At 36.0% G+C, this 72089-nt stretch overlaps 2 protein-coding genes and 1 long non-coding RNA gene across 3 annotated transcripts in view; all 3 read right to left on the bottom strand.

Moving 5' to 3' along the window:
• Positions 1-29224: 29224 nt before the first annotated feature.
• LOC136810757 (uncharacterized) lies at positions 29225-33534 on the bottom strand. The gene is made up of 12 exons (XM_067067360.1): positions 33507-33534; positions 32479-32568; positions 32158-32247; positions 31838-31927; positions 31588-31677; positions 31019-31108; positions 30698-30787; positions 30378-30467; positions 30057-30146; positions 29807-29896; positions 29486-29575; positions 29225-29325 (listed from the first exon to the last, which is right to left on the bottom strand). Exons 1-12 carry the CDS (start codon positions 33532-33534, stop codon positions 29225-29227), a joined length of 1029 nt encoding a protein of 342 aa, XP_066923461.1.
• Positions 33535-33964: 430 nt separating this feature from the next.
• LOC136810784 (uncharacterized) lies at positions 33965-35347 on the bottom strand. The gene is made up of 3 exons (XR_010847149.1): positions 35297-35347; positions 34796-34867; positions 33965-34027 (listed from the first exon to the last, which is right to left on the bottom strand). It is a non-coding gene; the product is annotated as an uncharacterized lncRNA (long non-coding RNA).
• A 29246-nt stretch (positions 35348-64593) lies between these two features.
• LOC136810756 (uncharacterized) overlaps positions 64594-72089 on the bottom strand; it is a 13483-nt gene continuing 5987 nt past the window's right edge. The window contains exons 3-9 of the mRNA XM_067067359.1: positions 70096-70260; positions 69770-69909; positions 68852-68958; positions 66942-67054; positions 66523-66635; positions 65672-65749; positions 64594-64830 (exon numbers count right to left, since the gene is read on the bottom strand). Coding sequence (XP_066923460.1) covers positions 64773-64830; positions 65672-65749; positions 66523-66635; positions 66942-67054; positions 68852-68958; positions 69770-69909; positions 70096-70260 — 774 coding nt within the window. The 3' untranslated portion in view covers positions 64594-64772. The remainder of the gene's footprint in view (positions 64831-65671; positions 65750-66522; positions 66636-66941; positions 67055-68851; positions 68959-69769; positions 69910-70095; positions 70261-72089) is intronic.

Below are 72089 nucleotides of genomic sequence, written 5' to 3'. Positions count from 1 at the left end.
CCAAAATTGGCGGTAAAGCTGCATAGAGATAAGAATGGGAATTCAAAGTGAATGGAACTGGAATAGAATCAGAGACGCTATTTTACCTAGGCTACGTCATATCTTCCTTTTTCCTTCAAGTAGCTATTCATCATCCCTGTAATACTTCGTTCACAGATCACTATACTTCTGCTGTGAAACATGGAAAAGCATGGTATTTTGTCAACTATGCAAAAGTGTCAATCGTTTCATATTGTTTATATTTCTTATTTTGAAGTTTTAATATTGCCCTTTATGAACAAACTTTTCTTGTTTTTGAGCTGTATGCAGGTGGAGATACATAAAAATGCAACAGAGCTTGTTAGATAATTTTTTGTTTCCATTTGATTTATGCTACAGATCAGCTCTGCGTTTTAACTGGACTCCTCAACCTTTATTTTATAAAGGCGCAGTATGTTGTCTATTGCATAAGATCTATGGCTAATGATTTAGAATGTCACAATAAAATGGTCCTTTTTTCAATTTAGCCTCTTCTTTTTTTACTATTTTCCTGCCTCGGTGCCTCTTTTTAAAACATTTTACCAATTGAATTTTGAAATTTTCTGAAATTCAATTTGGAGTGAGAAAGGATTGATCCATACTTTAACTGGGGATTTCTGGTCTTTTCAGTCTTCTCATTGAGTGGATGCAATACTTTTTTTCCTAATTTGTGAATTTAGTGCAAGGATCTATAAACTTTTTAGCTTGCTACTTGCGCATGGAGTTACTTGCCTGGAACGCTTTGCAATTCTTATAGGTATACATTTGTAGTAAAGTGATGACAGATGTTGCCTAAGGAAAAAATAATTAATACCACTTGCAAGTAATGTTTGCTGTAATGATTTACACATTCACCTAAAAGGTATATCCTCTATCAAAACTAATTCAAAAAAGGACAAAAAGCAGCCTTACCGTGCTTGCCAATTTGGACAGAATAGTGTTTTTAATTCTAAAAAATGAGTCTCAAATCATTGATGACACAAGAAATCAACAAAATAAAGCAATAAAAGATCAAAGAGAAAAGCTGTAAGTATGCAAAAATTATTGTTAGCTAATCTCAAGGATTTTTCAAAACTCAAAATTAAGTTGGTAGATTTCTAGGCTGCAGGCATTCATGAAACTGGAGGATTTTAAAACCCAAGATCCGGGAAATTTTCGGAAAAATCCGGAAATCCTATAATGGAAATTTTGACAGCAGATACAGGGGGGGGGTACAGCCGCAGGGTACTAACCCATAGGGTACTAACCTGATTTTTAAGAAAAAATTGTCTTAGGTACCACCACCCCCTTTTTAGTACCGGGTACTTACTTTTTCTTAAGGAAAAAGGGACCCCCACCCCCCTTTTAGTACCGAGTACTTACTTTTTTTTTAAGGAAAAGGGACCCCCACCCCCTTTTTAGTACCGAGTACCGGCTTTAAAATTACCAAGGAAAATAGGAGACACCACCCTTAAAACTTGCCAAACATGGTCCCAATCTTTCAAAAGCCAGCAAAAGCAGATCTTTGTTGTTATTATGACTTGTATATACCATGTTTTTAACTCAGATCCTCTTAAAAGTTCTTTAAATCAAACACAACTTTTAATTACAAAGGTATAACAAGGAAATTCCTTGGCAAAAGTAAAATATTATATAGCTGTAATAACGGCAATAAAAGTATATATCTATCAGAAGAAGTAAAAATCAAGTTGATAAAAAGTGAAGAATAGTATGAAAGCTTGGATTGGATGGATTTCCTTATTTTTTCAAATTATTCAAAACTGTGTCAATCTTATGAAAGAAGTTGAAATAGAAAAAAGTTACATTGTTGGCTCTGGTTGGCTTTGCTTAGTTGACCTGCCTCCGTCTTAATTGTCATAAACAGACAAACAAACAAACAAATATAAACAGAAATAAGCTATAGGGTATATAAACTGCAATAGACTAAAATAAACTAACCCCTCTAACAAAAACCAGGCTGTAAGAATCATCAGTTTGTATAAGAATTTTATTGTTTAAAAGACAGATTGTATCACTTTGGATGCAACAGCTTGTAATTCTTTTCATCAGAAGGCAATGAGAAACATATACCTCGTTCTAACTTGAGATGTCAAAGACGAACTATCCTTCTCACTAATTAAAACATTACTGATTTTGAACAATAGCTTTCTTTACATTAGCTATTTCAATATTTGTATAACTTAGTGGTCATAAAATTCTCCTCTTAGAAAGTAGGGAAAGTACCCATGAATTTGAATAAAATAATTCTTTATTAATAGAAACATATAATTTCTTTTTTCGGAAAACTATTGAAACTAACAACCTCCAAACTTCCCTACATACTTGATAAGCAGGGAAAGTACCTTCAATTGGAAGGGGGAACTTTTCAATACTGTCAGATACTGTCAGCCATAACAAGGAAATCTTTTCTCATCAAAATCCTGAAAGTTGAAGACAAAAAATTAAACAAATGTACCATATTCAGGGCCTGAGTACTTGAAGAAAAATTGAAATGATACCCACCCCACCCTAAAATTGGTACCGGGTACTAACTTAAAATTGGAGATATACCCACCCCACCCCAAAATTAGTACCGGGTACTAACTTTTTTGAATTTCCAAATTAGACACTACCACCCGGCTATGGGTTAGTACCCTGCGGCTGTACCCCCCCCCCTGGCAGATATGGATGAAAGAATTTAGGTACCCCTTTGTTTTTGAGGAGTTCCTATCCTTCACTACACTTCTTAAATATATAAAGACAGAATGATCTGAGATTAAAAGAAACCCATGTGACCTTAGTTGCAACTTGAAATATTTTCTCTCAAAATCAGACTTCTACACTTGGCAAAAAAAGCTGAAAATTCAAACAGCCCCCAAGCTGCCATTATCGATTTTTAGGACCCAAAATTTTGGGAATCTTAGTTTTTCACTTTTGTCTATCAAATATCCAAAAATGAAGGCAAATAAATTTCATACTAATACCACCTGTCTGGTTCTTCAATAATATGGCTTTTAAATTAAAATTGAAAGTTAGAAACAAAATAAAAAGGGCATCAGCCACCTAACGAACCAACCAAAATTTGTCCAAAATAGCGCTTTGATTTGTTAGACCTTGATGACATGCTAAACTAAAAACAAGCTAGATGCTGAATGGACCTACCTGATGATGAAAGTTAGATAGTAATGCGAGGATAAAAATGAAAAAAATCAGTCAGAAAATATAGCGTTTAGCAAAAATGCATAACGCAATAAATTCATCATTGATTTTTGATGGGGGGAGAGGGAAAGGTTGTAGGGAAAAAATAAATAGAAAGTTCTGGGCGCAAAAAAAATATTAAGTACAGCACGAGAAATTCAAGAAATGCTGTCTTTCTGGCGAAAAAAAGGTTGTTCCGGCGATTTTTTTAAATAGTTCCTGCTTCAAAAATCAATTCTACTGAAAATTGAAACATGCTTGATGGTGGGCATTGCTATTAATAATGTTTTTGAATGAAAAAACAACCAATTATAAGGAAAAAGTCCAATGAAAATCTAGAAAAACAGCGATTTCCAGCATGTTTTCGCCATTTTCGGCCGGAAAAAATTTTTTCTCAAAAATCGGACTCGACCATGTTTTGGGTATTGTTAATACGCATCTTTGAGCAAAAAATCAGAAAAAAAGTAATGATAAAACAGTTTTTCTGGCATTTTCGGGGGGGGAAAATTTTTTTTTTGAAAATTGGGCTCCGTCACTTTTTAGGAATCATCATTTTGCATCTTTGCGCCAAAAATCAGAAAAAACTAATGAGCCAATCTCGAGAAAAGCTGGTAACAGACGGACGAACGAACAAACGGACGAACGAACAAACGGACGGACACAGGTTAATTTATAGGACCTCCACCGGGGTACCCGGAGGTAGGTCCAATAATTTGGCTGGCAAAATGGGTCAGTGTTTGAGGTCTGGCAAAATTTCTGGGAAATAGCCTATCAGATGATGCGGGATCTAGGTGGATGTCTTCTCCTCTGTAGATCTTTTTCTTGGGAAGTTGTTCTTCAAATTAGTTTTTGAGGTTAGTTCGGGTCAAATCTTTTCAACTATGGCTCAAAACTTAGGTAATTTCTCATACTTTTTGAAAAGGTTAATTTCAGTGCCTGTTTATTTTTTCATGAATCCCTTTACACTACTGTTACAGCCAATCATTCTACATAATATACCTGCTTTAAAAAAAAAAAATATTGATACGTGGTCGAATTTACTAAACTTTGCCAAATTAAAACGCGGGAAATCATCATATGAGGTATGACCGACCACGGCTCCCGTTCAATCTAATCATGATTCTGATTCATGTGATATAGCTTGATGTTTTGACTTTTTTTAAACCAATGAAATCATTTGTTTTTTAACGCACTAAAGGCCTTTCTAGATTACCGCGCAAAAAAAACCTGGGTCAACATGAACTGCCTGCTGCAGGAAAGGGAAATGGTTTTGAGGAACCAAATATATACAAAAAGGTTTTAATATTATCCAAATATACGAAAACAAGTGACATTTACATGATTGATCTTTATAGAGTTTGATTTGACGGTTTGTTGTAAAGAAAGTTGACTCTCTTGTTGGTTTTATAATAACCTATATTTTTGGATTTGTGAGAAGACAAATGTTATTGTAAAAAAAAGTCATTTGGGAGTGTAATCATACTCTTTCCAGGGAACTGGACCCACATTTTTTTAAACCTTGCTTGTGGTGGTTGTAGAAGGTCTAGTGGAAAATCTATTTTTGAATGTAAACATTACTAAAGCTACAGTAGAATATTTTCTTTATTTTGAAAGACAAAAGGTTTAAGGTTTGTTTACTTTTTATTTTAATGCATTTCTAATAATAATAATGTCTTATTCTGCTGTAATAGGCGATTGAAAACTCCAGATTTTTTGTTTTTGTCAGTGTTCGCTCTGCAGCCATTTTGATTTTTTTTTTCGACATCTGTACTCAGAAATTTTGTGACCTCTAAAGAATCAATGATTTTGCCTGGGGGAACAGCAGTGTTTAGAAGTGTTGCAGCACATTCTTTTGCTTATAACACAACAGTGAAGTAAACAATAAGAGCTTTCGCAGCATTAATCTTCAATACGCGTTTCAGCTAGTGTGACTATAGCCTGGACATCCAGCCCGTAAACTTTTTTTTGATTTTGATATTTCTTATGTTTACGGTCTGGTTTACATAGATCGTCTGCATTCTAATCTGAGGATGATTATGCGGATATTCTGATTGGTTGGGTCCAAGCGAATCAAAGATCTGAATGGTGGCGCGCATATAAGAAATTATGCGAGCCGACCTTGAAGTGTCCGCCTAAGTATTTGGATGGATCGCGCGGGCGATCAGCAAGGCGTGTATGCTGCTTTGCAAATCTCCCTGACTTTTCTTCTTCGAAGCAAATAACAATAGAATGCCTAATTATCTCCCTTGGGTGTTTGACCACGCATCCAAACAAAAATAACAATAATGGTAGGGAAGAAGTGAGAAGATCAAAACATGGGAATTTTTAGATGTTCTGGTTGTTTTCTTTTCATACTTGCTTAGATATCTTGTTTTAATTTTCTTAATGACATGGTTGAACTGTGTAAAGAACTAAAGGTATATCTTTATTTTGCTTCAAATTCTTCTTTTATGTTTGCCAATTTTGTAGTACTGTTTTGGGTTGGAAGTTTTGTTTTGATAATTTTTTTTCTTCAAGATTCACTTTGCACTTTCTGTCTAACAGACTTTCCACCACAATGTCTATATTTTATGGTCAAGGCTGCCATTCTAAATTGATTTATCACTGCTGGGGTACCATCTTGAAATTATGCATGTCATTATGTGCATATATTTATTTGCAGCCATGGGATTCATGCAGGAAAATCTGTCAACAGGGGTTCACCTGATTTCTAGGTGAACCAAGCTCTATAATTTTAGAACTTAGTCTGGCTGAGGTAAAACTTATTTTTTCTAAAAATTTGAGCTTGGATATCCAGGCTAGTGTGACTAACATAACTGTCTTTCAAATATGGAATCCAAAACTGTAATAGAAGCACTAAAAAAAACTCTCATGCCTCTTCACTCAAAACAAAATTCTCAAACCATAATACACAACATATCTTCCTGCTTCAAAACCTAGCTCTACAACTGCTGTAACGAAAATCAAAATAATTGTTTAAAAGATGCAATAAAGATCTCCCACACTGTTGAACGTTTTGCTGTTGTGGAAGTATCAGTTGCCTCAAAATCGAAGAACGACCTAGTGCTTTAAAATCAATAGGGCTTCACTCCTCAAACTAATTTTTTTTTGACTTGAAAAAAGAACTTGCCTCACAAACAGGTACGAGAAGCACCCTTACTTTTAGAGGAATGGCTGCATCCAGCAACAAAAGTTATCACAAAACTCCCAAAGTTCTGGCAAACTGTCTAGCACACATGACTCACACATGTCTGATTTACATCAAAATGAAGAACACCAGGCGCTGTCAACCGAACCCTATCGAACCAATTTTCATTATCGAACCATCAAACTTTATCGAACAAAATCGACCGATAGCTGTTCGATTACCGAACCCGATCGAACAGCTATCGAACTTTACGAAAATTTCTTAATAAGTTCGATTTAGTTCGATGAGGGTTCTTTGTTCGATGAAGTTCGATTGATGTTCAATGAGTTCGATCTAAGTTCGATGTGGTTCGATGAAAGTTCGATGTGGTTCGATGATTGTGTCGGATTGATTCTACTTTTCTTTACCTTTCAGAAAATTACGAGGTTGTTTAATCAAAACACAGGCACCGTATGCTTCACTCATTATTGTTCATTTGAAATAATAGAGATGACACTTTCTTTAAAGAAAGTAATAAAAATTAAAATCTTTTTTCTACAAATTAACGACCAAAGAGCCTGTAAAAGCTCCAGCTTGTCCCATCCGATGGGATAAATATAGGATGGCCCGTAAGAATGGCCCGTGGACGGCCGCCAATACGCCCTCGGAATATAAATAAAAAATAGACCTTTTCGCCTTTGCGTCCGCCATATTGAATTGTATGCAAAAATTATGGTTGCCGAATTGCCGTGGTGAAATTCCCCTAGAAAGTATGCAAAACATATGCAAAAAGAAAGTATTAAATAAAAACTTACTTACATGCATAATTGGCATTATATTAAAGTGTAATCTTGTAGAAGAAAGATTAAATTTGCTTCTCTTGAAAACTAAAAACAATTATATTCACTCATCTCTTAGAACAAGCACTTCAAAAGACCATAACATTAGACAGAATCTCAAACTGAAAAATCACCCGCGAAGGTAAAAAACAATCCTTATTCGGCTGACGGCAAATTATTCTGAATTGAATTGAATTGAATATATTTTCGCTGCAACACAGCAGGATAACCCCTTACAAAAAAAAAAAATAGATTTCTCTAATACAATGGGGAACCTAGAAGAAAATGAAAAAATTATTTCAGAACTAAAGAAAAAATGAATAAACGATTATCATATCATAATATTAATAGTGACACAAAATAATGAATATAAGAAATATTTTTACTTTTATTTTATGAAATTTCTTTGAGTGTTTTATCTATAAAGTTCTTCCTGTTACACAACCCACCCCCTCCCACCCTGGGGAAACACACTAAGTTCATGCACACACAATTACGCACACACACACACACACAAAGATTATTCGTCTTCAGCTTTGTATTTGTCTAAATAGAATTTTGTAGCTAAAGATTTTAGTTCATCAGTATCAAGGTTGTGAAGATCAGTGTCAGGATGATTTATTAGTAACTCATTCCATTGTTTTGACGAAAGACGAGAGAAAGAGTTAAGTCCAAAATTTGTGGTTTTGACCGTTGAAAGTTTTAGTAGTTTAATAGCTTTGCTCCTGGTGCCAGTTTTGTGATCAATTTCATCAAAATTAAGTGTTGATAGGACATCAGATGGAAGATTACCCTGGAGATATTTTTGAATAAATAAGATATTCATTACTTTCACCTGATCAAAGATTTTGAGTAATTTAAGCTCAGCAAACAGGGGAGTGGCAGAAGTTCTTGGTTCACTAAAGGTCATGAGTCTTAGTGCAGTGTTTTGAAGAGTAAGAATTCTATGTGTGACAGTATTGTCACACAGTCCCCAGAGTTGACTAGCATAGCGAACATGAGAAGCAAAAATTGCATGATAAATGTTTAGAAGGATGTTAATTGGAACATAGTGACGAAGTTTGGATATTGCCCCATTTGCCCTTCTCAATGTAGCTGCAACGAAAGAAGTATGAACCTTCCAGTTTAGATGATTGTCAAGGTGAACACCCAAATACTTCACACTCTTACTTGGTGATAGAATTTTCCCGCAGAGCTTAATTCTTGGAATACAGTCCATCTGTCTCCAAGGGGAACGAAAAATAACAAACTCAGTTTTGCTAGCATTCAAAGAAATTTTGTTGGCATTAAGCCAGCTGACTAAAACTCTGAGATCAGCATTAACCCTCCCACAAAGACTCCATACAGTTTTTGAAAAATTTAGTAAATGAGTATCATCAGCAAAATGATATGTTTCAGAGGTTCTTATACAGCGGTGAAGATCGTTTATATACAACAAGAACAGCAGAGGACCCAAGACTGAACCCTGAGGAACTCCATGATTAATAGATTTTAAAAGGGAATTTGAGCCTGCAAGAGAAACATACTGGGAGCGGTTAGTGAGGTAAGATCGGAACCAGTCATTAACAATGCCTCTGACTCCGTAGTGATCAAGTTTTTCAAGTAAGATTTCGTGATCAACTGTGTCGAAAGCCTTTTGTAGATCGACAAATACACCACAGGCAAACCCACCATTATCAAGATAGTTTCGGATACGTTCGACAATATTAATTAGAGTATGCTCAGTAGAGTGAGCCTTACGAAAACCAAATTGTCACGAAAACCAAATTGTCGAGAGTAGATTTGATTATGGTTTTCAAGAAAATCAGAGAGACGTGAATACATCACTTTCTCAAAAATTTTTTCAATGTTAGATAAAAGTGAAATTGGCCTATAATTAGAGACTTCAAGGGGAGAACCTTTGTGTTTGAAGACAGGCACAACTTTAGATATTTTGAGAGTAGAGGGAAAAATACCACTGAGAAAGGAGTAGTTTATCAGCATCGATATTGGCACAGAAATATCAAGTCTTAAAAGTTTAAGGATTTTTATAGGAATACTATGAGGACCACTTGCTTTATTTATTGAGAAAGAGCCAATCACCTTCGCAATTTCTTGATGAGTGGTTGGTGCTAAGAGGATGGAATGCAGATTTGGATCTTTCATGAAACTGCTGAAGTGATTGTAAGAAGGCGGCATTTTTTCACGAATAGAATCAGCTATAGTAGTGAAAAAATCATTGAAGGAATTGGCTACTTTCTCAGGATCTGATGTCAAAGAGTCACCTGTGATGATTGAAATGGGTGATTCTGAGTTAGCCCTTGTTGAGATTATATCGCGAACACCAGACCAGACTTTTCTAGAGTTTTTAGAATGGAAATCAAAATATCTGATGTAGTGGTTTTTTTTACTACGCCTAGTCAAAGTGACTATCATATTTCGATATCTACGATATAATTCATAGAGTCGATCTTTGGACTCCTTAGTTTTAGCCTTAGCGTGTTTTGTTTGGTAGTGGTCACGTTTTTTGATTGACTTCAAAATTCCTGGCGTTATCCATGGTTTTGTTTTTGATCTAACTTGACATTTGGTAAGTTTGACTGTGGGTAGATGTCTCTCTACAAGTACTTTCATTTTGTCGTTAAAAATATTGAAACAGGAGTCTGGATTATGACCAAATCTCAAAAAAAGGGTGTCCCAATCAACTTCAAGAAAATCCAGAATAAATTCTTCTCGGTTGAAACGAGACCAGTCTTGCTGAAAAAAAGTATTATCTTCACCGGGAAACTTACCTTCAAATGATGGAAAGAGACAAAACTGGGGGAGATGATCTGATATGGAAAAGCATATGTTGCCAGATACAGTTCCATTATCAGATGGGCTAGAAATAATATTATCAATGAGAGTCCTTGAGTCCTCAGTTATTCTTGTTGGTAAAAGGATCTGTGGAAGTATAAGATTAGAATCGAGGATATCCATGAAGGACATTATTTCTGAATCATCCTCGCATTTTAAGAGATTAAGATTGAAGTCTCCAAGAAGGAGGAGTTGCTTTTTCTCAGAAGAAATTTTATTAAGCAGAGGTTTTAGAAAATCTTGATTGAAGCCAACCATTTTTGGATGGCGATATATAGTACCAACAATGATATTGGTACTGTTTGGTAGGATAATTTCAGCAAAGCATGATTCAAGACTACACGAAGAATAGCAAACTTGGTCTAGGTCTGTCCTAGGTTTGTAAGAGAGAGAGTGTGAAATATATAAGGCTACTCCACCTTTAGAAGATTCAGTTGGTGTAAAAAATTTTTCGTAACCTGGTATAGCAAAGTCCTCTTTTTTTTCGAGAGGACTTTCTGTTTCGGTGTCAACAAGGCTTTTGGTTTCTGAAATCCCTATGACACTAAATTTAAAATTGAGGAGGGCAAGCAAATCTTCAAGGTCGTCAAAATGTTTTGAGAGTGAGGCAATGTTCAGGTGAAAGGCAGAAAATTTAGATGGAGTGTTGGCTGCTCTCCTGGGAATAGAGCCGCCAAATGATCAAATCAAAACATTGATAAAGTGTGACGTCATAATTACTGCTTTCAGTTTGCGTGTTTTGAAAGTTTGATGTGTGTACTCCGTCTTCGTGGAATTTCTTAATGGCATGAAAACAGAATATGCAATGTCTTTAAGAACAAATTCCTAAAAGGCTTTTGTTGTTCTGTAAATATTTCCTTTTGGATTAAGAAATTCCATCTTTTATTGTTCTAATGATTATAATATTTATTTATAAGATGCTTTGTTGTCTTTTTAATCTTTGTGTAAACTTGCATATGTTTTGCATACATTCCAACTAAATCCAACCACGGCATTTTCGTTCCTGTATTTTTTGCATACAATTCAATATGGCGGACGCAAAGGCGAAAAGGTCTATTCTGCGGCAAGGTAATAAATCGATTTTAATTGAACTTCATCGATCTTAATCGAACTTCATTGATCTTAAACGAACTGATCAAACTATAATCATTATAATTGAACAGTCATCGAACGTTACGAAAGTTTTCCCGGTTCGATAGGTGTTCGATTGGGTTCGGTAATCGAACAGCTATCGTTCGATAGGGTTCGATGAAGTTCGATTAGTTCGATAATCGAACAGTTCGATTGACACCGCCTGGAAAACACACACAATTACAATTCTGTGTGTCTGCCTCTGCCCTTCTGCTGACTGGTCATGTCACTGGTGTAAAAAATCCAGAAAACATCTTAGGGCGTTCTGAAACGTATCTAAGGCTCTTAATCTCAAGTTTGATGTCTTACAAGAAATTGAATCTTACTCTTACTGGTGGTCTGCTCAATGAAATCAGAAGTGGAGGACTTGAATTGAAAAAAATATCAGCATGTAGATATGTCAGCATGTAGTCAGCCAGCCATGATGTTCCCGCCAAAATGAAAGTTCGGTTTCTATCTTGCAAAATGATGTTTTACGGGGTTAAAATAAAGACTCAAAAGCCGTAAATCGCTGATTGATAGATAGTACAAAAGTTTTAAAATTTTGTTTACGCTGCAACAAAGCCCTATCTAAATGGGCTTTTTTTCAAAGAGGCTAAGACCCTACACACTTTTCAGTATTCATTCCACCTCCAGATATCTGTAAAGCCCGAAGAGCTAGATTTTAATTAGATTAAAGTAGGCAACTTTAAGCTTTCTCCAGCAAAAAAAAGTGAAGCAAAAATTTGACTTTTTAAATTTTGTCCCGATGGATAGGATCTAGCATTTTAATTGTTTTCGGAGCGCGAGATCTAAAAAAGTGGGCGGCAAACACTATTTCACATCTCTCAAACAGGTGAAATTGCATATTTTAGTCGCGTGACTTTGGTAGGAAATCCTTCCAAACCTAGGCTTCACTTTTCGATAAAAGCCGCAAATCTAGCCCTTCGGGCTTTAGAGATCTGTGGCCCAGACGTTGGCAGTGTGCAGAGTGTGATGCGTACATTGAGTTTAAAGCCCGAAGGGCTAGAGTTCAATCTCTAACCTTTCTCAGGTAAGAAAAAGTGAAGCCTTAAAAAATGCGCCGCATTTTTGACGACAGATTTGAATCTAGCAATTCCTTTGTTTTCGATTAATATTTTTTTCGAAATTTAGCGGTAAATTTTAGTTTCAATCTGTCATTTGTGTAAAAACCAGGCGAGCCGCTCAAGGCCGCGCAACTTTGGTAGGATTTGTTGGCTTCAAATCCTACCAAGGAGATTGACTTCTACCCTTTCGGGCTTATACTTTATTGGATGCGTACGTGTGCGTACGTGCGTAGGCCCAAGCCCGGCCCAAGTAGGGTCATTATTTTATTACCAAGCCCGGCCTTATACAGTCAAGGACTATTGCAAACTAGGATAAATTATCCTAATTAGGCTTTTTATCCTAAATAGGCTAGAATATTTATCCTAGCTAGGATAATTGCCCCCGCAAGGAGCGCAGCGACTGAGGAGGCATTCATAGCTTCACGCAATATATTGGACTGGAATCTCGATTTTTTGCGAATTGTTTTTGTTTTTGTGTTTGCGTCGTAATCGGCTTTCCGGCCAATTAAGTGTTCCGCGAAAATATGGCGGTAAATTATACAGCGGTAAATGTTATATATATTTTCATGTTACGCTATATGCTATTACCATTATTGCGTATTACATTTTATTAGTTTTGATTTAGCATTGAAAAAGCTAGCCTGGATATCCAGGCTGTAAATTATTTCACAGTCTAGTTTTTGATATTTTATGTTCTGATTTACAGCCTGGTCTCCCTAGAGCGATTTGCATTCTCATATGAGAATGCAGTCCGCTTGCTTGCGCTCACTTCGCTAAAACCGTAAGGGCCAATCTACACGGCGTTGAGCAATTCTGAAGCAAAAATAGGATAGTCCTCCAGTTGCTAGTGAAGATAGGGCTTTCTGTTACATGAAAACATGAAAAAGAAGAAAACAGAGGCAAGTTCATTTTCCAAGAAAACATGGTTGGTCATGGTAATGCATGCAAACTTTTTTATGGACTTTGGTGTAATCTTTGGATGTTTTAAATAGTTTTAGATCTTGTAAGACTGCTTTTTATTAATTTCTGTTTTGCTGCCCTGGGTTGGCTAGGAAACATGGGTTTTCACTTTCATTCTCTAGGGAGACCAAGCTCTATAATTTAAGAACTTTGTATGTTGAGGTAAATTTTGTTTTTTCTTAAATTTTGAGCTTGGATATCCAGGCTATGAAAAAGCTGAAGCGAGTGTTATAAATACAAATTATAGAAAAAGTATAGTGATTACACCATAACACGAATTACAACTGATTACAATATTACTTCTGCAAATCAAAACAAACAAAATGGCAGACTGGTTATGATGATGAGCTGATTCATTTTGACTGGAAAAAAGAAAAAGTGTTTTGTATGTCAAATTTTGTTTCTTGTCTTTGAAACTGAAACTAAATACTGTAATTAAGTCAGAAGTTCATTTCAGCAATGATTTCAATTCTTTTTCTTAGAAGTTTTTCAGCTAGAGTTTGCTCAAGTTTTCAAATGTACATTTGATATTTTTGTTCAAACTGTAATTTATCTTTGTCTGTTATTATATATAAATAACTAGCTTTATTGTTTATAGCGAACTTCTCGAGCTTTAAAGACCATCATATGGTCGTAACTCGAGAAAGTCCTTCTTAACTTGGTAAAACAAGATATCGGCAAAGTACAAAAAGGTTGAATGTACACATAAGTAAAGTTGAATCCAAAAGTGGTTGAATGTGCTGAATGTCAATCAATGGTTTTTTTTGGTCTTCAAAATAGATTTACCTCACCTAGAGTGTTTTCACTGTTTGTCGGCAAAGTACAAAAAGGTTGAATGTACACATAAGTAAAGTTGAATCCAAAAGTGGTTGAATGTGCTGAATGTCAATCAATGGTTTTTTTTGGTCTTCAAAATAGATTTACCTCACCTAGAGTGTTTTCACTGTTTGTTCAGTGTGGTAAATCTATTTTAAAAACCTGAAAAAAGTTTGTTTACATTTGTTTAACTTCGCATGCGCACGTTCAACTTTTTCATGCAGTTGTGATAGCCTAAATAACTTACGCTCCAGGAGTTTGGTGAAATAGCTCCAATTTAACGGTGGTTAGACTAGGCACACAGACAGTCGTACAGGAACACCATAAAGTGAGAATATAGCTAAAAACTCAAAAGTCTAGTTTCCTGAAGGCCGTCTCTTCATTGTCTGCACTGCAATCATATCTTAATGGCTTCAATCCTTTCAGCTTGGAGAAAAGATTGCATCATGAAAAAGTACTATGCACTTGAAAAAAATAGGCACATCTCAACTTTTCGACTGTACGTCTGAATGGACCACAATGACATTCCTTAATTTTTCTTTTGACTGCAATCACAGCGTACGCAGGTGGAGCCCGGGCCTTAACTAGGATTGGTCTATTTCAGATGGCGCAGAACTTGTTGATAAATTTGAAATCTTATACGCAGTATCATCTTATCATCTTACTATTGTTTATTAGGCAAAGTAGCAATAGCGAATTGTTGAAATATATAGCAGCCAATGAAAAATAAACAAGCTATTTCTGATTGGCAGTGTAGACCTAAAGCTCTAAACCAGCATCTAATAACATGAAAACCAGAGTGGTTACATATATTAGCGTAATACGCTAACAATATCTATTTATAATATACAGACAATTACGCCAACTAATTTTATATTATATATACAGACAATTACGCCAACATGTTCGCGTAATATTGATATCTATATGATATATCTGGAAATACGCCAACTAGTTCGCGTAATTGTCCGTATATATAATATTCAAAACTGATACGCCAACTAGTTCGCGTAATTGTTCGTATATAATACATCCATAACTGATACGCCAACTAGTTCGCGTAATTGTCCATATATAATACATCCATAACTGATACGCCAACTAGTTCGCGTAATTGTCCATATATATAATATTCAAAACTGATACGCCAACTAGTTCGCGTAATTGTCCGTATATAATACATCCATAACTGATACGCCAACTAGTTCGCGTAATTGTCCATATATAATACATCAAAACTGATACGCCAACTAGTTCGCGTAATTGTCCGTATATAATACATCAAAACTGATACGCCAACTACTAACAGTTAACAGTTTTAGGAATGTTGTTAGCTTTTAGAAAAACTTGATCAAATCAGTCCAAACCATTCCATAGGTACTGCACTGCCCGCATAGAGGTGAACTCTAGAATTCAGATATTCTATTTCTATTATTTGGGCCTTGGGACGAGTTTTAGCACCAGAACGAGGCTGGCAGCCTGGATACGTCAAAAATAGTCGGATTTGGTTGAAATTTTTCACACTTGTTCCTTGGGTGAATATCTGGGGGTATTTTTATATTTTTTGAAAATTTTGATTTTTTTGGGCCTTGGGACGAGTTTTAGCGCCAAAACGAGGCTGGCAGCCTGTATACGTCAAAAATTGTCGGATTTGGCTGAAATTTTGCGTACTTTACTCCTTGGGTATCATTTAAACATATAGAATCGGGCCTTTGAGTTAGTTAGAAAAATACTGATCGTTTCCCAAGTATTTTCTAAATTCCGTACTACAAAGTGTAAAACATATGGAAACTAAAGTGACAAAAAAAGAGCGACAAAATCATATATTGACGCTGTGGTGACGAATCGAGATTCTATTCATCGCGCAATCAACGAAGACAAAAGTAACCATGACGACCATCCAAGATCTTGGATGAAGTTCAAAGTTGATATTTTTATTCCCGTCGTTGAAAACACAGCTAAAAAATATCATCAATGCTTTTTAAATAGAATCAGTGATAGAGAATCAGAACATAAAGTCTGTCTATTATTTTGATTCAATTAAAAGTGACATTTCCATAATTAATAGTTTAGTAATTACTGTTATACATTTGGGGATCATGTAAAGCATTTCTTACGAAAGAAACTCACTTCGATTACTAACACTTCTTGGAGGTTTCTAGGGAGTTCGTAAATAGTAAACTGCATACGGATACAGTCTGCTAGACATTATAATAAGGTACTATTTGCTCTTCATCTTTGATTCTTTCTACAGGGATTAGATTGACACATACGCGATAAAATTTATTTTATTAGTCTTCAGAGGTTAATATATTCTTTGAAAACTTAACCTCTGATACTCAGGGTATGGTTTACCCGCTGACCCCTCGGTAACAGACAGACGAACAGGAAGGTAAAAGTGAATTTCCAAAGATATGCATTTCTGGGTTTACATACTGAAGAGACTAGGTAAGAATAAGAATAGGTATAAAGTGTACATTGTTTTATCAATCTAAAAGATAAACTAAACTAAACAATAACTATAAAGATGAAAGTAAGCAAAAAGCAGTTGAATAAAAACGTTAAGATACATTTTATATAGCTAAAATACAAAACGACTACAATACTAAAACTCGAGCTGATAGGTGTGTGATGCGAAAGATTTTTGAGTCTAAGAAAATACAGATAGCATAAGTTTGGCCAGAATTTCACTAGGCAGTGGAAAAGATTTGATGTCCATAATCAGGGTTAAAATATCAAACATAGCTTATTGTCACTAATTTTGCCGGAACTTCAAATTAAATCTCTATTTAAGTTTAATTTTTTACCGTCAACTGCCAAATTAAATTCCCACCAAATTTAGTTTCCCCCATTCGCAAAATTAACTACCCTCTGAAAAAAAATGTTCGACCATATCCGCCCAATTAGATTCCCACCAGAATTACAGACAATAAGGTACATTTTTCAGGGCCTAAACTGTATAAAACATTAGACGCAAAATAAAATAAAAAACTACATTTTCGAATCATTTCGAAAAAGCCTTTTTTTCAGGTTTTTAAATTTATCACCACCAAACTTGGTAGGATACCAATGCTTTCCGTAATGTAAATAGACAAATTACTTTTGTAGAAACACTATTGTGAAATTAAACCTAGAAAGTGAAAGTATTCCATCCAACGATATAATCTAATTGTTTTCAATTCAATTGAAATTAGACTCGAAGTAAACAGCCTGAGGAAAACTTTAAAAAATAAAACTCATACGGACTTAGTCTATTATTTTAAAATCGTCAGTGCCAATACCTTTTTCCCAGCTGTTGCTTTCTGGGCCATAATTTTCAAACTTGATAAGGTAGCCCTTTGATCTGTTGTACATGATGACTTTTCCTCTATGCCACTCTTCTTTTGAGTTTTCGTCATCATTGTACTTGATTTCGACAAGGTGCCCAACAGCTTTCTTGCCTCTAGGGCCCTTCTTTTTTAGAAGTTGTGATTTTTTTGATGGTGGGTTTTCACTATTGCCCATTGATTTTAAATTTTTCTTTCTTCGGTTCTTCTGCTTTTTGTTTCTATAATTTACCGACCTGCCACGTCGGACAGATGCGAGTAAAAAAGCAGTTCTTCTATCCTCGAAGTAGACATGCTGTAACGCTTCCTTAACAGCACACAGGCTGTCTGTTTTCGAAACACGATTGATCGATTCGACGGGGTTATTGGTGGCTTGAGTTGACAACCACTTGTCTTCTGATATTTCAGAAAATACAACAGAAACCTATGACGAAAAGATATAATATACAATGCTAGGCAAAATTAATAAGTAAATATCTAGCTGTTAAATATTTGTAAATCGGGAAATTTAATGTGGCTGAGTTAACACGTCTTACAAGGCTGAAAGAAAAATGAGCACGGCGATAGAGTTTGGAACAAAAGGACGACCGCGACTAGCTATAGCTAGCTACTACAATCAAGGACAAAATACTTGGCACAAAAGGGAAATTCACCGGGGTGTTTTGAAACCACAATCGATTTGTAAGTGCTCTAAAGTAGGTTCGAAGGGTAGAGTTTTAACTCTGAGTTTTAACGCTAGACTTAAGACTTACGACCTTAGGATCTGAGGATCCAAAAGTTCAAAAATGGTCCAGTAGGGCTTGAAATATAGCCTAGAAACCAATAAATCCCTCCCAGATCAAAATAATCGATTAAATCAAGTTGAGGGCCTAAAATTGACATTCTCGCTCGAACTTCAATTTTCGAAAAATGGTAAATTAGCCAAAAGTGCAAATATATTATGGCACGGATTGTAGTTATATTAGAACCTAGTTTATAATAAACTTATAAGAACATTGAAGCTGAAATTTAACAAAAATTTTAACAACATCGGAGAGCATGTCTAGACTACATTAAAAACAAAAAAGACCAACTTTGGTAAAAAAAACAACATTTGTTTGTAATTCAACGAAAATTTGAGCAAACGACTCGAAATATTCATTAACCATTAAGATACAGAAAAGAATGTTCCTGATACAAATTCAGTTTCGAATCTGCTTAATTCGAAGTTTTAAAGTTACTCCAAAAAATATTATAATCTACTGAACTGAATGAAACACTAAAAAATGTACGCTTTAATATTTGGCAGCTATCTTGATTTTAATGTTTTGGCAGAGTTCAAACACGCTAGACACAGGTAAAGCGATTTAGCCGAGTATTAAAGAGATTAATCTACGATCATGGGAAGAAGATTTTATAGCTAATTGTTATCTCCTTAACGCATTAAATAAAAATAATCAGGCGAAACATACTATTGGATAAGAAACTTTACGGGCAAACAATTTATTCGGAATTGCTGATGACAATAAAAACATAAAAATGGACAGAAATCGAGATTCAAGTCCAATATCTGCGTGTGAAGCTACACTCCAGTAATGTAAAATATTAAGTTCGAAATAAGCGCCGCCCTCAAAATAAGTGCCGTACCTAAATCACGAAAATTAAATAAGTACCGCACGGCGCTTATTTGAAGAAATTTCGTCAAAGGTACGTAAGTGAAGTTTTTTTTACGCATCTAGGCTACGTCATATCTCCTTCGTTCAGAGCTTAAACTCCTTCTCTTCGGGATATGCGCTTTGGTCATAAAATGAATGTTAAAGATTGAGATCTCCCGCACATGCGCATTATGATTTCTTTTTGAAACAATAAAAATAAAACAATAAACTTTATCGGCCAATCAGCTGTGATAAACTTCTTTTGTTTATGTTCTACATCTGTCAATCAAAGAAACTATTACGTCACTTTTTATATAAGATTGTTTACAAATCCCGGGGGGTCATTATTGGCCAGGCACACAAAAACCTATAGACCAAGAGGAAGACCTAAAAGACTGGAGCTGTCTATTGTGTAGACTATTACGCATCCTGCTGATATGCGCCCTCTAAACCCTCGGAAAACTAAATAAGCCTTCTCCCATTATGCATTATGTGGTGGTCCAAATTCACAATATTTTTAAGTAGCTTTCCAATGGTAACAGCTTGTTTTATGTCATACAGATTTGTTGACACAAACTTTGACACAATTTTTTCCTAAATAAATTAATCAAGTACTGTAACTTAGATTTTACCTTTCTTAGATGATTTGGTCTTAACCACCAATCAACCCAAGTGCTGGCTCCCTTCCACGATTCATTACTGATGACATCAATGTTGTTGAACTCTAAAAGGTGTGCAACTTGTCTGATTGGTTGTTCTCCTTTAAGAACATCAAAAATTAGCAATACAGTTTGCTGACTGTTACATTTGGGTATCTGTTTTGCAAGGGCCACAAAAAGGTTCAATTGACTTTCCGTTTCTGTGACAAGTTTGGCTACTTTCAGCGTTGTTTGTGCGAAATGAAACTCGCAGCCTCTTATGATCTAAACAAAAACAGATGAATGAGTATTATAGGGTAAGAGATATCACGGGTATATACCGGGTATATCCAAGCTAAAAATCAAAAGTCACCCTTAGTAGAGAGAAGTTGAAGTTTCTTAATGCTGCTTTATACAATAGCATTTGTCAATCATAGTTTGGAAGGGGGTTACCACCTCAGATTTTGATATAAGTTATAAGCGTCGTCGAATTTCTGAAATCTTTCAGTGCAAAAATACACAATCAAAGGTTGGACATTGAATAATTAATAAAAGGATACATAGAACTGTTAAATACAATGTCAAAAGTTAATGCTCGACATTTACAAAGAGAGCATCTTGCTAAAGCATCATCCTCCCCCTTTCTAGATTAAACCTCTTTGAAAAATTCCCCTTCTAGGAACAATTCCTTATTCTCCCCCCTTTTGCAATTTTCAGAATATTGGATTGTCCCCCTGAGGGGATGCAAATGTCAATTACGTCTCAAATTTGAGAATTTAATGCGTACTCTTAGTATGATCTTACCTTATCGATTAGTTCGTCTCCAAGCGCTTCCCGGAGTCCATTTTCCTCAGCGTCGCTGAAATCGACCATAAGCTGCTCAAGATGCTTGCCTTTTCCAAATTTGCTGTGTAGCTTGTTGGTGTCATTAAATGACTTCTTTATTGCAAATGCAATTGCCTCAGCATCTTGTTTGTTCAGAAAAATTCTGTAAACAGGAACATACCCTTTCAATTCTTCACACGGAGCTACAATATTCATGAGTCCTGGTAGTTCTTTGTTCCGCATGTAACAAATATCCACAAAAAGGTACGACGATTCGGATAGTAGCTTTGTCTGCCAGTTAGCAGCAAAAAAACCAAACAGCCGACATCCTATCATCACAGCATGATTATTTGTTGTATATGACCCCAACAAGTCTTCGATATCTTCCTTAACTTCCTTGTCAACTAATTCACTATCTGTTCTCCCTTCCATATCTTTCTTCATTTGATCAAAATCTTGAAGCACTCTCATTGTTGACAAGTCGGACGTTTCGCGTGGTCGAGTGGTTTTTAATTCCCTTGAAATCTTCCCAGTATGAGATGCAACTGCATCGACCAACATTGGCTCGTAGGCCATGCCAATTCCTTTTTGGATTTCTTTAGGCTTTGACATAGGGTTCGATTGATGAGCGGACCTGATATCCTCCTTTGTTTTTGCCATGAGCTTCCATGCAAGTGGCATAGGGTGGTTATGGGGTTTGATACCAAGACAGCCCAACCATTGTCTTTTATCATCCTCGTCTTTCGGGTAGATGTAGACAAAAGAGCAAGGGCAATCGTTTCCACATGAAACAACGTGATTTTCTGTGCTCTTATGGTCTGGACAAGTGTTGAAGCGCGTAAAGTTGCTGAAACCAGTGTCACAAGCTGGACATTTTTTGCAACCTTTGCATCTGTTTATTTTGATGATAACTTCTGTCTCGATGCCATCAATCATTGTTTTGTGAAGACACTTTGAAAAGCTTTGGCCTTGACCTTTTGTCATTTGGAGATCTTTTGCCAGAAAGTCCCGATTGTTAGAGCCTTTTAATTTTGTCCAGTCTTCTACAAAGTAGAGAAAAGGGGGTTGGATGTGGTCGTCAACGGAACGGAAACCAAGCGTTTTATATTCGTCTGACTCCATGGTAAGCCAATCACTTTTGTTTTGTAGTAATCGTTTCGCTGTCGGTAATCCCTGTTGGCCGATTGCTTGTCTTTGCTTTTTCTCTTTGGGGCGTTGATTACTTTGTAAGATTGAGGAAGTGTCCGGGACAAGGATTGGTCTTGGATTATTACAAAGTTCCTCGCCTGAAATTGTTGGTCGTATCCTTCGATAGGTTCTTGTAACTCCACCCGTTACAGTAATGAAATCATAATCTAGCTGAATAAAACCATAACAAATGGCAATTCGAACTAAATTGTTGAGATCTTCTTTGTTTGTATTCCATTTTGCTGCACAACCAAAATATTCTGCATTTTTCACGTCTATCTTCTCCCTCAGCCACTCGATGCTGCTCATCAGTAAATAGCAAACAAAGTGTCTTGTGGTCACATCACTCTCAACAGCTGTTAGCTCCTTCAATGCTTTTACCATTGTGATAAGCTTGTCGGAAATATCTACAATAGGGAAATTTTTCGAACAAGACCAGCAATTACAATTTTCCATAACCAATCGTGACACGTTTACGTTAGCTGGATTTTCGAAGAACATTGATAGCGCTTCATGTGAACACATACCTTAAAAAAAATTATTAACACTTATGTATTTTGTTTCAAGAAAGGCCTCTCAGGGGGTGATAGGAGGTTTAAACGAAGGAATAAAAAGAGGATTGGAATTATAAGAGGTGAGTTTGAAAGGAAAATAGAGAGGGTAACAGTGAAATACACTTGGCTCCTAAAATGTCACACCCAAAACACAATAAAAACCAGGCCCTTTCACTGATTAGTGTCACACTCAAAACAAGATAGGACCCACACCCTTCGACTGGTACGCTTCGCACGCACATCAAATAAACCACAGATTTTCACTTTTTTCCTGCAGTTTCCATTGGGTTTCTTCATGTTTTATATCTATTATCTCACTCATACTCCTTTAATTTTATTTCAATCATAAAACTCTGTCTGAGGTTTTTGCGAGTTCTATGTGTGTTCTATGCCTCCTGCAGACGGAGGCTTTAGTAGAACTTTGATATCAAATATTTCCCTCCTCCACCTGCGGGTTTTGAGGGTTTACTTGGAGGCAGGAACATAAATTCATTTTTAATAAGAAAATCCGCAGGAAACAGACAGCAACTTGTGAAAACTCGCAGGTGAGGGCGGTGAAAATAATACATCTTAGCAAAAAGAAAACCCAGGAAATCCGCAGGGATTTGCGGCAAATAAGAGTTTGTGCCTTAATGCTTTCCACCAAAAACAAGATGAAGATGCATGTCCATTGGCTCTCTTCGGTTGACCTGATATTGGAACAGTATTTTCAAGATCAAGTACACTTTTAAGCTCTAAAGGAATGAACTAGTTCTTACCAACAAGATGGGTGTATAAATATCTCCAAGTGTTCACGAACGAGTCAATCACATTCTTCACCTCCTCATTGCTTTTGTCAATTCCTTCCCGTCTATTACCCACTGGTTTAACCCAATTTCCAAGTCGTTGATCATCATGAAACTCATTCCATAACAGCTTGAAATGACCATCGTTGCTATTCCGGCCTACTCTTCCAATTTCCTGTACAAGGACAGCTAAGTTTCGTGGACAGCCGACTCTCACAACGAGTGTGCAATTCTCGTTGTGCATTCCACATTCGTATGTCTCTGTTGCCACAAGGATATTATCTTCCCCAACCTTGTACGAAAATGAAAGTTTCTCTTTAGATTGATTAAAAAAGAATTATTTTAAACCTCCCTTGGTGGCCGTTGGGGGTGTAAAAAATAGACCCTGGAAGATGGTTTTCGTGAATTCATGAATGGGCTTTTTTACTTGTGTTAACGCGTGAAAATCGATAAAAAGAAGCGTGAATACGTGGATTTAAATCTTTGCATGAACGTGAAAATCTACTTTTACATTGCGTGAATGCGTGAATTCGCCAAATTCTTTTCGTGATGTCGTGAAGGAATTCACGATCATGCCTTTTCCCCCGATTTTGAGATTTTCCCTGATTTTTCCCGAAGTTGAGCCAGGTTTCTAGAAAAATCGGAATTGTGTGAAAAAAATTTGCATGAATGCGTGAGCCAGAAATTTGACGGTGTTATTATTTTTTTCAATTTTCGGGATTCCGGGATTGAGCAAAACTTTTGACGGGAAAACGGTATTTCGAACCCCTACAAACCCCCCCCCCTACTTGGCGACAAAGAAATAACACAAAAAATAACTGGATTAATCACTAATCATTTTTTATACAATGTTATCTGAGAACCCTACACTTCCATTCTGCTCGGGAGAATCATTCCACTAAAGGCCAGGGCAAACCGATCCAACATGCCTTTTTTCTGATGTTGGATGAAATGAAGGACCAGTTTGGGTCAATTCAAATTTTTGGAAAAAAATGAAAATTCAAAAAAATAAAAAATAAATCGTGTTGGATGGTGATGGATGAAGTTTGATCGCCATCAAACATTTCATCCAACATTTGCGGCGAGATCAAAGAAGCTCTCTCATTGAATTGTGTAATTTTTCGTGTTGGATTGGTTTGGTGGTACTTTTTTTCTTTATTTTTTGAATTTTCATTTTTTTCCAAGTCATGTCGGATGAAATGTTGGACTCGTTTGCCCTGGCCTTAATAAGTGTATGAATTTAATAAAATCTTACCTTAAAAGCATTTGAAGCTTTCTGTTTTTCATCAGCTGCCATATCACCACCCACTAAAAATCTTGCTTTCAATCCTTTTTCCGAGAGTTCAAGCGCCATTGTCTGTGCATCTTTCTGGTAGTCAACGAACACAATAGATACTTTATCCTCTGTGAGCTTTTCCAGTTCCTTTAATACAGGTTCCCAGCTAAAGTTCTGATGAGTTCCTTTTTCTTTATCGGATTTGCTTTTTGATCTATTGTACTGACCAAATTCGAGCTCGACGTGGTCTCGTTTTATTGGTAGGTTTAAAACTTTAGTGTTTTCAGGCATGAATCTTTCCAACAGCAAGTTAATCCAAGATGGTGTAAGAGATGCCGAGCAGAATAAATTGGGGACGCCAAATGGTCGGCAAATCTTTTCCAAAGAGTCGTACGATTCTCGAAAAGATAATCTGCGATCAACAACCTTGTGTGCTTCATCGATTACGACCATTCCCAATCTGTCTTGAAGATTGCTTTTGATTTTGTCGAATACTCCTTTTGAACCAAACAAGTATTCTGGCGTGCAAAAGGCAAGTACAGGAACGTTTGGCCCACTGATTCGACGAAAGTTATCTGCCCTTTCCTCTTTGTTTCCTGCTGGTGAACCCAGGGCAATTGAATCAATTCCCTTTGATTTGAGGGACCCAACTTGATCTTGAATTAAAGCTACTGATGGCTCAATTACCAACGTGAATTTTTGTTCATTGTTGAATTTGTGAATTGCTGGGATGGTAAAGCAAAGACTTTTTCCAGAACCACATTTACTGACTAGCAAAACTGATTGTCCACTAAGAAGTTTGAATATTGTTTGCCACTGAAAGGGTCGCAGGTCGATGCCCATTGCGGATGCTATATCACTTATTTCGTCTTCGATGTCTGCTTTTGAATTGGTCGTCGAACTTAACTTTGTGTTTTCAGCTTCCTTTAAAGTTTGTTTCGATTCTTCACACATAGCCCAGAAATCATCGTCATCATCAAACAAATTTTCTTCAATTCTTCCAAAACTTTCGCGGTGTTTTGCAATAGGTGAGACCTCTGAAAAGAAAATAGACAAATCTGTGTAAATAGCGAAGATAAACGTAGACTCCAAAAGGGTAGTTAAAAGTTTTCCCAGTTAACCAAAAGTACTGTGTCAAACTTTCAAACATTATCTCCTGTTCTGGAAGGAATCAAAGGCTTTACTGGTAGCTCTTTTGAATAGCTTCAAGTTTCTTCTTTCCCTAAGTTAAAAAAAGATGCTTGAAGGGGAAGGAATGGGAAATTAAAGCTTCGTTATCTGTGACGTCCTCTTTTAGTAAAATGAGCCTTATGCTCTATAATAAGTTGACTGTTAAGCAACTTTTTACTTGAAAACATTTCATAATTAAAATGGTATTGTAATTTTTAGACTAGATAATAAAAAATCAAAAAATTATATATTTTTGATTACCAATTGGAAATTTAACTTGGAAGTCAAAGGAATGGTCCTTGGTCGGTGACTGATTGGTACTTCTAACTTTCATAATTTCATCCTTGTGCTTGCTCACACCTGTGATATGAATTTGAAATATTACGGAGTAAGTTACTGCAGTAACGTTGACAATAATTCAAACCTAAATTAACAATTAAGTATCATAAAGTTTGTGATAGAGGCCCCCCTAGTCGACCCTGAATTTACGAATTCACGCGCAATTTTTAGCGAATTTACAAATTCACGCGCGAAAAATTGCTTTTTGCGTTCATGCGAAAAAACAAATTCGATTATACGGTTTTAGGGAGAGTTATAGGGGATCTTCAAAACCGTTATCCATCTCAAGTTTTATGTTTGGTTGTATCACTGATTTTATACTAGCCATACTTTTCATTAAGGTGCCACCGCAGCAAAACGAACACATAGAGTTGAATTTGCGTTCAAAAGGAAAGATCTTAGCCCTACAGTAATTTTTGTTAAGCGTGGCCTCTCATCTGAGACAAAATTCTTTCAAATGCTAACAAATGTGTCAAGGGAGTGATTTACAGTCTACTTAGAGTGACATCCGTGCCTCGTCTTACACGTTTTTTATAAGAACAATCTCATAAGAATACGAGGCTTAAATTTGGCCAAAATCTAAGAACAAATTAAGAAGAATCTGAACATCAGATTTCAGAAATTACTGAGAGGTACATATTTCCATTTTAATTAATATTGACATTTAAGGCTGAAAAACTCATATAAATTTAAAGCAGCCCAGTCAGAATCATATGACTTACTGGTTTTTCCTATAAAAAGCGTACATATCTGAAGATACTGCTCTTCGTATGTTATTTTACTAATGTACACGTTTAGCAACATAACTGTTCGTCTACTTTGAGTAGAGTAATATTTTTAAGCTGTGAAGAGCGCTTAATAGCTACTTGTGGTATAAAAAGGGAATTTCCCAGAAAAGGGAATTTCCCAGAAAAGGGAATTTCCTTAGATTCATTTAACTCTCCAGGGATAAGAAAAACACAAACTGACATTTCAAAATGAGTAATCAGATCAAAATAACTCCGGAAAAGTCTTTTTGATGATGATAAAACAATAGAGAGACCGTAAGATAAGAATGCTACCGTTAAGCGGAACTAAAATACTGAAAAACAAGCGCAAAATTATGAGATGTTTGCCCAACTTCCTTATGCGCGAAGCTATGAATGCCATCCTCAGAAGCTTTAGCCTTCCTCCGATGGCAATTATTTATCAAAAAAAAGGCGTCAAAAAAGTCACTAAATAATGAGGAACGTTCAATGACAGTTAACTATCGAACCAATTTTTCGACCTGTGCCAGACTGCCATCACACAGCTGAGGATTTTCAAAATAGTAGTGTCAGATAATAAAGTGACTAAGCCTTTGTAGATTGGCCAAAACAAGCGTCTTTCAGTTCAAGTAACCTGTAAATTGAGCTGTAAAATTTATATTTTCCCTAAAAAACCTGATTGGACACATTTTACTACATCTATGCTTGTACACCAATGAAAAAATTTCAATACTTTATTTTATTTCTCTCGATGTAATTTTTGAAGTAGTTAATTTTTCGTTGACAATCCATGTTGATTTCATATTGAAGTATAAAGAGGCTAAGGTGTATGATATTTAAACAGTGGCGTTCTGGCGTCAAAATTGGCGCCTTTTCCATTTTTTTTAGCAGGGTCTGTGCGCGTAATAACGTAACCATGGTTTGCGCCGACGACTCTCATTTGGCTTAAACAGCTTCATTTTGGACTGATCGTTTTGAGAATGTAAGTTTTTAGAATCTCTATTATTGGAGCAGTCAAAGTATCAGTTATACTTTGCACAAAGGTGCTGTGTGAAGAAATTTTAAGACTTCAATCGAGTTCATTTTTAAGCTCCATCAAAATTTCTTCGAAATTTATAATAAGAACAAATGAAAAGAGGAGAGAACAAGAGCTATAAAATGATAGATAAAGCGAATTGCCGCAAGTTAAAAAATTTGCCGATTAATTGTTTCTAACAAACGATCGCCAAAAGGGCGATGGTTGGATGATAGATTGGTACCCAATAACAAAGTTTGTAACCCCCTAAATCATCAATTTTGATGCCCCTCTCAAACCAATCTGCCCCCCCCCTGCATCCCTGCTAGACCGCCATTGATCTAAAGGAGGCCCCATCACGGTTGTGGTCGACGCGACGGGTGAAGGCTTATATGAAAATAGAAATGCTCTTTTCACGCTTCACGAATAAGGATCGAATTCGCGAATTCACGCGGGAAAAATCCTATTTTCACGTTCACGCCGGGATCTCGTATACAAGTCGGATTCACGAATTCACGACACAAAAAAGGCCATTCACGCGTTCACAGACCGCTGGGTGATCCCCCTAAAAGGCTCTTTTTCTTAACAATAAAATTGGGAAATGTAGACAAAAATCTCGAATTTAGTCAGTTGAGTGTAAACTTTCAAACTTTCGAGTGATCTATCCAAAAGTAAAGTAAAAAAGTTAGTTGTAAAATCTGCAGTAAATTTTTCGCTACTTTTTGGCAATTCCATTGGTATTGTTGAAATTTTTTAATGAATAATTTATGGCCGACTGGTGAATGTTGGAGAAGGCCAGTTTGCCGATTTATTTCAAACTCAACCTCACTTCGAAGTTTAGCCTCGGATTCAAGGCAATATGAGTTTTTAATGCTTACCATTAAAAGTAGTATACGTTGAAGAGGGTTTCTTTGTGTTTGAATTTACGTTTGCACTTTTCGTTCGACCAGTAACGTCGTCAATGACAGCTAGTGATAAGAAGTTGAAATTAAAAAGAAGTAAGAAAATGGACCCTCAGGAAATTTGGCCCCTTTACATGAAATCATTCCCCGGTCAACTTTTAAAATCTTTTTTAAAAAGTGAATATTTTGGCCGACTGGTGAATGTTGGAGAAGGCCAGTTTGCCGATTTATTTCAAACTCAACCTCACTTCGAAGTTTAGCCTCGGATTCAAGGCAATATGAGTTTTTAATGCTTACCATTAGAAGTAGTATACGTTGAAGAGGGTTTCTTTGTGTTTGAATTTACGTTTGCACTTTTCGTTCGACCAGTAACGTCGTCAATGACAGCTAGTGATAAGAAGTTGAAATTAAAAAGAAGTAAGAAAATGGACCCTGAGGAAATTTGGCCCCTTTACATGAAATCATTCCCGGTCAACTTTTAAAATCTTTTTTAAAAAGTGAATATTTTGGCCGACTGGTGAATGTTGGAGAAGGCCAGTTTGCCGATTTATTTCAAACTCAACCTCACTTCGAAGTTTAGCCTCGGATTCAAGGCAATATGAGTTTTTAATGCTTACCATTAGAAGTAGTATACGTTGAAGAGGGTTTCTTTGTGTTTGAATTTACGTTTGCACTTTTCGTTCGACCAGTAACGTCGTCAATGACAGCTAGTGATAAGAAGTTGAAATTAAAAAGAAGTAAGAAAATGGACCCTGAGGAAATGACTGGTGAATGTTGGAGAAGGCCAGTTTGCCGATTTATTTCAAACTCAACCTCACTTTGAAGTTTAGTCTAGGATTCAAGGCAATATGAGTTTTTAATGCTTACCATTAAAAGTAGTATACGTTGAAGAGGGTTTCTTTGTGTTTGAATTTACGTTTGCACTTTTCGTTCGACCAGTAACGTCGTCAATGACAGCTAGTGATAAGAAGTTGAAATTAAAAAGAAGTAAGAAAATGGACCCTGAGGAAATGACTGGTGAATGTTGGAGAAGGCCAGTTTGCCGATTTATTTCAAACTCAACCTCACTTTGAAGTTTAGTCTAGGATTCAAGGCAATATGAGTTTTTAATGCTTACCATTAAAAGTAGTATACGTTGAAGAGGGTTTCTTTGTGTTTGAATTTACATTTGCACTTTTCGTTCGACCAGTAACGTCGTCAATGACAGCTAGTGATAAGAAGTTGAAATTAAAAAGAAGTAAGAAAATGGACCCTGAGGAAATTTGGCCCCTTTACATGAAATCATTCCCCGGTCAACTTTTAAAATCTTTTTTAAAAAGTGAATATTTTGGCCGACTGGTGAATGTTGGAGAAGGCCAGTTTGCCGATTTATTTCAAACTCAACCTCACTTCGAAGTTTAGCCTCGGATTCAAGGCAATATGAGTTTTTAATGCTTACCATTAGAAGTAGTATACGTTGAAGAGGGTTTCTTTGTGTTTGAATTTACGTTTGCACTTTTCGTTCGACCAGTAACGTCGTCAATGACAGCTAGTGATAAGAAGTTGAAATTAAAAAGAAGTAAGAAAATGGACCCTGAGGAAATGACTGGTGAATGTTGGAGAAGGCCAGTTTGCCGATTTATTTCAAACTCAACCTCACTTTGAAGTTTAGTCTAGGATTCAAGGCAATATGAGTTTTTAATGCTTACCATTAAAAGTAGTATACGTTGAAGAGGGTTTCTTTGTGTTTGAATTTACGTTTGCACTTTTCGTTCGACCAGTAACGTCGTCAATGACAGCTAGTGATAAGAAGTTGAAATTAAAAAGAAGTAAGAAAATGGACCCTGAGGAAATTTGGCCCCTTTACATGAAATCATTCCCCGGTCAACTTTTAAAATCTTTTTTAAAAAGTGAATATTTTGGCCGACTGGTGAATGTTGGAGAAGGCCAGTTTGCCGATTTATTTCAAACTCAACCTCACTTCGAAGTTTAGCCTCGGATTCAAGGCAATATGAGTTTTTAATGCTTACCATTAAAAGTAGTATACGTTGAAGAGGGTTTCTTTGTGCTTGAATTTACGTTTGCACTTTTCGTTCGACCAGTAACGTCGTCAATGACAGCTAGTGATAAGAAGTTGAAATTAAAAAGAAGTAAGAAAATGGACCCTGAGGAAATTTGGCCCCTTTACATGAAATCATTCCCCGGTCAACTTTTAAAATCTTTTTTAAAAGTGAATATTTTGGCCGACTGGTGAATGTTGGAGAAGGCCAGTTTGCCGATTTATTTCAAACTCAACCTCACTTCGAAGTTTAGCCTCGGATTCAAGGCAATATGAGTTTTTAATGCTTACCATTAAAAGTAGTATACGTTGAAGAGGGTTTCTTTGTGCTTGAATTTACGTTTGCACTTTTCGTTCGACCAGGAACGTCGTCAATGACAGCTAGTGATAAGAAGTTGAAATTAAAAAGAAGTAAGAAAATGGACCCTGAGGAAATTTGGCCCCTTTACATGAAATCATTCCCCGGTCAACTTTTAAAATCTTTTTTAAAAAGTGAATATTTTGGCCGACTGGTGAATGTTGGAGAAGGCCAGTTTGCCGATTTATTTCAAACTCAACCTCACTTCGAAGTTTAGCCTCGGATTCAAGGCAATATGAGTTTTTAATGCTTACCATTAGAAGTAGTATACGTTGAAGAGGGTTTCTTTGTGTTTGAATTTACGTTTGCACTTTTCGTTCGACCAGTAACGTCGTCAATGACAGCTAGTGATAAGAAGTTGAAATTAAAAAGAAGTAAGAAAATGGACCCTGAGGAAATGACTGGTGAATGTTGGAGAAGGCCAGTTTGCCGATTTATTTCAAACTCAACCTCACTTTGAAGTTTAGTCTAGGATTCAAGGCAATATGAGTTTTTAATGCTTACCATTAAAAGTAGTATACGTTGAAGAGGGTTTCTATGTGTTTGAATTTACGTTTGCACTTTTCGTTCGACCAGTAACGTCGTCAATGACAGCTAGTGATAAGAAGTTGAAATTAAAAAGAAGTAAGAAATGGACCCTGAGGAAATTTGGCCCTTTACATGAAATCATTCCCCGGTCAACTTTTAAAATCTTTTTTAAAAAGTGAATATTTTGGCCGACTGGTGAATGTTGGAGAAGGCCAGTTTGCCGATTTATTTCAAACTCAACCTCACTTCGAAGTTTAGCCTCGGATTCAAGGCAATATGAGTTTTTAATGCTTACCATTAGAAGTAGTATACGTTGAAGAGGGTTTCTTTGTGTTTGAATTTACGTTTGCACTTTTCGTTCGACCAGTAACGTCGTCAATGACAGCTAGTGATAAGAAGTTGAAATTAAAAAGAAGTAAGAAAATGGACCCTGAGGAAATGACTGGTGAATGTTGGAGAAGGCCAGTTTGCCGATTTATTTCAAACTCAACCTCACTTTGAAGTTTAGTCTAGGATTCAAGGCAATATGAGTTTTTAATGCTTACCATTAAAAGTAGTATACGTTGAAGAGGGTTTCTTTGTGCTTGAATTTACGTTTGCACTTTTCGTTCGACCAGGAACGTCGTCAATGACAGCTAGTGATAAGAAGTTGAAATTAAAAAGAAGTAAGAAAATGGACCCTGAGGAAATTTGGCCCCTTTACATGAAATCATTCCCCGGTCAACTTTTAAAATCTTTTTAAAAAGTGAATATTTTGGCCGACTGGTGAATGTTGGAGAAGGCCAGTTTGCCGATTTATTTCAAACTCAACCTCACTTCGAAGTTTAGCCTCGGATTCAAGGCAATATGAGTTTTTAATGCTTACCATTAAAAGTAGTATACGTTGAAGAGGGTTTCTTTGTGCTTGAATTTACGTTTGCACTTTTCGTTCGACCAGTAACGTCGTCAATGACAGCTAGTGATAAGAAGTTGAAATTAAAAAGAAGTAAGAAAATGGACCCTGAGGAAATTTGGCCCCTTTACATGAAATCATTCCCCGGTCAACTTTTAAAATCTTTTTTAAAAAGTGAATATTTTGGCCGACTGGTGAATGTTGGAGAAGGCCAGTTTGCCGATTTATTTCAAACTCAACCTCACTTCGAAGTTTAGCCTCGGATTCAAGGCAATATGAGTTTTTAATGCTTACCATTAGAAGTAGTATACGTTGAAGAGGGTTTCTTTGTGTTTGAATTTACGTTTGCACTTTTCGTTCGACCAGTAACGTCGTCAATGACAGCTAGTGATAAGAAGTTGAAATTAAAAAGAAGTAAGAAAATGGACCCTGAGGAAATTTGGCCTCTTCACATGAAAGCGTTCCCCGAACAACTTTAAAATCTTTTTTAAATAAAAAAGTGAATAAAAGTGATAAAAAGTTGAAATTAAAAAGTAACTCAAGATGAATTACGAGTTTAACAAGTGCGATTCCCCCTTCCTGATGGGAAAGTGTTTCCACGGAAGAGAAAATTACATTTGATCTATATTGAACTACTAAGGGACTAAGGTACCAAAAGAATCGAGAAAGTTTGAGATGAAGAGAACTGAGAAAAAGGTGTTAGTACTAGTAATCGTATGGTTTGGATTGCAATTAACGATTAATCACGAGTAACAAAGGAGAAAATAGTAATTTACACGAGTCCGAAGGACGAGTGCAAATTACGGTATTTTCTCCTTTGTTACGAGTGATTAATCGTTAATTGCACGACAAAACATACGATTCCGAGGTAATCGTCAGTAAATAATCATTAGTAAATCATAGTTTTTGTTTAAAAAGAAAACATTGCAGTGTAATTTTTCTTTGTTTTCAATTAAAAGAAGCTATTGTAACGTAAAATTTCTTTGTTCTTTTTTATATTGAAGAAAAAAAATGTCTTTGTTTTTTATTATATAGTAAAAAAAGTCTCTGACACAGGACTTGGGAGAGAAAAGAATAAGGGGACAAAAGTGTCCCCCCGCCGAAGAGTGCAAAAAGTGGTAATAGTGCAATTAACGATTAATCGCACTCCTCTAAACCAATCAGATTCGAGTAATTTTGCACGGCTGACGATTATCAATAAAATCAATTGATCAATGTTTCTGTTTCTATATCCAGCTATATCGAGAATAAGAAAAGTCAGTAGGGCAGTATCGGCTAATTGAGACATCTGTCGAAGGTGAGACGATTTTTTTCAATTACACTTGAAGCTCCATACAGTCTGCTAGACATTAGCGAGTTTATGTATTTGCACTTTTGAGGACGGTAGAGTAACTGAAGCGATTTGGAAAAACCCGCAATTCTGACCTGCAAAATCGAGGACGGTAAAAGTGCTGATTTACCGTCGTCCTCAGTTGGTCATGATCTAGTCAAATTAGAACCTTACCGTCTCCGTCGCTGAAAAACACACATACATAAACTCGGTATTAATATGGTAATATTTGCTCTTCATCTTTGATTCTTTCTACAGTGATTAGATTGACGCATGCGCGATAAAATTCATATTATTGGTCTTCAGAGGTTGATATACTTTTTGAAAACTTAACCTCTGATACTCAGGGTAAGGAAAAAGGGGATGGGCTAAAAACTGAGAATAAGAAAATCCCAGAAAAAGAAAAAAATATACCTTCTGAGAACAGGATTTGGGAACTAAACAGTTCTGCCGAGGAAAGATTTGACTTGGTTATTCCAGTGTTAGGACTTTTAAATGAATTTTGGTTGACAGCTAGAAAAAAGAAATTTACTATTTGAAAACGATGAAATTGTGATTAAAAGAGGTACTTTTTATGAACTACGGGGAGGCATTTAGACATAATGGGAATCGAGCATGCACCACGAGTGTTAAGATTTCCTATTTCATACCTCAACATTTTTCTATGGCTCACTTGGGCTCACTTTAAAAAACCAATTCACTGTCGAAAGTTACCCAAAATCACATACCGGATGATCCACAAAAAACATACAAGGTTGACGTAGAATTTTGAGTAGATAAAAATAGATTTTGGCATCAATTTTTTTTTCCGACATGTGAAGGAATGATACATGAAATTATTTTTTTCAAACTTTCGACGAGGTTTTTAATTCAATTCAAAATGGGCTTTATGAAAAGAGAATTTTTTTTCACCAGTTTTTAAAAGCTAATTGAGAAGTAATTTTTTTTTTTTTGATTTCTATGCTTATTTGAAAGTTGAAAATTTTATTTTTGTTTATTATAAATTTTGATTGACTGATATACCAAAATTTTCTTTTCTCTACTCGTTGAAAAAGAATTGATGGTGAAATCTATTTTCATTCACCCTTAATTGTAAGTCAACCTTGTAATACCTTTTTCTATAAAATATTACTAGGTCACCAAGTATATTGAAAATTTTAACTTCTAAAAGCGTCAAAATTTGACGGGAAAAATATTACATCAACATTTTCTCTCTTTAATACCCTCTAAGATTTCGGACTCGTCACCTTAGTTACTCTTAAAAAAAGTTTTTAAAAATACCTCTACTTTCGGTTCCTTTTGAGACACTGTTTTCCTCATTGGGTATACGTGTTTTGTTTTCAAAGCTCGTAGCTGAAATTATAAATCATATTCATATTATTTATTCTAAGGATATGGTCAATGAAAATAATTATCTTCTCCAGTAACAGAATTAAAGGAACACTGACTGTTCTAATTTATTTTCCTTTCACCTCTTAATGGGTGTTTTTTACTCTCAAGATTAAGTTGTTAGCTTCAAAAGCTGGCAAGAGATAAATAACACTGAAAACGCGATCACCTTGGCAGCCATATTGGAAAATCTTTTTGACACAGATCGGGAGACCAAACTTAACCGTATCGGATGAATGAAAGCGTACCCCAACCGGAGCGTGGCCCCAAAAAAAGCACCAGAGCGCAAACACAGATCGGGAAACCAAACTTAGCCCAATCGGATGAAACCTTTAGAAATATGCGCTGCCGCCGCTCAGCTTTGGCTGACCAATCAAAGACTAAATTAGTTACCAGGTGTTGTTTTAGTTGTATATTGAAACTTCTTTTTCGATTGCTTTTGAACAACATCTAGAAAATAAATATTCCAATGTTTATCTTTGCCTTGCTGAGAATCGTATGACTATATGAGGACAAAAAAAGATGATGGGTGTTTTATTTCAAAAATGTAATCAATATACATGCTTTTTTAATTAAGAACCAGCTACGTTTGGCTCAGTTGTTTTTAATTTTTGGAATTTCTAGTGGTTACCGTTATCGACTTGCGTCCAGGAGGCCCGAGTTCGATTGCCACTGTGGTATTACGGTTCACTTGGCAAGTGAAACGGGTCAATTCATATCAAGTGAGGAAAATTGGGTACCATAACTCTAATACAAAAGTGTGGGTAGATATACCAGACATTGTGGTGTGGAGTGCCACGCATGAGGTTCTACTCCTGTCACCACGGTATCTGTGTTTCGGGCATACAAAGCCAACGATGTCTAGAGAGTGCCTTGTTTTTTACTTGAAAAAGAAGAATTCCTACTTCGAAAAGAGCGTTTTGCTGAAAAATGTTCTATTCGATGGATACTGGAAAGATCTTTTTAACTGTTTGTTAAATTTATACATTTTATTCTAACTAAGGGGAAAAAGTAGGTTTTTCTAAAATTTGCTCTGAAAATTCCGAAGCTAAACTTTTTCTTAAATTGTTCTTACAAAAAAAATATGTTTGATTCTTACGGTTGGAATCAGAATTTATACTGTCATCGGATTGTTCAAATAGCCTTTTTCTTGTAGATACGCCTGTGAAGTTGTTGATAAGTTGTGTAACCGATGGCCGATTTGATTCTTTCCAGCAATTTGCAATCATCTCTTTAAGCTTGATCACTCTTCCCTCTCCTGGGTATTCATCGTTTAATGATGTCATGCTTGGTCGTTCACCACTTTTTACCTATTATAAATCAAATCAAAATTTCTATACATATTCATATACATAATCTCGATCTCAATAGCATACCGCGCCGAATCTAAAAAATTTTTTCGTCCGAATTATTACTTTTGGTGTGTTTGTACGAGCTCCGATCCCATCAAGTTTTGCGTTAATTTTTTTTGCACGTTAATTGCATTCAGTGATTAATTAAATGAAGGCGAATGGGATTGCGGGATTTCAACTCGTACATAAGCAGAAAGTAATAATTATGACGTTTGCGTTGCGGAGCGCTATTGCAAGAGACCAGAAAATTATTTTAATGAAACGTTTGTTCGTTAGAGTTGTTTTAGACAGTTTTAGAAAAGTTGGAGAGTTTTTAAGTAAAGTATTTCGGCTCGAAAGTACAATAGAGAGAAAATTGTCTTATTCTATTTTCTTTTGTTCATTTGAACTTCCAGAACCTTTATACGTTATTCGAACCACTCACGATCTTTGAAAAATAACAAAAGTTCGAGTAAGATAATTGTTTCCACAGTGCCGTAGCAACTGGGGGGGGCAAGGGGGGCTATGCCCCCCAATAATTTTTTCAAAAATGGTTATTTTGCAAAATACAAAGTTTTTCTTTTTTAATTTGGCATAATATTCACAATTGAGTGCATTTTCAAGCAATCTAGAGCTCAAATTTTCAAAATTCCCCCCCTCGGGCCAAACCATGGTTGGCCCTCGCGGTGTCACTAAACTTCAGCCCCCCCCCCCAATATGGAAAGGCTTCCTACGGCACTGTTCCAGTTCAAAGGTACAATAAGGTTCAATTAACTGGTTCAAAGTGTAGTCTACGAGACTATTACCCCTCAACGCATCTCAAATACTTACCTTCATGTAAATAGTTGTTGGATCATAAATTGGGATCTCATCACTCCAAGGATATTGAATATTTAGTTTTACGATCTCAAAGATTGTCATTCCTAAGGCATATATATCTGTTTCCTTGCAGTAACTAGTGACGGAATACGGTGGACATATTTCTGGTGCCTTGTAAGGAGCAGTTCCTTGTACAGCTTGTTGTCTCCCTGTGGTCGACGTTATTGAAGAATGTGATTGAAAGTCAGTGTAATTCTTCCCAAAATCTGCAAGCTTGCAAACAATCTTTTCTGGTCGTCCAGACACTAATACGTTTTGGGGTTTTATATCACGATGTATTACGTTTTGATTGTGTAAAAATTCAACGCCAGATAAAATATCGGTAACAAATCCGATTCTTGTACTCAGGGACTCTAACAAATTAACATCCATCATCATATTTAGTAAAGATTTAAGATCGTTTTTTTCAATTCCATTGATATCAACACAACACATTTCAAAAACCAATGATCTTTTCTTCAAGATATTACCATAGCATTTGACTATGTTCTTATGTTCCTTCAAATTTTTCAGAAAAACTGCCTCTTCCAAAAGGAATTTGTCCGAAAACGTGCATGTCTTTTTGAACTGCTTGACAGCGACTCGAATTTGGCCAAATTTCCCCTCGTAAACTCTTCCAATAATACCCTCACCAATTTCTTCTCCAAACTCGACATTTTCCAATTCATATGGGTTGTCTATCTGCGGTTTTGAAGTATTTAAGCTTTTAAACCAGGACATAACTTCAAACAACCAACAGACTGAAAAAAAAAATTAGATTTGTTTCATATCTTTCATGGGTTACAGCTTCATATATGTAGAATGGTTCTTGTAAAACCGTTATTGAACCGTTTATACGTACTATATTATTTTATTACGATGTGCTATCCATAATGTATTACACCATACTATAACTATACAATTGTTCTAATTTACTTGTATACTAGTGTTCTACACTATGTATAATTTTGTTCCAGTATCATATAGTTCTAGTGTATCACTGAGAGCACGGCTGAGTGGCTGAGTGGTTAGAATGACCTAATCACAAGGTCGTGGGTTTAGACTCAATCGTGGAATCAAAAATCACCGTTCGACATAAGTGGCAGATATGTCTGAAAATCTGTGCCCGGGCCAACCCAAACCATGTGAGGAAATATAGAGAGATGAACAAATGAGTTCATCGGTGGACTACTAAGAAAATATTGCAAAACATCGTGAGTAAGGTGAATGATGTGCCAGCCTTGTCACTTATGTGGCACGCCGGAATACACAACTAATCCAAAAACTGTGGTCAGTACAGTGCAGCACAAGATGCACCCCAGTATAAACAAAATGATAGTGCAGATTGTTCGAAAAACTACGATACCTGGCATCATAAAGTGCGACAGGAGAGTCCATTCACGCGTACAAATGTTCAACTGTTCTAGTTTTCTAGTGTTCTATTGTACTATCCTTCTAGTGTACTACTTTAATAAGTATTGTGCTGACTAACTATGCTAATCAGCGAATTTAAAAATAAAGACTGGAACGAACAGATATTCCCGTATTTCTCAGTGGAGGCTAAAAATTCTCATAGCTATATAGCTACAATTTTCAAACACACGCAACATTTCCCTATCGTCCATACATGTTTTTTTATAGGCATAACGCTTATAAGCATATGAAGGCTTAGATTTGCAGAATTTCTAAACATAACATAAGCATATATGTCAGCCTGAAATATTTTTCCACTTGTAATTTTTATCTGTTTAAAAAGGTTTGGTAGAGGTCAAGTAGAAATAAAGGCTTTCCACGGTTTCCCTGATACCACTGCTCCCAAAATCTGAACAAATCTTTACAAAATTTCTGAAATTCACTAAAAACTTGGCTCGAGGTGAATCATAAGCATAATTCATAAGCATGTAATAAGCATAACCTTATGCCTGGATGCTTTGAGAATTTTACACTTGGTTATAAAAAAACATGTAGGACACATTCGACATGGAAATTTTAGGGATTTTGGTTTTGTTGTTACTAGTCTCCAGTTGCCAAAAGGGACGTCTTGACAATTTTTAACCCTACCTACTGAGAAGGGGGGGGGCACTTTGTGCCCCCGCCCTGTTAGAAAATTGGCCGGCATTTTTTAACTAGTGAGGCTATGAAGCTGAAATTTTATGACTTTTCATTAAATTTTATGGGGAATGTTTTGGTTGAATTGTTTTTTTCATCGGTCAAGTATTTTAGTACCAATGACAGATTTGTCGTTTGTCGTTGACCACAACTTACTGTAACGCAGGCTTTTTTGCTCTTTTTCTGTGCTTACTCCAGGATACTATAACATGTTACCAGGTATACTTTGAATGACCATTTCATTCTGTTTTATCTTATAGAAGGAGAATTAACAGCAAAAAATAGATATAAATATGACAAAAAGAAGTATCATCGGCTTGAAAAAGTTGAAATGTTCTGATTTCCGCAGTTTTGAAACTTTATTACATTTTCTTCGGTTTTGGCGCATCCAGGGGGGGGTCCATGTACAAAAAAGTGGCATGTATCATGGGGTGGGTGGGTGTTTTCAAAAAGATTTTGCTGTTCAGCACTTGTGTACTATACATGCACTACTGGGTCAGAAACCGTTCGATTCGGACACACGAACGCTTTTCCATTCGTGACGAACGGGTCACCCGTTCGTGACGAATGCTTATGATCTTTTTTAATGAAAGCGTCCGTCACGAACGGGAAACCGTTTGCTCCGCTCACAGCTTTACTCTACCATTTTTGTTTTAATTCAACTTTGTATTTTAAGGACCAGCCAGGTCATTCATTTGAGGGCTATGCATGCACCCGACTTCACGGTAGGTGATGGGTATGTCCAAGCCACAAATTGAAAATTGACCCTCTGAGAGAATGAATTTTGCACATACTTGACACATACGCCCAATACCTTTAAAATACCAACCATCCCGCCCAGTTCTTGAAAAATTGTAATAAAACAGTCATACCCAGGCCCAGGGGATCGATTTGTCCAGAGGTAAAATTATGGAAAAAATAATATATCTTTCACTGTCCAACCCAAACGAATGAGTTTTCTGGAAGGGACATTTCTAACAAAAGAAATGATTTTTATGTATTTTATAATTTTTGACTTTTCTGGGTTTTTTTGAACTTATGAATTTTTTTAGGATATATGGAATTTATGGAAATTTCTAGGACTTCCTAGTATCGATTTTATATTTTAAGTTATGTCAATAGATTTTGAGAAATTTTAGGACTCTTGGAGATTTTGCGGACTTTTCTAAGACCTCTTGGTTTTACAGTCTCGTTTATTTGAACCAGTAATTTTTTGTTGAGAGCTTGCTGTTCTCATTTTTTATCTCATTTTTATTTCTATAATTCCTACGAGTTTCAATAAGATGATAAATCAATGAGTTTGGAAACTATTCTAGTCGCGAGTTGGGGAGTTGCTGCTTTCGAGTTGGGGAGTTGCTAGTTTCGAGTTGGGGAGTTAAAAAATTACCGGCGACCGAAAAAGAATGACATACATCAAAAGTACGATTTTGAAAGTAAATGTAATATGAGAGTAATATATAACACATATAATACGTATAATACATATACCACCTGTTATATGCTTATTTGCCTTAAACACGTGCGCTGAGAGCATGGAAAGCTATTTTCTACTGTCAAGAGCAGCCAACGGCTAGGAAATACAAAATAACTGTTCGGGAGGCCTTTTTTCACTGGAAAATATGAACTGTTTTTTCATAACCCGCTCCTGGGAAATATATCTGTTCTGGGCGAAAATTAGTGCTCCTGGAAAACATGTATCTGTTCTGGGCGAAAATTAGTGTTCCTGGAAAACATGTATCTGTTCTGGGAGAAAATCAGTGTTCCTGAAAAACATGTATCTGTTCTGAGAGAGATAGTGATGCTCCTCCTGGAAAAACCTGTCTGTTCTGAGTTGAGATTGCTCCTCTCACTCCTGGAAAAATCTGTATGAATAAACTGAAAGATTGGCGATGCTCTTGGAAAACCCTTGATGAAGGGGTTTCAAAAGAGAAAAGAAAAGTCAGCAAAACTATTAACATTCTGTACTTGTTTATTTATTACTCGTTCATTCTGGGTACTCGTTTCTTGTCGTTTGTCGTTTTGTTTGCGTGATATTTTTTCGGGTGCGAGGCGAGATTTAATTTGGAGCCCATGTTCGTTCATTATCGCAATGTGGGCTGGGCGGGACATGCACGGTAGCTAATCTAGCTCCAATATCACGGCTACCAAAGATAAAGAACACAGTCCCAGTCCACTTGGTTGGTCAACAAAGCGCACGTTTTCTTTCTCGGTCTTACTATTCGCCGGAATTAGCCAGAATGAACCACAGCCACCTGAGTCACCCAGAGCCAGCCAGAGCCAGCTGGAGCCAGCCATCGGCCAATCAGATTAAAATTTCTGTGTTCAGCTTCACACGGTTAATTTGCCTTGTAATTTTTCAAATTTAGTGAGACCAGTGATAAACCTCGATGAAAACATTGTAGCGGCACATTCAACATGTGTAGTTCCTTTTCAAAGTGACCCCCCTAAAAAGCACAAGCCATTTTGATAAAACATCTTTTCTTTTTGAAAAAACGTCGCTGAAAAAATACGAGCACAGAATTCTAACAGAAGCAGAATGAGACAGCTCACAATTGAAAATTTTTGGCCCGTCGGAGCAAACCCGTTGCACCTCCTTAGTCACTACATTGCCCCTTCACTTTTTGACGGCACTAATATAATGTTTCATTGTAAATCACCAGGGTGACTGAAAAAGAAGAGGTCAGTCGCTCCTACCACGCTACTAGAAGAGTAGTAGAACACTAGACACCAGAATAGTAATACACTAGACCAGTGGAACATAAGAACACTAGAACAAAAGTACAGTTTAGAACACTAGTACTTTAGTACATAAGTAGTACAGTTATAATATGGTATATGGCTGTTTATCAAGAGTTATTGATTTGATTCTTATAATGTAGGTGCTTAATAAAAAAAAATGCTCATCCATTGTTTACTTTTGTAAGAACTAAAACGTAAAAATCAATACAATCGCAACAAAATAGATAAAACAATAGGTGCGCGCGAGCATTTTTTAACCGCAGCGGCCCGCTCAGATTCGAAAGAAACAATCATGAACATGAATAATTTTCTGGCGAACAGGCCTACTACATGAAGCAACAAAAGTCCCTGCGGGGCAATAATGTAGTACACTAGTATGGGTTCGAATTTGGCTCATACACAAACAAAAATTTGGCACACATACCTACATAAAAATAATTTAACACACGCAAAAAAAAATTGAGGCCACACACAAATTTAGGGCCCACACAAAATATTAGGACTCATACACCCTGCCACTCTAAAAAACTTCCGACCCACGAACCCATTCAACCACGTAATTTCTTGAACCACTCACCCACACTCATGAACCCACTCACACATAACCCTCGCAATTTAGAGCAGAGTCGGAAAAGCAATTTAGCGGACTAGGAAAAACATGGCCTTCAAAATTCTATCACCCTGTGACGTCATTGGTTACACCATAGTATTATTTATACCATAGTTATGCCGTAGTATAATTTAGGTCCTCGAAATTTAAAAATTTGTAAAGAAATTTGTACCTTTCGAAAAAGCATCAAAAACTGATTCAAAAAAAGGTCACAACTTATATCTGAAAATCACTATTTCAGAAGTTTTTAAGGAAATAAGTACAGAATGACGTCATTCGATGCCGTCATCGGTAATTAGAAATTCTTCAAAATAAACCTTTGTTTATGTTTATGTTTCTTTTCTTTATAGTCGATGTAAAGTAGTACAATGTGTACTTAGCTCGAGGCTAATCAATATCAACTTTTAATTACAAATCTATCTAGAAGGTTGATACTTAAGATCAACTATTATTTACAAATTAATTAAAATTCAATCGATAAAACCAACGCCATGAATAAAGGTGCGACAGTTTCGGCAAGGACAAGTAGAGGGCCTCCGTTGCTTGATTTCTTTTTTAAATTCATCCAGGTTTCCCTTTCAGGGGGAGGAGTTTCTAAACATCAACCAGAAATGGTGACCACGACCAGCTACCACAACCGGCGACCAGATAAATCTAGAGTGTCGAGTTTATCTGCTTTCTCCACCGTAGAGTTTAAATGAAGTCCTCAGAATACTAAAAAGTAACCTTTGAAGTAACCAATCATTTTCTTGACAAAGTGACACGATTTGACAAAGATACTGACAGGGTCATTATGTATGATGTTTTTAAGCTTTGTTAAACCAAATATTTTAATTATGCGGAATGAGATACCTTTAGTATGAATAGATAGAACTTATCAGTAGGAAAAAAATTGGAAAGGCCAGTTTAGTTTTAGACCATTATCTTCCTATCTCCCAGTCATTATTCTATTGTCTTTATGCTGACAAAATGACTAATTTCGACAGAAATAACAATCTGATGATAAAATACAAAGCTTCTCAAACCATTTCAAAAAATTTATTAATTATTGTGATGCTGATAATACGAAAGGATAGAAATTGACACCATAATCAAGATCCAATAAGAGCGTCGAAATGGTTGTTTTACGTATTTGGCAGTGGCTTTAATCAGATGAGACAGGGGTGAGCTTGCTCTTCAATATTAAATATATTCAAATGATTAGGAGAGACACTTTACGTTACCGATTTAACAGAAGTAGATGTGTGCATCGTCTGCTAGTCTGTAAAGTTTGTAGTAAAGTAAATTAGCCTCGCATGGGACAGCGTTTTATTCAGAATTGAAAGTGCCTTAAAAAGTTGTTTCATCACCTCTGGTAAGGAAGCTTTCTCTTGAAAATGTAAGGAAATATTTATTTTGCTTTAAAACTATTTTTTAAGTGATTTTCGAACCCCGTTGGTCGGGCCCTTGGTCAGTTTGTCAGTTTTAATTGACCTTTGCCCTGTGCCCTGTGACCTGTGACCTGCATTTTGAACTAACTGCTTAATTTGAAAAATAGAGCTGGAAGGCACGCCCAAGCACTCTACAGGCAAAGCTTTTCTTTCAAATGACTCAAAAAAAATTTCATTTTTAAAGAATTTACAATTACCGATGACGTCATCGGTTCCTTAATAATCTTTGCTATGGTAACCAATGACTTGGATTCGGTTGGGGCCGGCAGGAGAAAATTTTGAAAATCCTGTCTTACTAAGGGCTCTGGTCATAGTGAAAAGTCAATTTCAGAATTTGAAGATAAAACCTTATGTTTTCGCTTCTTTGACATGTTTAAGAACAAACTGCTTTTGAAAAAATGAATTTAAGTAATTACATCATGAGTAATTAAGGAATAAGTGTGGCATGATTGACCTTAATAAAACGTCAAAACGACGCTATTCATTTACTTTTCACAAAAAAGCCTAATCTCCTTAACCTGATAGCAGCTGTGGAGTTTTTTTAACGCGACACGCTGAAGCTCTAGATCGCTAAAAACTAACATCTGCGGAAAATGGCTCTATCCACAGATATCTGTAAAGCCCGAAGGGCTAGATAGGCAACTTTAAGCTTTCTCCAGCAAAAAAAAGTGAAGCAAAAATTTGACTTTTTAAATTTCGTACCGATGGATAGGATCTAGCATTTTAATTGTTTTTGGAGCGCGAGATCAAAAAAAGTAGGCGGCAAACGCTATTTCACATCTCTCAAACCGGTGAAATTGCATATTTTAGTCACGTGACTTTGGTAGGAAATCCTTCAAAACCTAGGCTTCACTTTTCGATAAAAGCCGCAAATCTAGCCCTTCGGGCTTTACAGATCTGTGGCCCTATCTCTACAAAAAATTTGAGTCAACTGTTTGTCTAGTGCCGAAAACTTAAAAACTAAATTGGCGCTCCATGAAAAGTGCGTTTTATAGATAGGAATTAAAATTCTGTCCCACAATGCTTTGCGAATGGAAAGGTTTCAAATTGGAGGCGGAAGGTGAAAATTGATGTTTGTTATTGTTTTTAAAACTCAAGTTTTTTGGTCTTTATACTTTATAAACTTCTTAAAAGTATTCAATAATGGTTTGTATTCATTTTCTATAGCTTCAGTTTTCTTCTACTGTTAATATAAAGATGTTTGTTTATGATTTTTCTCTCTTTTTAAGTGATATTTGTGTAAGATATTATCATACTTTGTTCTCTCTTGTTTCAGTGTGGTCAGTTTAAAGTTTCTTTTTTGAGCATATTCATCCATTAAAGAACCTTGTTTGTGAAATACAATAATGTTTTGCATGCTTCTTTTCCAAAAGAGTTCTGAATTTGCTTTGAGAGAACTTGACATATCTCCCGACCCAAAAGTTGTCGGCCATGACACCCTTCCCTGTCGACATTGCACTCGGACCTGTTCCTCTTAAATAAAATTCTACGCGGTCCGCGTACAGGCGCGCGACCATATTCTTCAGATTGAATATTTTCGCCCACGTCTTTTGAGCTTCAGCGTACTGGGCCAGAAAATACACAATCTGTTATCAGGTTAAATCTCTTTGGGGAAATCATTTTATTGTTTCAAACTTTTTTTAAGTTAATGACAAATAATTTCTTTATTTAGATTTTTTCATCTCAATTTTTCGATTTTTGCTCCGGCCTAGGAGCCTTTAATTCTCTCTTCCGACAAGGCGGAGGGTCAAGACATTTTTTTTTGTTTATCTAATCCGATGATCTATTCCGATTTAATAAAAACGGGTTATCTGGATTTCGATAATATTGCGAAAGTATTTAGAAAAAGATGGCTGCCGAAAGTGGGCTCAGCTGCAAATCTCAGTGAAAGATTATGATTATTTTCATCATTATTCATGATGTTTTGGACATGATTTATGAGAAGTTTGATGCATACTGGTCTAACAATGTGGAAAGACTTTGGAGAAATTTTGGCCATACATCGTCTAGTTTTATGGACGTACAAAACCATAAAGCTCTGTAACTTGACAATGGGAATGAAACTTTCAAACACACATCCATTGGAATTCGAAAGAGAATACTAAAATTACAACATTACAGTGCAAATTTGAAAACGATCTGAGCAGTTTTTGTGGTGTTATGTGTATGGCTGAAAATGATCCTGTTTTGATTTGTATTCATCATTTTTTGACTGGGCGACCGTTCCTTTTGATTTTTCAAACCCGACACAGATATTTTACAAACATATCACTATGAGAATTCAATAAAGGATACTAAAACATAATTCCTGTGTAAATTTGAACAAGATTGGAAAAATTTTCACAGTGTTATGGCTGAAAATGATCGTTTTTGGACTTTGTTGTAAATTCAACCCGGCTGGCGACCGTTCCTTTTGATTTTTCAAACCCGACACAGATATTTTACAAACATATCACTATGAGAATTCAATAAAGGATATTAAAACACAATTCCTGTGTAAATTTGAACAAGATTGGAGAAATTTTCACAGTATTATGGGTGAAAATGATCGTTTTTGGACTTTGTCGTAATTTCATCGCGGCTGGCGACCGTTCCTTTTGATTTTTCAAACCAGACACAGATATTTTACAAACATATCACTATGAGAATTTAATAAAGGATACTAAAACACAATTCCTGTGTAAATTTGAACAAGATTGGAGTAATTTTCACAGTATTATGGCCGAAAATTATCGTTTTTGGACTTTGTCGTAATTTCATGGCGGCTGGCGACTGTTCCTTTGATTTTTCAAACCCGACACAGATTTTTTACAAACATATCACTATGAAAATTCAGTAAAGGATACTATAACACAATTCCTGTGTAAATTTGAACAAGATCTGAGAAATCTTCACAGTTTTATAACTGAAAATGATATTTTTTGGACTTTGACGTAATTTCATTGGCTGGGGCAACCGTTCCTTTTGAAGATTTTTCAAACCCGAAACAGGTTTTTTCCAAATATACCACTATTTATTACATACACACTATTGTACCATTTTATTTGGTTTATCTTACTCTCCCCCAAGTATTATCCCAACAGAAAAAATAATGCTTGAAGCTAAAAGCCCGTGGCCTCTAATTTAGAGTATTTTTCTCCCGAAATTTTATCTGGATAATCAAATCAAGAACTTGGAAATATTGACTTCTAAAGCTAAACTTCCAGCTGGTTTATTTATTCGTTAAGATTATTTCTCATACTCGCTCTGCAATAGAATTATTACTTTGCTTTCTGATCTGTTCTGATTAGCAGTTTGTGGGCAACGTTCTAACACAACTAACTCAACAAGCTCATCTTTCACATCTTTTAATCTTTTAAGCCGGAGCTTCCAGCGCAGCTGGTTTATTAAATTTCAAAAAGGTACGTAGGTTAACAGGACATATAAAAAGAGTTATACATTAATCTTTTTAAAATGCAGAAATTGCCATTTAAGTTGGTGTAAAATCAAAATAATTGGGTATGTCCAGAGCCCTTAAAAATTGCTTCATTTGCCCTCCTTTTTACCGAAATACCGTCCTATCCAATGAAGTATAAGCCCGAAGGGCTAGAAGTCAATCTCTTTGGTAGGATTTGAAGCCAACAAATCCTTCGCGCGGCCTTGAGTTTTTACACAAATGACGGATTGAAACTAAAATTTATCGCTAAATTTCGAAAAAAATATCAATCGTAAACAAAGGAATTGCTAGATTCAATCTGTCGTCAAAAACCATAGAGTGCAGAGGGGTTGAAGCCCCCCCCCCTGAAGGTTCAGCCCCCCCCCCCCAGAGATTTAGCCCCCACCAAAATTCGAAATAGACAGCCCCCCTACCAAAATACACAAAAAAACAAAAATGTTAGAATGGAAAAAATTTCAAACAATGCAAGGTCTTCATTTTGCATGTCCACACAAGAGAAAGAGATACCAAATGTATGATGTCTTCTTTTGAAATTCTAATCAACAAACGTCAATAGTACGACTTCATTATTACACCCGGGGGGGGGGAGGGGAGGCACTCAAGGTAAATGGCCTACCAGACGTTTGGCCCTTGAGGGTAGGTTTTTCATAGTTCAGCTAGTGCACTGTAAGGGTAGGAAATTACAAAACTGCACTGAACTGCACTGTAAGGGTAGGAAATTGTGATAAAAGGCCAATTTTTTGGTAAAATTAGCACAAAATTGGTCAATTTTAGAGGAAAAATTCCACATATTCTTGAAAAATTTTGAAAAAGTGCACTGTAAGGGTATCATTTTTCATGGAAATTCACTGCACTGTAAGGGTCCGATTTTAGAAGCCAAATTTTGGGCCGAACGTATGGTCGTTTTCAGATCGAGTGCCCGCGTTATTACACAAACAAAATACCAAAATGTACAAAGAAAAATTTCTTAGTTATTGGAAAAAGTTGTTAGGTTAGCCCCCAGTCAACAGACCTAAACAAATAGCCCCCCCCTGAGTAAGTAGCCCCCCCTGATCTTAGGGAAAAAGAGCCCCCAGCCAGAACTTTAGGTTCTAGCCCCCCCCCTAAGAGCCAGGGGGATGCATTCTATGAAAATACAGCGCATTTTTTAAGGCTTCACTTTTTCTTGCCTGAGAAAGGTTAGAGATTGTACTCTAGCCCTTCGGGCTTTAAACTCAATGGTCCTATCTCCCAAGAATCACCGTATCCCGAGTGAAAAATAGGCATTTTACTGTCATCTTGAGGGTTTCAAAAATACGGAATACCATGCACATTCTAATCAAAATTAGTTTTCACTTTTTTTATCAAAATACCGTAATCCTGAGCAAAAAAAGCCTATATCCCGAATACCGTCATATCCCCACCTGTTCATGCTAGCAGATGAAAGTTTTAACAGTTTTAAAAAAAGTAACAACTTACATATGCTTCATAATTTTCTCATCTGTTGTTGTTTTTCTTGACTTGGTTTTCTCTTCACTAACCAGATTTAAAAGAGTCATGCAAAATCAAAGTCAGTTACACGTGAGTTTGAGACGAAAGAAAAAATGCTGTCTCCACTCATGAATGGGGTTTCCTAATTTTGACATTCGAATATCTGACGTATAAAAAGACGGGGGTAAACGTTCGAAAATGCGTCAATAAAGCCGCGGGGAATGTCTATGGTAATATATTGATATTCTAACCTTTTTTATTGGAAATATGAATTAAAAAGAAAAATACAATGTGCCCTCTTTCATTTGTCTTTTTTTCTACGCATAAGGCCAAAGTTTTGTCAACTTTCTAGCTAAAATAAGACAAAGCCCTTTTTGAAAAAAAATTATGACCAAACTCAAGTTCAAGGCTTTGTATTACTACTATCGTAGAATTATTTTCTTCACAAACGACAACCTTTTCAGAAAGTTTAGACCTTTTCCTTTCCAAAAATGTATAATAACAGTATACTTCCAGGTTTACAACTTGGTGATTTTTTACTTCGAAGGACATAAACGCTCAGGAGATGACTCGAGGTTAGTTTACATCAGAGGAAATCCCGTTCTATTCAATTGTTAAAAAAATTCCATGACACAGCATTCGAAAAGTAGAATAATTGGGCTTTCCAAATATATATAAAAGCTCTCAGACATTTTCAGGCCCGTCCAAATTTTCCGTAATTTTAAACACCAATAGCACTCGACAAGAGGTGTTCATTCATACCTTTTTGGAAGTGTATTAAGGTGTAGAATATAAAAAAAGTTCTGTTCTATAATTGTTTTGTTTGCCTAAATAAAGATATATGGATAAATAATGCAAAGAATGTAAAAATGCTGACGTCAGCAACGCCCCCCCCGCTAATTGTTTAAGGGCTCTGACCATAGTGAATTTTTCATAATTGCCGTGTTTAAAATGTGTTTTCTGACTGATGTAACCAACAAGACTATGGCATATTATGCATTTTCTGTTAGACAAACTATTCCTGAATCTGAAAATTCAAAAATTGCATTGAAAAAGTTTGATGAAGAAGAAAATGAAGACTTTTGCGAGGAAGAGTATTTCAACTTTGAAGAGCTTAGTTTCGGCGAAGAAAAAACATTTTGAAAGATTTTTCGCAGTAGATGGTGTATCTTTTACCGAACAATAACAATTTTTGCGGAAAATTTTTGTAAATGCTTCTTTGTCTCGAAATCATCAAAATAGTGGTTTTTCATCAATTTTTCATCTGGATTTTGCTTAAAAAATAGTCATAACTTTTGACACATCTTTTTAGAAAAATTTTCCGCAAAATTTAAAATAGTTCAATTCTTTGCGGACAGTTTGAAAAAAGCCCTTAAGAGAAAAAAAGATCCACCCCCGCCCCGTTCTTATTAACATCCCTGTAAAATATAAACTGTCGTAAACTGTCGCGTTCCCAGAAACTTGTCGCGTTCTCAGAAATTCAGAAAAGTTAAAGGCACGAAAAAAAGACCGAGTTAAAAAACACCAAATAACTGGAAAAGTTAATAGCTCAAAAGAAACTCGAGTTATCATTTTTGTGATGACGTTACAATGACGTCACAAAACTGAAATATGACGTTATATGTAAAATATAACTCCGAAAAAAAACTCTGAAAAAAAACTACTCGGGAATTCCAGGCCCCGTTTTTTTTAGGAAACGCGACAGTTTCTGTGAACGTGACAGTTTTTAGAGGAACGCGACAGTTTCTGGGAACGCGACAGTTTTTGGGAACGTGACAGTTTTTAGGAACGCGACAGTTTTTGGGAACGCGACAGTTTTTTGGAACGCGACAGTTTTTGGGAACGCGACAGTTTTTAGGAAGGCGGCAGTTTCTGAAAACGCGACAGTTTTTAGGAACGCGACAGTTTTCAGGAACGCGATAATTTTTAGGAACGCGACAGTTTTTGGGAACGCGACAGTTTTTAGGAACGCGACAGTTTTTGAGAACGCGACAGTTTTTTGGAATGCGACAGTTTTTGGAACGCGACAGTTTTTTGGAAAGCGACAGTTTCTGGGAACGCGACGCAGTTTTTGGGAACGCGATAATTTTTGGGAACGTGTCAGTTTTTGAGAACGCGACCCACAGTTTTTGGGAACGCGACAGTTTCTGGGAACGCGACAGTTTCTGGGAACATAACAGCTTGAAAGAAATCTCGACAGCTTTCGGAAGAGATCGCACGTTGACCCATAGAATACGGCTATGAATGATATTGTTGAAAATTTTAAGAAATACACGCTTTTTTTAAATATAAGAATGGTGTATTTTATTGTTTTATTATGAATATTCTTAACTTTTTGGTCGAAATTATCCTAAAATATTCTTAAAGGCTCCAAGCCCAAATCTAACTTAACGTCAAAATCAGAATACCAAAGAAAATTTAAGCGAATTTCGATTTTTTAGTTAATGCTTTGCCCAGTTAGGAGGAAATTGGTAATTTTCAGATTACAAAGCTCTAAGACTGGAGATATTTTGGGTTGGGTTACAAAATTTTAAGATGGCCATATTCTTTATTTTTTCGGCCAATTTCATCATGGACAATGGCGTTGTGGAAAATTTTTTTTGGAGGGGCCAAAGTCAATTTTTTTTAAATGGCGCCCCCCCCCAATTTTCCAAAGTGGCGCTCCACCCACCAGTTTCAAAACTTTTATTAATTCATTTGCCTAATGAGTAAGAGAATATTTAGTGGATGAGGGTAAATATATCTTTGATGAATGGAAAGGGGAAAACAGGCCCGACCACTTTTCTACAAGATCTTCATTTTTTTTCTTCTTCATTTTCATCTTCATTTTTAGAATTTTTTAAAGATTTTTTATTTCAAATTATTCCACTCACAAATATCTCTCCAACGATACCAAATTTATAAAGATTGAAGAATTCCTTCAAAAGTTATAAGTTATAGGTAGAATCTAAATAAAAAAAAGAGTGCACACTTATCGTGAATAAACTTTAATATCTATTTCTTTCTAATAGGACCCTTCTGGAATAAAAATCTGGGGGACTTTTCCGGTTTTGTTTAGTCGTCTGTTCGTCCGTTCGTTTGTTCCTCTATTTGTTATGAACTTTTCTTATTTGGCTTAAAATGGTGGTTTTAACTTTCGGGAAAATTTCCTTTCGCACATGGAAATAACCATTATTCCATATCATCTTTTTCTAGGTCGAGTCTAACCCGGTAAGACACACAACGTTCTTCTGATGTGAGAAGAACGTCCCGTGTCTGCTGATTTAACTCGTCAATAATTCATTAGGTATGTTGATTTTCTTACTCTTTACCTACCATCGGTAGTCTTATGAATTAAACGTTCGTCTGTCCGTCTGTTACCAGCCTTTTCTCAGGATTAACTCATTAGCTTCTTTTCAGATTCCTGGCCCCATACATATTAAAGAAAGCCGCGGCTGGAATATCGACGGTGATAGAATAACACTATCTAGCCTAAGATGTCTTTGTAAGCACTCTTTTGAAAAAAAAACTTAATGCGACGATTGAAGTTGTAAATCTAAAGCTTATTGTGTATGATATCAAAGTGATATCAATGTAATTTCGAAAAATTTTACATCATAAAATTCGGGAATTTCACGAGGATTACAATGGAAAAAAAAACTGCAACCTAAAATTTTATTGGAATTTTAAAATTTTAAAAACTAAAATCAAAAGTAGTCAAACCGGTTTTTCTTTTCATATCTCCAGTTGGTTGATAATTAAGACATTAAGAGCATATCAATAACGGAAAATATTGAATTTTAAGGGTAATGTAAAGTAAATATTATATTTTCGGATAGAAAAATTAAAACCCTATCTAAACGGTATAAAATTTATTTGAAAATTAGTTTCCTATGCTTTATTATAAAGTTATAATATAAGTTACTTTAGTAATTTAGTCAGATACCCGCTTTATTTAAGACGTGTACTGTATGTACGTCGAGAGCAGGGTTCCACAATAATTTGTTTGTAAAAAAAAAAAAAAATGTTTGTAAATAATTGGCATGATACTGGGATTGTTAATCACAAGGGTTGTGAAGCGGTTTCTAGGACAATTGTCCCCCGTGACAATTGCCCCCCGGATAATTGGCCCCCGGACAATTGCCCCACAGATGTCAAAAGTAAAAAAAAGATGTCAAAATTTATGGTGATCGAGTAACTCGATTTTAGACTTAATGTTCTTATAAAAAACCTCATCTTTGAAATATCCTGAATTTTTTTGGAGACCTTTTTTTAAGTTTCATGAATGAATGAATGAATAAATAAATCAAACCTGGGTTTTCTCGGAGCCAAGAATATTAAAGCGACAACATGAAAGAGCGTCCCAACATCATCCCACCTGAACGTCCCAGCATCGTCTCACTTAAGCGTCCCACCTGAGCCACCGTCCCTCGTCCCACTTTTCCAGTAAGCCTTTTATTTTCATTTTGTTTATCAACAAGAAGCCCGTGGGGCGTGAAGGCCCAGCAACTTAAAATTATGAATATGTAGGCAGAAGAAGAGGCTATCCTTGATGAGGTTGAAAACTAAAATCACCGAGGAAGTTAGACTGTTATAGAACGGTGTTGAAATTAACAAAATTGGTCATGACAGTATTCATAAATTCAGTAAATTCACTAAAGGTTATTTAAAAGCCATTGCAACGTCTATCAACAGTTATTGATTTGATTCTTATCAAGTATATGCTTATAAGAAAAATAAATATGCTCATATTGTGCGTACCCTTGTTTACTTTTTAAGAACTAATTACCGAAAGGTATGTCACCGTTTATCAAGAGTTATTGATTTGATTCTTATAAAGTAAATACCTATAAGAAAAATAAATATGCTCATATTGTGCGTCATCCCTTGTTTACTTTGTAAGAACTAATTACCAAAAGGTATATCACCATCTATCAAGAGTTATGAAATTGAAAAAAACAAAACAAGACGCTGTTATCGCAAAAGCTTTTGGGGAACCGAACCACAAACCACAAACCACAAACCACAGACACTTCTATTTGAAAGGCCCTTTTCGCTACGCTGGGCCAATAACAGCCCATGTGCATGGGATTTAGTAAACACTTTTTTATAAGAAAATTTGCCAGAAAAATTATCGCTTATTTTTGAGTTAGCTCTTTATTTGTTTTTGGTCACACATAATTGTTTTACAGTGGGTATATTATTATGCAGACTATTTTATCTGTAATCGTCAAAAAGTCTCTCTTGGAAAAATCATACAGCGTAGCAGATCAAGAATTGTCTCAACGATGATTGTCTGAATTTTTTTTTTTTTTTGGGGGGGGGGGTAATTCTCTGAGGGGCAATTATCCAGGGGGGAATTGTCTGGGGGGCAACTGTCCTGGGGGAAATTGTCTGGGGGCAATTGTCCGGGGCCAATTATCCGGGGGGCAATTGTCCTGTCACGTTGTGAAGCTGAGATTACTCACAGTCCTGCATAATTATCAGTATGCTGATATAATAAAAAGAAAGATGTATTTTAACAATACAGACGTGTAAATGATGTCTAACCCTTAGATTGTTTGCCTCTAACGCAACGAAGGAATCTCTATGATCAAGAGTTTTAAAGTAAGCAAAGTGAAGATTTTGGAATAAATAAGTCTGATTGGTCCTATCCCAAAAGTTTGGAAACAATCCTATTTAATTATTACCATAGACTTGTAAACTAGTCTATCATAGACTAGTAAACTAGCTTAATAACTACTTGTGGTATAAAAAGGGAATTTCCCAGAATAGGGAACTTCCTTAGATTCATTACTCTTAGGTTCCAAATAAACGGGCCCCCCCCGCTTGTTAATTTTTCGAAATTTTCCACCCTTCCCCGGACCTTTTTAGGACCCCCCCCCCGTTTTAATCTCTAAGAATATTTTCAGCTGTAAAAGAGAAGGCCCCTTATTTTGCTCTAAATAGCCTGATTTTAGCCTATTTTTACCTTATTTTTGGGTTTCAGAAGTACAATTTCCAACCCCCCCGGCAATTAGGCCCCCCTGTTTATTAAAATCTAGAAAATCTTCCAACCCCCCCGTTTATTCGACCCCCCCCCGTTTATTTGGAACCTAAGAGTAACCCTCCAGGGATAAGAAAAAGACAAACTGAGATATCAAAATGGGTAATCAGATCAAAATAGCTCCGGAAAAATCTTTTTGATGATGATAAAACAATAGAGAGACCGTAAAGATAAGAATGCTACCGTTAAGCGGAACTAAAATACTGAAAAACGCGCGCAAAAACGCAAACGCAAAATTATGAGATGTTTGCCCAACTTCCTTATGCGTGAAGCTATGAATGTCATCCTCGGAAGCTTTAGGCTTCCTGCGGTGGCAATTATCACGAAAAACACCCCAAACACTGTTGGAAAATTAACGTCTTGTTGAAACAAAGAAATTCATACAGACCCGGTTGGAAAAAAACTTGGAAAAGAAGACATTTGTATTGTACGACACGTCGATCCGGTTGAGAAAAAAAGAAATTCCTACGACCAAGTTGAAAGAAATTTATACGATAATTGAACCGGTTGAAAAGTAAAGAAATTCATACAAACCCGTTGAAAAAAGGAAATGCATACAGACCCAGTTGAAAAAGAAATTAAAGTTCAAATTCGACTAATCTATTTCGCGATCGCGCAATACTCTTGCATTTGCTAAATCTTAGAGGGGCAAATCACTGAAATAAATCTCGTACACAATTTTATAAATAAAAATTAGATAAAAAATAAATCATAAATCACGTACACCATTTTCCGAGTGATTTGCCCCTCGTAACCTTAGACCCATACACACTTCAAAGTCTAATAAAGAGAGTGATCATAAATAGGAAAAGAATAAATTATCATACTTTTTACTTCATTATCTTATTTGCATCGTAGAAACTCTATTTCATCTGAGATTGACAAATGACTTTTATTCCGTCATTTCTATCAACAAAAGAAAAATTAAAACTATTTCCACATGAAATTAAAAAATTACAATCAGCTTGGCTCCCCTTTGCCCCAGTTCAGTGTTGACCTTTGCTTGTGCTGGTTCCGTTTTGCCCTCAACAACTTAAACACATGCACCCATTTGATGGTGCAGAAATACAATTGATGTACCAAGTTTTGCGTATCCGAGGTTAAAGACTTGTTGAAGCGCTAGCGGCAATACCCAAGATCCACTGTCTACGATTGGGCACGAAAATCCTAATGGAGAAATCATATTGGATAGTCGCAAGAACGACGCCAGGGAGGCCACGCGAGTTGTCAACAAGAGACGCACGGAACATTTTACGCGCCCTGCCCAGACTTTGAGAATCCCACGGTCACTTCACTTCTAAAGACATTCAAAATGAGTGCAGCTTGAGCCACATAAATAACAGGCTCATCCGCAACTGTTTACATTCAAACAAGGTGCATTTCCTACGCTCACTCAACAAGGACGACCACAAGAAGAGACTAGCTAGGATAGTTTTTTGATGTTTTTGTTTACACCCCTATCTCTGTACTCCAGTAGGTATCAAAAGCTCAGTGTGGTAAAATTTAAAACTTTTAAAACCGCTAGGGTGGGTCGAACGATTAAGTTATTTTAATGGGGTCATCAAATTCAATTATTCTTTCGTGATATTCTCAGTTGGGTGGCTTTTTTTAATTTTCAAATTTACCAATGGGGTGAAGAAAAACTCTTTCATTTTCCACTGGGGTAACCGTCTTCCCAAATGTGGCGAAAATGTGGCCTTTTTTAGGCGATTTTCACTGGGGTTGCCAGTAGGGTGGATCCCAGTGGGTCACAGAAACGGGGTGTTTGTTCTGATGCGATGTATTTTCAAGAATTGAACTCAACCCACGGTGTGGTGGTGTGGGACAATCATTTTCAGACCTGGTTTGTATCGTACCACCATTAGACCATTAGTCTTGAATACGCACGTCTGCAGCAAATATGTAAATTTCTAAATGTAATGCTTTGGCCACACATGGGTCGTGTCGTGCTCAGGCCCATATAGTTTTTTTTATATAGTTTCGGGAAATAGCTGGGCAGGAGCACGACGCGACCCATGTGTGGCCAAAGCATTACATTTAGCGACATTATTCAATCACTTCTGATAACAAAAAAGACAATTGTAGGTACTTAGACTCCCGAGGAAATATCTATCCACATATTTCCGGCTCTTGTTCAGTTGTTTGTTTATTTGGCAAAATCAGGCAAATTTGAGTTCGAAACGCCGTTCGTCTTATATCGCCAGTAATCATATGACCAATCATGTACTATTGTACTGCCTGTAGCTGAAAATAGATAAAAATAGTCTGGCGTATCAGTTATGGATGTATTATATACGGAAAAATACGCGAACTAGTTGGCGTATCAGTTATGGATATATTATATACGGACAATTACGCGAACTAGTTGGCGTATCAGTTTTGAATATTATATATACGGACAATTACGCGAACTAGTTGGCGTATCAGTTATGGATGTATTATATACGGACAATTACGCGAACTAGTTGGCGTATCAGTTTTGAATATTATATACGGACAATTACGCGAACTAGTTGGCGTATCAGTTATGGATGTATTATATACGGACAATTACGCGAACTAGTTGGCGTATCAGTTTTGAATATTATATATACGGACAATTACGCGAACTAGTTGGCGTATTTCCAGATATATCATATAGATATCAATATTACGCGAACATGTTGGCGTAATTGTCTGTATATATAATATAAAATTAGTTGGCGTAATTGTCCGTATATTATAAATAGATATTGTTAGCGTAATATGCCAATATCTACTTTCCCGAATATGATTCTTCAATGGGAATCAAAACTATAAAGTGCACTTACAAACATCAATTTGTCAGATCTAACAAAATTAATAACTGCACTGTCATCATTGACAATAAACCAAACGATTTTCTGTCAACATTCCAACAACTTCCATCGAAATGATCTATCACAGCTCAGTCTACCATTTTTAGCGCGGTCCAAGGATTGAGCCGAGAACGCTCCGCGAACTCCTGCGCGGGTGAAAAACTTCAATCTGTCAATCATTTTCTCAAGCGAAGAGTACGCGAAGCGATTCTAGCTTTACGATAGTGCCGCGGGTCATCAATGGATAGTATTCAATTATCATTATCCCTTTATTTTCATTCCTAGAACTTTTGCAAAAAAAAGGAAAAATAGAAAAGTTGTATTTTTTACTGCTCTATTCACATACTGAATTTGAAAGATCTTCTATGTGGCATTTTTTTGCAAACTTCAAAAAACTGATTTTTGTCCCGCCTTTTCGGGACTTTGGCTTAAGTGCTTGAGTGCAGCATAGGGTACAAAGTCCAAACATGCGTTTCCCGTAATTTTTGTGTGAAGAGTTAGGTCTACACTGATTGGTTACCTTGTTGATTTATTCACCGCTATATATTTTGCCTATTTTTTTATTTTTATTTATTCTTTATTTAACGTTGGTACAAAACAAAATAGTACAAAAGACTAATTCAAACCAACATGACAATCTAATATTTACTTAATAGTAAATAATATAGGATAAAAATTCTAAAAACATTAAAATATTGAGCACAGTTTGCAAGAACAATATATTTTTGCTTTCAAAATTTTTGTTTTAAAGCATTCTAATGATTCAGATGTTTTGGTCTCATTGGGCAATCTATTCCAAGCCTGTCCTGCCCGATAGTTAAAGGAGTTCAAGCAAACTGCATTTTTTGGCAGTGGAAGTTTAATTTGAGCGCCTCTTCTAAGTTTTGGAGGACGTGGGGAATCGTTATCCTCATCATCACTCCCTGTTTCACGCTGGATAATTTCAAACTGGTCCCAGCCTAGTTTATTTCCGATATTATTGACGCTCTTATAAACTTCCACTAACATGAGTTGGAGGTTTTGAGTATGGATAGACACACAATTTGCTTTAACCAAAAGCTCGTCATAATCAAGATTTAGAAGATTTTCTCGGTTAGTGTAAAACGCAGGTCACAGGTCACAGGTCGCAGGTCACAGGTCACAGGTCAGTGATGACAGGTTAACTCTAATCAATGTCATTGCAGATGAAAATGTTTGGAAAACACAAAGAATTATCAAAAACATAATTCTCAAGCAATTTCATCCATATAAAACCATTTCAAACACCAAAATTTAACCATGTGCTTTTATCGATCTTTCGCGGTTTGCGCCGTGTATAACGCAGACCAGAAAATATTTGAAACCATATTATACGTATAACAGGTATATTACATATTGTAATGTTTGTAATGTTATATGATGGTTACATATAATAAAACACATCGCTCTAAAACTACCTTCTCAGAGAACTCACGAGCTTCTGATTGGTGTAATTTTATATCCAGCCATATTGTTATCATCACATTCGGCATGCTGAATATTTTTGGTGTTTTTCTCTTGTAAGACATGATATTTTGTAATTCTGTCAATATTTTTGTCAAAAATTGTCATTAAGTCATTAAAATGACAATTGAATAATTAATTAGTTTCATCCTTCTAAAACCACTCTCTTAGGGACCTCACAAGCTTCTGATTGGTGCCGTTTTATATCCATTCACACTATCTACATCACATTCTGTATTATAAATATTTTTCGTTTTTTTGTCTGTTCTTGCATCATATTTTATGATTCTGTTAATATTTTTGTCAAAAATTGTCATTAAGACATTAAAATAATAACTGAATAATTAATTAGTTGCATCCTTCTAAAACACTCTCTTAGGGTCCTTGCAAGCTTCTGTTTGGTGCCATTTTATATCCATTCACACCATCCACATCACATTTTGTATAATAAATATTTTTCGTGCTTTTGTTTTGCTAGGCATCATATTTTATGATTTTGTCATTATTTTTGTAAGTAAGTGTCACTATGTCAAAATAGGTTGTTATTCTATTCAATTGTCATTTTATAATATCTAAATAGCATGTATTACTTTTTTGTAATTTAAATTTTAATGCGCTATATGTATTGATGTTATGTTATGTATATGTTATGATCTTATTTTTTTTTCCGGTCTGCACTTTGTTGACCTGTGACCTGCGACCTGTGACCTGCGACCTGTGACCTGTGACCTGCGACCTGTGACCTGCGTTTTACACTAACCGAGATTTTCTTTAGCTCTAAGAGCTCTGTAGTGAGCTTCAGTCAAAAGATTATGTGCCATCTTACTGCAAAACATCCAAATGAGAGGGCAATACTTAAAGGTAGATAATATAAAACTATTAAATAATAAGTCTGCCTGATCTTGGTTCAAATATGATCTCATTCTCAGGATAGATTTAGTTTTTTGAGAGGCTTTCTTACATAGATCCTGAATATGAGTATAAAATGATAAAGCACTGTCGATAGTAACACCAAGAAGAAGAGCATTCTCAGAAGATATTAGTGAAAAACTTCCTATGTCAATAGATATATTTGCATTTTTAGTACCTGGAAATAACATCTGGAACTTCTCCGGATTGGCTACAAGAGAGTTATGTTCAAACCAAGCGAGAATAACTTGCAAGTCTAATTTTAAGGCTTCAATGACTTCTTGCAAGGAAGAAGCACATTTATGAAGAGTATCATCATCGGCGAAGTTACAGAGGTCATCTTCATTTACAAAATAAAATAAATCATTGATAAAAACATTGAAAAGGATTGGACCTAAAACAGATCCTTGAGGCACTCCAAATAGCAAAGGTAGCCAACTACTGTAAGATCTAAGATGTCTGCAGCATTATCGGAAAAGGTCTATTTAGTGAATGATCATGACATATATTGTTGTAAGAAAAAACAAACAAACAAGGAGATGTGAAAGTCAGTAAGATAATGATACCATGATTTTCGAAATATGTTTTTGAGAAGCTTTTCCAGCTTTTCCTTGAATTTTATTTAATTGTCAAGCTGCATGAATTCTTCAAGTATTTTGTTAATGGAATATGATTTTTTTTCAATCAATCAATAAATAATTAAATTAATCAATTACTGTATTCCTGATTATTTTTTATGCTTTAATTTTTAAAGCATATAAGAGCTTTATAAGTGCATGACATGACCTTTCTGTGGGGGCATTTAGTGAAAGCTATGACTAGTTTATCCTAGTTAGGGGGGGGGGGTTGTACTTTTACGGTATGACGGGATTGGCCCTTTTTTAGTACGGTATTACGGGATTAAAAGAGACGGGAAAACGGTATTTTAAAATCAGACGGTGACGGTATTTAGGTACATTTTTGCGCTGTACAAGCCGGTGTGACGGTGTTATTATTTTTCCAATTATCGCGATTCCGGGATTCAGCAAAAATTTTGACGGGAAAACGGTATTTCGAACCCCTACAACCCCCCCCCCTAGTTAAACTATGTGAAAAATTCAAACCAAGATATTGGAAGAATGATACAGATCCGCGTCTTCTTTACTCTCTTAATCAATTATGCACATAAATAAGGTTAACTTTAACCAAATATGAACTTCTCAGGTGAGTTAAGGCAAGTTCCAAACATATTTTGCGTGACGCGCACCGCTTCCCATTGTTCCTTAACTTTCGTATATAGCTCAAAAGAAGCGTATTAATGAGAGGATTTCGGAAAGTGCTGGGTCAAAAATTTAAATTAAACCAATCTCAAGATATCGGCCAAAAACTGATTTTGACGTTAGGAAATACGTCGAAAAAACACGTCAAAAGGACAAGTTAAATGACGTCGTTTTTTAAAACAGCGATAACTTCGATTCCATTACTACAATTAACACCAAATTTTGACTGGAGACGTTGATTGTTGATTTTGAAATATTGCATGAAAAAAATTTGAAATTTTTTGATGACGTCATCATTATTTGACGTATTTTAGTTTTTACCGACAGTAAATGACGTCATCTAAAAATTTTGAAAATTTCTCAACAAATATTTTAGAATCGTTAATCTACGTCTCTAGTCAAAATTGTGTGTGATAAATTGCGTGGGTTGCGTGCCTTCTTGGGTCGGAAAAAAAATTCGTGGGTCCATGAAAAAAATTCGTGGGTTCTGAAAAAAAATTCGTGGGTCCATGAAAAAAATTCGTGGGTCCGCAAAAAAAATTCGTGGGTCCTGAAAAAAATTCGTGGGTCCTGAAAAAAAATTCGTGGGTTCACAAAAAAAATTCGTGGGTCCACAAAAAAAATTCGTGGGTCCAAAAAAAAAATTCGTGGGTTCACAAAAGAAATTCGTGGGTCCATAAAAAAAATTTGTGGGTTCACAAAAAAAATTCGTGGGTCTATGAAAAAAATTCGTGGGTCCAGAAGAAAAATTCGTGAGTTTTAGTAAATAAAAATTTTATGTATTGCATTTAAGCATTTTTTTCGCGTAAAATTTAAACATCAAGATCAAGAACAAAAAAGAATTTGAAGAAAAGAAGAAAGACGGATAAAATGATTTCTCGTGTTTTTGTACACAAAATATTTAGGTAAGTGAATTTTTTCTGGAGTACATAATTATTCAATATGGCTGCCTCTTTAAAAAAAGGTCTACTGTTTACAAGCTATTTAAATGCTTTAAAACTTTGAGCCACATTTTTTTCTTTGTTGCTATTAAAGATAGATTTTTACTTTGTCGTAATGTAAATTTATTGTAAAGTTTTAGTTTTTGAGTTTAGTTCGCCTGCAGTAGTATTTTTTTCAGTAATCCTTAAATCTTGTGAATAAAGTAACATTTAACCAGACTTATTGCCCTCATTATATTCAAATTTGTATTTTTTTTAGGACTGATAAGTACATATTTTTAAACACCAAAACAAAGCAAACAACATGCCAGCTCTCTCTGGACAAATACAATGTATACTTTATTATGTGTGCTTTTTTATATACAGTATGTCAATAATGACCTTCATTTTCAAGGAAATATTTAGTCGCAATTTTTTGCGATTCTTGTTTCATAAACAATAGGATGCTGATGGTGCAAGTAGATATAGATTAAAATATTTTGAAAACATTAAATGCTCCAAGAGAGCTGTTTTAGAGATATGAAAATAGTGACGTCATTTTCATTAAAATTACGAAAAAATATTGATAAAATAATATTAATAAAATACAAAACTTTGACGCTATTTTAGTCAATTCTTGTTATCATACCCAAGGTGATGCAGGAGATATAATGAGATATGATAAAGTGATTGTGAAATACCTATTTTCCTGTCAGGAGCTGTTTAAAGATGAGATGAATATTTTTAACACATGTATTTTGTATATTACATATGTAACATGCCAATGACATTGAAAAGACAACTGCTATTATACATGCGTGATTTATGTGTAATATATAATACAAGTATTACAGGTCCGTGTTATGCACGGCACAAAATGCAAAAGCACGTGGCAAGCATGTGGATAGATTTTGACCTTTAAAAAGGTTCTAGACAGAATGATATTTCTAACGATTACAAGTGTTTTTCAAACATTTTCTTTGTCCTTTATAGCAATTAAAGCTGACCTGTCAGCACTGACCTGCGTCCTGTGTCCTGCGTTTCGAACCAACCGGCAAAAAAATAAAAATAACGAGATACAATAAATAGTGCATATTAAAGTTTGTCTCAAAATGATCTACAACGGAGACAAAAAAAGGCGGTAACTTTTTATAAATCTCGAATTGTTGGTGTTGCCCTTGTTAGATAATCTCGAGAGGATATTCAGAAATTGAAAAAAAAACTGAATTAGAAGAAAATCAACTTCTTCAATAACTGTCCTATAATTATCATTTCCACACGAGTGATTTTTTAATCTTACAACATCATTAATAATGAGAAAAACTTTCAGGGCAACCTGGGAAAAGTTTTCGGTCACAACTTTTGATCAAACCATTTTAAGGTGGGAGGGGGGTCTAATTACGAAATTTCAACAACAACACGATTTTACAGATAAAACAATTTGCAGGGGTTTGTACTGAAGATTGACGTGATCATAAAATACCCTAAAAAGAGTCCAAAACTTTTAAAATCCACTGTGGTTTTTTTTATGCCAACTTTCAGCCATATATGATTTATCTCAAGATTTGAGCCTTTTTAGCTAAATCTATCTAAATCTATCAGACTCTTAAAGTGTCATGGACAATATACCTTTGATTTTGGTGGAAACCGATTCTTCTGGATTTTCCACAATATAAAGAGTATTTCTAATTACAATTAAAAATTTAAAACTCATACAATAATTGTTATAGATTGTATTATTCCAGGTCTCAAAAAAAATTCAATTGTTCGCATTTTTGCCAATGTCATTTTGGAATTTTTATCAAAAATCGTCATTTAACAGTTTAAATATTTTAAGGGATAATCAGATAGTTTGAAATTTTCATCCTACAGAAACATTCTGTGGTAGAAACCTTGAGGTATAACCTCCAAACATTTTTGCCTGAATACTTTCAAGATATCACAATTTGAAATTCCAAAAATGGGTTTTCACATTGGAATGTTATTGTTTTCTTAAAGTCAAAAAACTGAATACTGTATCTCGACTTTGGAAAATAGTAGGCAAAAATATTTTGAGATTTTGCTCAGGACTAGTGGGAGTTCACATGCCAAATATCTCAAACCATTTGATTATCCCTTTAGTTTCAAACTGTCAAAAAGTCTCCAAGTCTCCAAGCTAGGTTTCATATTTTTTTGTTGATTTTTTGTTTCGATTTTATCCGTACCATGTGACGTAACGGTGACGTAATAGTGACGTAATAATTGCGAATCCATCACCATCAATCTTATCGATTCCTTTGAGTATTAGGAAAACGACGATCTATTTCTCTCAATCAAGGACTGATTCTTACGATAAAAGCTCCTTTTATTCCTTGTTATGAGCAACATCTTCCCTTCACGTTTTAGATCAAAAAACTGTACCATACAAAGATACAGTCTACTTGTTTCTACCTTTTCGACGATTTGGAAGATTTTTTACTTTTCCTCGCGACGACGTTGATTCATCGGGTTGCGTGGATCGTATATGTCGTACCTGGAATCAATGAAAGACGGTTTTCTTACCAGTTCTTGTACTTAAAATGCGATTTTCCAGAAAAAAATCAACATGGAGGGTGGAGGGTGTAAGATCTTTTGGGAATTTACCCCCGGGTATTGTGACTTTTGACCCCCCAGACAAGCATCAGTTGACCCCTTGGACATTCAAATTTGCCCTCAAACAGAGCAAAATTCAGTAACAATGCAAGTTTAGCCTCCCCCCCCCCGACGAGGCAAATTTTGTAGATTTCTCCCTCCCCCCTTGTACAAACATTTTTTTAAAAGCCCGTTGTGACCTTAAAAACAAAGTAACTGTATGTTTTTTTAATGTGGGGCGTTACTATATTTCAATGACCTTCCTCGTCGAAACTTTTGATTAACCGACTGATCGCGGAAGTACTACGCTACGGATGCTTAAATTTAGTTGTGATGTTTCCTAATTTTGCTGTTTCAATTAGGTCCCTTTGGTTTCATTAAGCATCTTGTGTGGTTTGATTTTGCTATCATCAGAAGATTTGTGATTTGCTTCCAAATTATTTAAACAAAAGGAGCTTCAACGGGAAAAGCTTGGTCTTAGAATGGTAGAATAGAGAGAACGTACGGGGGGGTCGTGTGCGAAGAGCGAAATGTCGGCGTTTTTCTTAGGATCACAGTCAATACCAATGGTAAGATTGTTAAAACCGTGGCATTTTTTGACACCAAAAAACCGTCAATTTTTTCTTCAAACACCGAAATATTGACATAGGAAAGGGCTTATACCGTTACACTGCCAAACTTGTACGCCTCTAGAATAGTACTATTAAACAAGTCAGGAATTACAAAATCAAAATGACCCTTACCAATCATCTCCTTTCATATTTGCATCTTTTGCTCCGCTCAACTCTGGATCCTTTTCAAACTCCAGTTTATGTGTCAGCCTGTAAAGCAAGAAAATAATTATATACAATAGAGTCTCCATAACTCGAATACACACGGAGAACAAAAATTTGTTCTACTTTTTGTACTGTAAGGTTTATCAGGCATTGTTAACCAAAGGGACAAGAAAACTAGCTCGAGTTAAAAAGGCATTCCATTCCTTATAGAGATTCACGTTAAAGAGACTCCACTGTAGAAAAATACCTAAGTGAGTTTTTTTAATTGAACCTCTTTTTTCCTCTTTTCTTTCCGCCCCCAGGATCATGCCGGAGTCACATATAACCTCTATCAGTTATGACTTGATGGATCTCCAAAGAAGAGTCCACTAACCATGGACAAAGCTACATCCGCCATCTTCGATTGGAGTTTTTATCGAAGTGGTGCGCGCAAAGAAACGATTGTAGTGTTAAAAATCAAGATGAAATGGTGCTACATCATCACACATAAAGGGACACAGATTTATAAAGCCCAAAGGGCTAGATGTCGTGCTTCGGCTGGAAAGCGTGCCGTTGTTAGGTAGGAAATCCTACCTAGGCCACGTGACATTCCAATCGAATTTCAGCTCTTGACCAATCATAAACTTCACCGGTTTTTTCCGATATTCAATGTTTTTTGCCTGCGATGGCTTAAAGGACGACATCTAGCCCTTCGGGCTTTATAAATCTGTGGTAAGGGACGGAAAGGGCTCTCGATGTATTTACACATTGAGTAGCGATACCATCAACATCAAGGTACCACTGCTTCAACGGTTTATATAAAGCTCAGTGATACTTACCACCCTTCGTCATCATCATCTTCTTCTTCATTTGTTTCATTGTCATTGTTTGTCGAGTTCTCTTCCATCTTTGAAGCGATTGATGATTGGAAACTTTGTAGTAAAGCCAGTGTCTAAACAAAAGTAAAGTAGAATCTTCATAATTCGATCCTCTATTACACAATAGACCTTATCAGAGTTTTTGATTTTTCTGAAAAAGTGATGCATTGTGGGATTGTTTCGGGGATTCTTCGAGGGAATTCTATTGTAATAGAAGCAATAATAATAACAAAAGTAATAATAGCCATTTACACCACTACTACTTTTTCAAAAACTCCGATCAAAGTTTTTGCTTGGCCGGGATTGAATAACTTGGTCCAGGGATATATACTAGAAACCTGATCTAGTCAATAAGTTAGAGATCAAAGAAGCCCGTATACCTCAGCTTGCCGGTCATCTCCTTTCCGTAACAACTTTTCTTTCTTCTTTTTATTTTTATACTGGTCCCTTTCTTCAGTGAGTTGCTTCATCAAGTCGTTGATTGGCTCTTTCTCTATGGAAAATTGTACCACAGAATAAAAAGACGCCCCGGCGCTTTCTCTATAGAAAATTGTACCACAGAATAAAGAGACGCCCCGGCGCATTCTCTATAGAAAACTGTACCCTAGAATAAAAAGACGCCCCGGCGCTTTCTCTAAAGAAAATTGTACCACAGAATAAAAAGACGCCCCGGCGCTTTCTCTATAGAAAATTGTACCACAGAATAAAAAGACGCCCCGGCGCTTTCTCTATAGAAAATTGTACCACAAAATAAAAAGACGCTCCGGCTCTTTCTCTATAGAAAATTGTACCACCACAGAATAAAAAGACACCCCGGCGCTTTCTCTATAGAAAATTGTACCACAGAATAAAAAGACGCTCCGGCTCTTTCTCTATAGAAAATTGTACCACAAAATAAAAAGACGCTCCGGCTCTTTCTCTATAGAAAATTGTACCACCACAGAATAAAAAGACACCCCGGCGCTTTCTCTATAGAAAATTGTACCACAGAATAAAAAGACGCCCCGGCTCTTTCTCTATAGAAAATAAGAAGCCGAAGCAGTATAAAGGCCCGACGACACAGCGAAAGTAGTTAGGACGCGCCGTTTCTTCCAAAATGAACTTGAATTGACAAAGCGCAGCTTCATCAAAAACGGACATACAGCACCACAGACAGCGACATTCTAACGGAAGGCCCAATAATGCACCAATTGAACCACAGAATATAGAGACTTCCCTGTTTATCACAAATGGCAGGACATCCTTCCAAATAGGAATTTGTAAAACATCCCCGGTGTCAAAACTACCCTTAAGACTCGTATCATTAGGAAAATATCCATAGTTCTCTTAAACCTATTTCTTCGCTGGCCATCATTTTCTTGCCCGAGCAGATGGCTGAGAGGTCGAGGAAGTTAACTTTCACTGACGCAGTGACCAGGGCAATTATTTCATTATCCTTACTTTGAAACTACAACGTGTCAGATGGTTACTTTAATGGGATAAATTTTTGCGGGGATTAAAGTTCGCGTTTGAGTTCATCCGCGAAATTTTGAGATTTCGCAGGGACTTAATTTCGCGGATACGTACTATAGGGAGGCAATATTTTCATGATTTTGTACCTTTTACGCCAAATTATGCATGTTGGTTGCTGAAATACGTATTATTAGCGCTTCTTTGATACCAGTAAACATTTTAACAGTAGTTATTTGACATTTTCGAGTTTTTCTCAAAAATATTTCACGGATAAGGCATTTCCAGATTTCCATTGGGACTTAATTTTGCGCAACTATTAATGCGGTCGAGAAAATGATGATAGGCTGAATACTTTCACCCAGGATAGAGAGTGTAACCTAGACTTGTGAACAAGTCTGTTATTTACCGCGCGCAACAAAATTTAGGAGTCGGGTACTGGCTAGGTATAAGGTATAATCGGTAAAACGTTCACACGGGAATTAGCGCGCGAGAGAGAAGGAAAATTTGAGAATATCGTTCTAGATACGGTTTCCCGATTTTACCACTCTAGTAAGATTTTCCGGTGTGTGATGTTTTTCATTCAACGACTATACTAGTCTAAGTGTAACCGATTACACCTCACCGAACGGTGATTTCTAATGGCACACCGCTATGCAAATGTCATAATTATTACTTTTAACATTTGACCGAAATTCAATCCCACAATCCTTTTCATATTGATTCGAAATGCGTACAAGTTATTACTTTTCTATTGTTAATAAGTGCAATTGACTTGCAAAGGATGATGGGATAAAACTCGGACAAACAGTGATTTCTAATTCTAAAAGTGTGAGCATACTTTTCTTTCTATCATCCTTTTCTTGTTTCGGATCAGCATCAGTGAATGAAGAAGTTTTCGATTTCAATTCTTTCTTCAGTTGTTTGGCTTCTTCTTGTAGCGCTTTCCTGTCAAAAACAAAATACGTTGACCTCTAATTATTTAATAATAGAGTCAACAGAAGAGTGGTGGAAGGCGGAGAGGGTATGTCGTTTTCTTTATGGCACCGACAAACGCTCCACCTCTTTTTCCTACCTCTTTTCCACCCCTAAACAGGTATTTTAGCAGAAAAATCAAAAAAAATAATTCGCTCTCTTTTCGCTCGTGGACTTAGGAAAAACAAATTAAAGTCGTCAAAATCCAAATTTTCATCTTTTTTCCAATGTCTATCAACACCTTCCAATCCAAGGGTTGTGGGTTCGACCGCGGGTCACCAAATCTGATCCAAGCGGTAAGTTATCGAGAGCTGAGAGTAGGTGTGGCGCTCCACCTCAGAATTTGACCTCCCAAGTCTAGCGCAAATAGAAAAGGGGACAGCCACCAGATGAATATATTTACTTACTTGTTAACCAGACACAAAAGTCTGTTTCATTCATTCCAAACAGCTAGGACTCTAATCTTTGGTAAATCCCAAGAAGCACAAACTTCCTTTTAGATTCATTAACAAAATAGTAGAAGTCTAACCTAAGGTCTATTAGCACAAGCCCAATACTCAAATCAGCAAAAACCTAAAAAAGCAAAAACTATCACTAGACCTTCTCCTAAACGAAAAGAATTCCAATCTATTAAGTTTATCAACACAAGCACAAACCTCTATTCAGCTTTTTTCTTTAACAGACTACAACTCAAAGCTAAGGTCTATCGGCACAAGCACAACCCTCCGTTGCTCTTTTTTTAACAGACTAGAACCTAATAAGGTCTATCGGCATAAACACAAACCTCCGTTCAGCTTTTTTCTTCTCCTCCTCATCTTCGTCATTTTCAACTTTTTGTTTGTTTCTGAATAGATCCTCTTTTTGTGGTGGTAGTACTTCTTTCTCTTTCTTCAATTTCTTGCGAGCTATCGATGCTGAATCTTCCTGAAAAAAGTATAGTCTTTTCGTAAGTGAGAAGCAAACGTTGTAAAGGTCCGAAAAGCGTTAAAATGTTTTCCTTTTCTAAATAGTTTGGCCATCTAAGTAAGCCTTATGTCCTTATATATATATAGTTTCTTCTCATAAAAGGAAACGTGTATCCATATAACGTTAAATGAACGTTGAAATTACCTGTTGGTCCTTCCGTTTGAGAGTATTTTCATCAACGGCCGGTTGTGCACTCAATTTCTTATCTTCTTTCAGAACATCATGACTGCTTTTGATGCCAAAGTCCTGAAGATTAGAATGTAAAAAAGCTATCAGAATCTCATTTACTTTAACCTCCCTATATAGTCCCTAAAATTCATCAAAATTGCTGAAAATAATGCGAAATAGGTCGGATTAAGTCTGCCATTCGACAAAATAGGTTTTCGCCAATATAAGATTTTTCCCTTAATGTAACTTCCTTGAGAGTAGTTTCCATATGGTAGCGAAAAAGAGCTAGGTAAAAGACTCGGACGAACTAAAATGACCTTGTAAATTGATTATCTACCGTAACTTGGTCTAATGTCGACACCCCTCCTTTAATTCCGACACCCTTTTTATCAGCTGAAATTGATAGAAAGGTTGAAACTGTTTTTCTTTGCTTAGTGGTCACAGAGGAATAATCAGTGATTCAAGCTTTCATATTATTCCTGTCTCTAAAGAAGGGTGTCGGAATTAGACGAGGGATGTCGATATTAGACCAACTTACGGTATTGATTGAACAAAGTAATTTTCCCTTTATTAAATTATTCAAACTTCAGTGAGATAATGAGTTTTAAGAATTCTCTTTAAGACTTTATTTTACAAAACTTTCTATATTACAAAAACATTTTTTAATACTTTAATACATTACTTCAAATAAACGCAAGTTTAAATAAACGCCCCCCCCCCCAAAGCGTCCCTAAATCAAAGGAAAAATCTTAAATAATCACCCACTTCAAATAAAGCTCTCCCCTAAGAAGGGCGTTTAGTTCAAACGAGTAGCTGTAAAAAAGTGTTATATGAAAAAAAACTTTAGTTCTATGTCAGTAATTACATTTTTTTAGTATTGGGCTTTTCCAGAAAAAATTTGAATATTGGGGGCGGAGGATATAACAATTTTCAGTGATTTACCCCCCGGACAACCCAAAATTACCCCCGGACAATATATCCTCCACTCCCATGTACAGACATTTTCTGGAAGAGCCCATTCCAACTAATTCCGACCCATTTCTTCATCCCAAAAAATTATACTTTTATAATCGAAAAACGGAAAAGGCAAAATATGGTTTCCTATTATTTCAAACGCCCGCTTTGAACAAATGCTCCTCCTAAGAACAAAAAACTTTTGATAAACACCCGGGACAGTTATTCAAAGTAAGACAAGACCAAATTAACTTAAATTAATTAATTCAAAAAATAATAATTTTAAATTTGCAAAGTTTTGCAAATATTTTTAACTGATCTAATTGAAAAAGTGTAAATTCATCCTAGAACTTAGATGAATTTAAAATATCACAATGGAATGAATGGCACGTAAGTCGCTCATTGATGAAAGGCAAAAGTCTGCTGCTTCAAAACGACACAGATCTTTTTAAATCTTGAACCTATCCGACCCTAGATTTTAAGAAATTTATTTTTATTACACCGACCGACCGACCGACCGACCGACCGACCGACCGACCGACCGACCGACCGACCGACCGACCGACCGACCGACCGACCGACCGACCGACCGACCGACCGACCGACCGACCGACCGACCGACCGACCGACCGACCGACCGACCGACTGACCGACCCCGTAGAACAACAAATTAAATTTGTCTTGCCTAATACAGCATCTGAAATTATCTTTAAAGACAGATAAATTAAAATTTTTCCCAATTTAGCGCTAATCAATATAATAAGAAGTTGACGGTATTATTTGAGCTACACGTTTGTTTTTTTAAGAAACTACTTTTACCAAGCAGCCTCAATGTTTCTTAAGAAATTGGCCTTTTGAGCCTTAAATGTTTCTTACATGTTTCTAAACTTTTTGACATAATGAGCCTCATATATAATTTTATTTTCATGCAAAGAAAAAAAAAACTTTTGTTTGTTTTGATTGGAAGCTTCTTAAAAAACCGAGTTAAAAAATATTATTTTCTCATTCTCAGCCTC

The sequence above is a fragment of the Clytia hemisphaerica genome, unplaced genomic scaffold (genome assembly GCF_902728285.1).
Source record: "Clytia hemisphaerica strain Z4C2 unplaced genomic scaffold, Clytia hemisphaerica genome assembly, whole genome shotgun sequence".
In the NCBI taxonomy this organism is placed as follows: Eukaryota; Metazoa; Cnidaria; class Hydrozoa; order Leptothecata; family Clytiidae; genus Clytia; species Clytia hemisphaerica.
Note: the sequence above shows the minus strand (reverse complement) of the source record. Positions and strands in the feature narration are given on the sequence as shown.

Coding starts and splice junctions, on each gene's coding strand:
- LOC136810757 (XM_067067360.1), bottom strand. CDS start 33,534: ATGTCTAGCAGACTGTATGGAGCTTCAA. Junction 30,147..30,377: donor AACGTATACTACTTTTAATG/GTAAGCATTAAA, acceptor TCTTATCACTAG/CTGTCATTGACGACGTTACT. Junction 29,326..29,485: donor AACGTATACTACTTTTAATG/GTAAGCATTAAA, acceptor TCTTATCACTAG/CTGTCATTGACGACGTTACT.